Source organism: Raphanus sativus, chromosome 4 (assembly GCF_000801105.2).
Source record: "Raphanus sativus cultivar WK10039 chromosome 4, ASM80110v3, whole genome shotgun sequence".
NCBI classification, from domain to species: domain Eukaryota; kingdom Viridiplantae; phylum Streptophyta; class Magnoliopsida; order Brassicales; family Brassicaceae; genus Raphanus; species Raphanus sativus.
In genome coordinates this window covers 43,909,072-43,964,228 of record NC_079514.1, presented here as the reverse complement: position 1 = coordinate 43,964,228, position 55,157 = coordinate 43,909,072, and the positions used below count along the sequence as shown (strand labels likewise).

General features: G+C 32.8%; 5 protein-coding genes and 1 long non-coding RNA gene across 14 annotated transcripts; 2 read left to right on the top strand and 4 right to left on the bottom strand.

The window, feature by feature from the left end:
* The first annotated feature begins 615 nt into the window (after positions 1-615).
* On the top strand, positions 616-3,042 carry LOC108849815 (uncharacterized). 9 transcript variants are annotated; one of them, XR_001949251.2, is made up of 8 exons: positions 616-757; positions 991-1,203; positions 1,301-1,429; positions 1,614-1,698; positions 1,772-1,863; positions 2,225-2,292; positions 2,386-2,501; positions 2,603-3,042. It is a non-coding gene; the product is annotated as an uncharacterized LOC108849815 (long non-coding RNA). The 9 variants fall into 9 exon arrangements; XR_008944746.1 differs by having other exon boundaries at positions 618-843; positions 2,373-2,501; XR_001949249.2 differs by having other exon boundaries at positions 619-838.
* A 1,235-nt stretch (positions 3,043-4,277) lies between these two features.
* Positions 4,278-5,312, bottom strand: LOC108851111 (B3 domain-containing protein At5g24050-like). Its single transcript, XM_057007520.1, has one exon. The coding sequence runs from the start codon at positions 5,265-5,267 to the stop codon at positions 4,608-4,610; it is 660 nt and encodes a 219-aa protein (XP_056863500.1). The 5' UTR covers positions 5,268-5,312; the 3' UTR covers positions 4,278-4,607.
* An 11,086-nt stretch (positions 5,313-16,398) lies between these two features.
* LOC108854332 (chromatin modification-related protein EAF1 B) lies at positions 16,399-25,521 on the top strand. Its single transcript, XM_018627860.2, is given in 24 exon segments — positions 16,399-16,713; positions 16,854-16,953; positions 17,034-17,088; positions 17,166-17,254; positions 17,330-18,656; positions 18,764-18,883; positions 19,092-19,289; positions 19,535-19,723; positions 19,824-19,904; positions 20,019-20,076; positions 20,147-20,598; positions 20,698-20,751; positions 21,041-21,083; positions 21,327-21,464; positions 21,467-21,498; positions 21,585-21,638; positions 21,723-21,803; positions 21,969-22,106; positions 22,195-22,311; positions 22,600-22,700; positions 22,788-22,952; positions 23,066-23,417; positions 23,496-25,090; positions 25,179-25,521. Coding segments are annotated over 22 exon segments (5,412 nt in total). The 5' UTR covers positions 16,399-16,713; positions 16,854-16,885; the 3' UTR covers positions 24,996-25,090; positions 25,179-25,521.
* An 8,396-nt stretch (positions 25,522-33,917) lies between these two features.
* Positions 33,918-34,355, bottom strand: LOC130511376 (secreted RxLR effector protein 161-like). Its single transcript, XM_057008333.1, has one exon. The coding sequence runs from the start codon at positions 34,353-34,355 to the stop codon at positions 33,918-33,920; it is 438 nt and encodes a 145-aa protein (XP_056864313.1).
* A 6,171-nt stretch (positions 34,356-40,526) lies between these two features.
* On the bottom strand, positions 40,527-41,773 carry LOC108851110 (F-box/kelch-repeat protein At5g49000-like). The gene is given in 2 exon segments (XM_057007416.1): positions 40,527-41,076; positions 41,078-41,773. Coding segments are annotated over 2 exon segments (1,068 nt in total). The 5' UTR covers positions 41,702-41,773; the 3' UTR covers positions 40,527-40,632.
* A 4,043-nt stretch (positions 41,774-45,816) lies between these two features.
* Positions 45,817-48,128, bottom strand: LOC108848846 (oleoyl-acyl carrier protein thioesterase 2, chloroplastic). The gene is made up of 6 exons (XM_018622298.2): positions 47,636-48,128; positions 47,182-47,315; positions 46,984-47,097; positions 46,702-46,797; positions 46,434-46,590; positions 45,817-46,343 (listed from the first exon to the last, which is right to left on the bottom strand). The coding sequence occupies exons 1-6, from the start codon at positions 47,963-47,965 to the stop codon at positions 46,071-46,073; spliced, it is 1,104 nt and encodes a 367-aa protein (XP_018477800.2). The 5' UTR covers positions 47,966-48,128; the 3' UTR covers positions 45,817-46,070.
* Positions 48,129-55,157: the final 7,029 nt, after the last annotated feature.

Here is a 55,157-nt window from a genome sequence, read left to right as displayed (position 1 = left end):
CAAAATATGTCCCGTAATGCGACGGTTCAATAACGTAATGAATCCCAGGATACAACTGCAAACAATTTTCTGAATTTGCGTCACTCTATCAGAAGCCTGGCGAAACTAATTTTGTGTTGTATTCTCAAACACAAGAAATGAAAAAAAAAACTAATAAAACATCACTATTCAACATGGGAGAATTTTTCTTTTCATTGTTCAGCTCAATGTTTATTCTGAATGTAAATCATGAGAGAAACGTATCCCAAGGTCCAATGAAAGCACAACTTCAGAATACAAACGTGAAGAGAAACAAATGTTGAACAAGTATCAGCAACAAGAAGAAGAAGAAAAAAAAAAGACACAATCAAGAAGGGGCCTATCAGGAACAAGCGTGAAGAGGAACAAATGTTTGCATCAAGTTTGGGAAAATCAACCAAAACATTCTTTAAAGGAGTGAAATCAGCAGAATAAGCTAAAGAGGAAATCAAAACTATACTAAAAGGGGCATACAAAGCCCTCTTAGACTATCCACGTAGGATAGTAAATTCGACCAATAGAATTTAAGTAATCGTCCACGTCATTTCATTTACGATCTATCATGTTTTGGCTTATATTTTTACGGCCCTTTCTGATCTCACGGCTGTAGCCCATCCCAAGTGAGTCTCCATTCTCCACGCGGTGTTGTCGTAAACCTATCTTCTTCATCGCTTACCTTTCAACTCCCACCCCTTCCATTTCTCATCTCTCCCAATCCGTTTCAAGGATTAACTTCACCGTAATTTCTCAACTTCATCTCTCTCAGAGCCGATGAACCCTATTTTTTCTGTATCGAAGAAACGAGCTCTCTCTCTCTTTCGTACGGTATTAAGTATGATGAAGTAGTTTATACATTATGTTTAGGTTTAGTGATAACCGGTTTGTACCGGATAGATGATAGTCGTATATAATCACTTGTACATTGATATTTTACTCTTAACAGAAATAATATTCATTTCCAAATCCTCTCAGACTTCATCGTCTTCCTCACGAGAGCTTCATTTCTGTTCAATCTCAAGTTTACTGAAATACGGCAATGAATCTTTGACGTCTTATCTCCCTCTCACCATCTGAAACGGTCCGAGTAATGGCGTCGTGTTTACTCCATTGATTCACTCCCCCCACGATGTCTTCTTCAATGATTTGTTTCGATCTACAAGCCGTTGTTTTTCTGTATAAATATATGTGAGTATTTCTCTTCTTGGACTCCATCTTTGAGCTTGATTGATCATGATAAACTATTGTTTCGTTAAATTGTTTTTACACTGTATCTGTGGGGCAGAGAGTATGTGAGAGCAATAGATAGTGAGAGAGGAGAGAATGAATGGTGGTGATGAGATCAGAGCTTCGTCGTTTTAGATCGGAGATTCTCTCAGGTTTGAAGGCAGTTCAGGCGAAGAAGTTCAAGAAGGTATCTTCTCATCGATTCACTTTCCTGTATTTTTTCTCTGCATCTCTGTTTGCTTCCTTTTCAATTTATTTTATTTTATTTTATTTTATGTTAATGGTTTCTGTTTGCAAATCTATGCTCTGTGATTACAATTAAAAAAATTTACTCAGACATATGTGTGTGTGTTTATTGTAATTATCAACAGGCTGTGTACTGCTTACAATCAAGGGACTGGACGAGGAACGTCTGTGTTAGAAATGATTGCTGCTTTTAAAAAAGCTTCTGGCAAGGTAAACATAGCGCTGAGTGAAATTAAAACATCTCTTGAATAAAGTTGGTTGAAACAAATAACATATTTTGCAGAAAATACCTATCAAGCTTTGTATGAGAAGGCCAGGAGATGCAACTGCAGTTTATGCTTCAACAGAGAGAACTGAGAAAGAACTTGGCTGGAAGTAAGTTAAACTCTTTCACCATTGACGTTTAGGTTTTAAACTGTTGATTGATTCATCTGATTTGGTACTTTCCTCGAACCCATCGAAGTTAGATCTTTATTTTCCTCAGTGCAACAGAAAAAACATAGATGCAGAGTTGTAAATGAAAGTATTTTCATGGGCCTGAGAACATTTTTGGCTTACTATAAAGCTTATCTACCTATCTATCTAAATTCAGTCACAAGATAAGTATATGGCCGTAACTCCATTTATTGTTATCAAATCTGATGAGGTGATCTGTACTGGTAGAATTACATGGTAATGGAGTTTTTCCTCTTTGCAAAGGCTGATTAAAATTCAACTTCATTACATGTATTGTTAGGTAGATTGTCTTTTATTCAACTGAGACATGTGTTTCACGAAAATCAAAGGTGGCTTGGGGTACTTCAGGTGAAATATATTTTAAGAAATATTATTCTCTTTTACTCTACTCACTTTTTTCACCAGCTCATGCTTTCTGTTCACTTAAGCTTTTGTTTGCAGTTCTTTCAGTGAGTGTCAACCTCCACATGAGAAACATAGGATGCAACTTAATAGAGATTTGGGTTTAGGTAAGACGGATCAAGTTTTGGTTTCAGAACTGAAGAATACAGAATAAGGTTTTCAACGTCTTACTTTCTCTCTTCCTCGCTTTGTCTCTTCTCCAATAAAAAAGAAAGAGAAGTCCTTAGTTTTGCTTCACTGTCGTCTCTTCTTGCAGGCACAACAAGAAAGAGTTGATAGTTGTGCACCCAAGGAAGAGAATATTTGGATTCATTGCGAAAACATTGCCATTCGAGAAGCTCACAAACACACCATTTGCCACAACTGTGGTGATGCTCCTGTTCATGACGACTCTTTGATGAACAGAAGCTTTGAATCTAAAATGCTTAGAGAAGAGATTCTAGCTTTTTTTTACCATCTCATGATCAAAACAAGGATACTTTGTTCATTGAGAAGCTCCTCTCAGGCTGTCCTGTTCTTGAAGATTTCACCGTGTATAGGGTTTTTGATGACAATATACCTGTTCTGCGTATGAGATCTCAGTGTCTTAAGAGGTTTTGTGTAAAGTTTGGCCGCCAGAGAAGAATTTTTGGTAAAGAGTATGCGGTTTGGTGTCAGTCTAATGAGAACTGTTGGTATCAAATCTTTTTTACTATTCTTTACTATGTTGTTAAGACCTCACAAGAAAAGTAAGAAAATATGAGGAAACCATAAGAGTAAATAAACTAATACCACATTAAGCAACAAACATTTTTTTATTTCTGTTCAAACAAAAAGAATGAAAAGTTTAAAAACAAAATAATCTATTAAGTTTAACAAATACAATAAAATATTAAAGTTAACTACAACTAACAAAAAACTAATCCTCCAAATGATTAAAAAATTAAATCAGAAATAAAAATAGATGATGCGATATCAAATTAGAATGTGGTATTAATACAAAACAGTGAAATGAATTTACAAAAATGAAAAATATGAAAATAAATATGAAAATAATAGTTTTGGATCATAATTTTGGACCGAAAATATATTCTAAACTCCCTAGAATAAGTATTGTTCGCATTTGTATGTTGTTCTAATTAAAAAAATGTGTGTATCTATATTTATGTTTATATATTTATGTGTGTATTTTACCCGACTGATTTTGGTTGTCTGTAAAGTCAGAATGTTATTAAACTTTATAACTTGCTAAGTATTCTAATAATATAATATACTGTTAAAAATCGTAGAAAAGCTTTAAATAAATTTTAAATAATATATAATTATTTATGGATACAAAAAAGTTTCCGCGTAAAATTAGTTTTTTTTTCTTGACTCATTTATAAAAAATAGTTAAACTGACCAAAAATTATATTTTCACCATTTTTCATCATAAACCATTAAACATCGAACATATTTCGCGCATATATTGTTAAAAACCATAATATATTGTTAAAAACCAAAGAAAAGCTTTAAATAAATTTTAAATAATATATAATTATTTATGGATACAAAAAAGTCTCCAAGTAAAATTAGTTTTTTTTTCCTCTTGACTCATTCATAAAAAATAATCAAACTGACCAAAAATTATATTTTCACCATCTTTCATCATAAACCATTAAACATCGAGAACATTTTCCGCGCGTAGCGCGGACATCGCATCTAGTAATAGGTAAAAGCTTCGGAACAAGACTGTATATAGATTCATAATTCAACTCGGACACTTGGTTGTTTGATTCAATTTGTATTTTAGAGATTATATTACTTGGCAACACATTTTTGTTCCTGGATTTATATTGTGCTTGCTTTTTATACAACTAAACATAGTTAAAATCGGTTCAATCCATCAAGATTCATGTCAGATAAATGGAACTATCAATAAACTAAAACTTTTAAGAGAAAACGTATTCATTCATGTCAAAACATTCATCAATTAATCATAGTACAGAATCAGAAACAACTAAAAATTACTTGAGATAAACCCAACAAGGTGTTGCAAGATCAAACACAACTGTACTAAAACCCTAATCTTGATAAAATTACAATCCTGACAAGGCACCTACATAATCGCTTCACATTGGAAGGGGAACAAGAGCAAAACAGAGGACTCCTCGGCACCTGAAAGACCAAAGACTAATGCTGTCGCCATCTTTCAACCCATTGGCCTTCACCACATCGTTCCACCCACAAACCAAAGCATAGTTCCAAGAACCGTTCATCTCCCACCTCTTGAGAAACACACCTCACTTGTTAGTTCCTTGATCAACAAGAACCGCTCCCAAGCCCATCTTTTCTCTGTTGTTGATGTCTTCCTCGATGGTTCTCGACTCAGCGGGCGTCAAGAAGTCGTTTCGGATCAGTTTGTGGAAAGGGATCGAGAGACGGCTCTGGCTTGGTTTGACATCTGTTTCGAACAGAGTCTTCTCGAAGATTAGCATCGGGTCTTTCGCTCCTTTCGTGTTTCTCATCAACTGGTTCATCCAATCGGGAGAAACTTTCCCGTGCCATGCGAATAAAGGTGACACCTTTGCTTTCTTGAAACTGCGCTTTCCTTCTTGCTCGGCACGTCTCTTGCGACTTGTGTTGTTCTCTGTTAGGCACGAGGAAGACGAAGATGATAGGGAACTAGGGTTTGGTGGGTTTTTAGTATCTGAGGGAATCTTGTTAAGATCGAAGAGATGTGAAGAAGTAGAAGCACCGTTAGGGTTTTGAAGAGGTTTCTTTACCGAAGATCTTGGTTTTCTTCGGAAAAGATCAAAGATTCTCTTCATTCTCTGTTCGTCTTCTTCTTTTCGAGATGTTTGCCTGCGTTCTTGTTCGTGAAGCAACGCCGCAGTATCCACCAAAAGAGAGAAATCTGACCACGTCTCGGTGATCTCACCGCCGCAGTAATACGTATTCATTATGATCGGGGATAGAAAAAAAATCAAAGTTCTGAGAGAAAAAGAAAAGCTTGAGGTTGAAGGAAACTAGATAAGAGAGAGAGAGAGAGACACGCAGAGTATTGAAGTGTAAACCGGGATTTTGGTTAAGTTGAATTAGTTTCCTTTCGCTGGTTCAATTATCCGGTTTAGTACATATGTAATGTATATAAATAGATAGTTTTGTAAACGGTAAAGTTAACAGATGAATAAACGTTTTCTCAACAAACTTCATCTTCTCCATTTTTCTCTCTCTCTCTTCTTCTCCATTGATCTCAAACTCGTAATATGGTATCAGAGCCATCACAAAGCTCTTTTATCACCTGATTCTTACTCGTTTTTCACTCGTATCGATCGATTTCGACTCAAGTCAACTTGATTTGAGCTCCGATGGTTTCTATTCGAAAACTTCCTCGTCGTTCGACTCGGATCGCTTCTCGTTCCGCCGCTAGGACTCGTTCTCCTCCGAGGTCTCCTCAGATCGTTGAATCTCCGACGTTCGATGCTTCGCGAACGTTTCCAGTGGTGAATCAGTCCGATCCAACTCAGTCTCCTCTGTATATGCACAACTCTGATCATCCAGGTCTCCAACTCATCTCTATTAAGCTTGATGGTACTAATTATGATGACTGGAACGCTGCGATGAGAATTGCTTTAGATGCTAAGAACAAAATTGGATTCATTGATGGTACTCTTACTCGTCCAGATGAATCTGATCTCAGTTTTCGCATATGGTCCCGATGCAATAGTATGGTGAAATCCTGGTTGCTTAACTCAGTTTCTACTCAGATCTATCGTAGTATCTTGAGGTTGAATGATGCAGCTGATATATGGCGTGATCTCCACGGTCGTTTTCACATGACTAACCTCCCTCGCACGTTCAACCTTACTCAGGAGATTCAAGATCTGCGTCAGGGTACTATGTCATTATCTGAATATTACACTACCTTGAAGACACTCTGGGATCATCTTGAGAGTTCTGATGAACCTGATAAACCGCGTGTATGTGGTAATGCTGCTAAACAACAACTGAGAGCTGAAAGATCCAAGATAGTAAAGTTTTTGGCAGGTCTTAATGACTCTTACGCGATCATTCAAAGACAAATCATCATGAAGAAAGTGTTACCTTCTCTCGTGGAAGTGTACAACATTTTGGATCAAGATGATAGTCAGAAAGGGTTCTCTAACATCTCCCCTTCTCCATCTGCGTTTCAAGTTTCTGAGAAGCCTCCTCAGGTGGATGATCAAGCTATCTGTTATGTTCAGAGTGGTCCTAACAAAGGGCGTCCTATTTGTAACTTTTGCAAGCGTCCAGGTCACATAGCTGAACGATGTTACAAGAAGCATGGCTTTCCACCTGGCTTCGTCTCTAAGTTCAAACAGAATGAGAAACCTCCTTCTGCTCCTAAAGTTGTTGCTCAAGTCACTGTAGCTGAACAGAAGGCACCTAACGTTGAGAATATGCTTGGTAGCTTGTCTAAAGATCAAATACAGCAATTTATTGCTCTGTTCACTTCTCAGTTGCAGACTTCTCCCTCAACTGGAACAATGGAGGCTAGCACATCAAACACGGGTATTGCTTTCTCTACTTCAACATATAGTTTTGTTGGCATTTTGATGGTTGCTCAACACACCCTTTCTTCACAAACTTGGGTGATTGACTCAGGAGCTACACATCATGTAGCTCATGAACAATGTCTCTTTACATCCCTTGATACCTCAGTTGAGAGCTATGTAAACCTTCCAACTGGATCAACCATTAAGATCAGTGGTGTTGGAAAGGTTCAACTCAACTCGCACATTTGTCTCAGTAATGTGTTATACATACCGGAATTCAGGCTCAATCTTCTCAGTATCAGCTCACTGATGAATGATCTGAAATCTCGTGTGATCTTTGATCCCTCTTCTTGTCTGATTCAGGATCCTACCAAGGCGTTGACGATTGGTCAGGGTAGACGCATTGGAAATCTCTATGTCTTGGATACCAAGTCTCTTCAAGCTTCAGTGAACGCTATTGTGGATATTGGAGTTTGGCATAGACGTCTGGGTCATCCAGCTTACTCAAGACTAGATGTTATTTCTGATGCTCTTGGAACTACTTCACTCAAGAATAAAGACTCTGCTTTCTGCCATACTTGTCATTTGGCGAAGCAGAAGAAGCTTTCTTACCCATCTTTCAATAATATATGTAACACAAACTTTGAGTTGTTGCACATAGACATATGGGGACCTTTCTCAGTTGAAACCGTTGATGGATTTCGTTACTTCTTGACGATTGTTGATGACCATTCTCGTGCAACTTGGATTTATCTTCTCAGAACTAAGAGTGAAGTATTGACAGTATTTCCTGCTTTCATTGAACAAGTTGAGAATTTATATAACGTCAAGGTTAAATCAGTGCGTTCTGACAATGCTAAAGAACTTCTCTTCACTCAGTTCTATCAGAAGAAGGGCATCTTCGCTTACCATTCTTGCCCTGAAACACCAGAGCAGAACTCTGTAGTTGAGCTGAGCGCAAGCATCAACACATTCTCAATGTGGCTCGTGCCTTAGCTTTTCAATCTGGTGTTCCTCTGTCTTTATGGGGTGATTGTGTGCTGACCGCGGTGTTTCTTATTAATAGAACACCTTCTCAGGTTCTCTATAATAAGACACCACATGAGATTCTAACTGGGAAAGCACCGGAGTACTCTCAACTCAGATCTTTTGGCTGCTTATGTTATGCTTCTACATCATTGAAGCATCGTCATAAGTTTGATCCTCGGTCCAAAGCTTGTGTCTTCTTGGGATATCCATCAGGTTATAAAGGTTATAAATTGATGGACTTGGAGAGTAACAGAATCTTCATCTCTAGAAACGTTCTGTTTCATGAAGATATTTTTCCGCTGCGTTCTAAAGCTTCTGATCTCCAGCAGTTTCCCACCAGCAAACTCACACCAAAGGATACTAGTACTCCACCAGAAAACACCCTTTCTAAAACACAAACCATTTCCCCTTCCTCAGAAATTTCTTCTACACGTAATAAGAAACCTCCTTCTTATTTACAAGACTATATTTGCAATTCTTTGCAGTCTACTTCTTTATATCCCATTTCTTCTTCTCATTCATTTTCTAAACTCTCACCATCTTATACCTCTTTCATTAATCATATTACTAGTATCCCTATACCTACATCTATTGCTGAGGCTCGTCAGTCAAAGGAATGGAATGAATCTGTTGATAATGAATTTGATGCAATGGAAGCTAACCATACGTGGTCTGTTAGCACTTTACCTTCTGGCAAACGTGCTGTGGGTTGTCGATGGCTTCATTCTTTGAAATTTCATGCTAATGGAACCATTGAACGACGCAAATCACGTTTGGTTGCTAAGGGATACACACAGAAAGAGGGTTTGGACTATAATGACACTTTTTCTCCTGTGGCTAAAATGGCTACTATCAAGCTATTATTGAAAGTTGCAGCTTCTAAGCAATGGTTTCTTACTCAGCTTGACATTTCTAATGCTTTCTTAAATGGGGAGTTGGAAGAAGAGATATATATGAAGTTACCCGAAGGCTCTGAAGAGTATTATACTGCACGTAAGGGGGACTCTCTCCCTCCTAAAGCTGTACTTCGTCTACGAAAATCTATATATGGTCTTAAGCAAGCTTCTAGACAGTGGTTCAAGAAGTTGTCTCAAGCTTTAACCTCTATGGGTTTCTCTCGTGGTCATGGTGATCATACTCTATTCATCAAGCAACTTGATACAGACTTCCTGGTAGTTCTTGTGTATGTTGATGATATCCTAATTGCAAGCACAAGTTCTGCTGCGGCGTCTGATTTTACTGCTCAACTCAAGCAATGCTTTAAGCTAAGAGATCTTGGCTCTCTCAAGTATTTTCTTGGGTTGGAAGTAGCAAGATCCACTGATGGGATTTCTATTTGTCAACGGAAATACGCTCTAGATCTCCTTGCTTCTACTGGAATGACTGGATGTAAACCTTCCTCTGTTCCAATGGTTCCTAATCTGAAGATGTCTAAAACCGATGGTGAATTACTTCAAGATGTGGGACTGTATCGAAGAATTGTTGGTCGCTTGATGTATCTTACAATCACGAGACCTGACATAGCTTTTGCTGTCAATAAGTTGTGTCAATATTCCTCTGCTCCTCGCTCATCTCACTTGAAGGCTGTTTATAAGGTTCTTCAATATATTAAAGGGACTGTTGGACAAGGTCTCTTTTACTCAGCTACATCCGACTTACGTCTTACTGGATTTGCTGATGCGGATTGGGCGTCTTGTCAAGATAGTAGACGATCAACTACGGGTTTCACTATGTTTCTTGGCTCTTCTTTGATCTCTTGGAAGTCCAAGAAGCAACCGACGGTATCTCGATCTTCTGCAGAAGCTGAGTATCGCGCTTTAGCACTGGCTACTTGTGAGATGATGTGGTTAGTTGCCTTGCTCAGAGACTTACAAGTTACTCAGCTTGCTATACCGGTTCTGTTTTCTGACAGTACTGCTGCTATATACATTGCTACAAATCCCGTTTTTCATGAACGAACAAAACATATCGAGTTAGATTGTCATACTGTTCGTGAGAAACTGGATAAAGGACTTCTTAAGACTCTTCATGTGAAGAGTGAAGATCAGGTCGCGGATATTCTGACTAAACCTCTGTTCCCTTCACAGTTTGAGCATTTGAAATCCAAGATGAGCCTCCTTAATATTTTCGACTCATCTTGAGGGGGACTATTGAAGTGTAAACCGGGATTTTGGTTAAGTTGAATTAGTTTCCTTTCGCTGGTTCAATTGTCCGGTTTAGTACATATGTAATGTATATAAATAGATAGTTTTGTAAACGGTAAAGTTAACAGATGAATAAACGTTTTCTCAACAAACTTCATCTTCTCCATTTCTCTCTCTCTCTTCTTCTCCATTGATCTCAAACTCGTAATACAGAGCGAGCGAGTTTTAGGATTTTGAGAAGAGAAAGTGAGAGGAAGAATGGTTGTATGTTTACACTAAATAACTAGTATCTGGTTTGTTGCAATCAAATCAAATCCTATACGATCTCAAATATAGCCGTTGTTTAGTTTCCATTTTCTCACTACCTCAAATTTACCATCCAGTCCCTGTTTCGGTAATTTTCTTTTTACCAGCCTTGAAAATTCCCAAAAAAAAAACACGACCAATTAATCAATTTATTTGGGTCACATTTTGTTAAACACTTAGTATATTTTATTTGGATATGTTTTTACAATATATGTGTAAGTTTCAATAAAATGTAAGATAACAATAATTTTTGAATTTTGATAGAAAAATCAGCATTTTAAACAGAAGCTTTAAAAATTTGTTTCTGTTATTTTACTTATTTAATAGTTCATCTTTTTACTATTTTGTTTTTAAATTATATCATACAACTAATGTATGACAGGGAGCGAATCACCCCACACTTACCATAATCAATCTTGAGAAGACGGACTAAGGATCAAACTGGTGAGAAGCCAAGAACCAGCAATGAAAAAAACAGAACATGCAGACATAGAGAAGCAAACACCACACTGATAAGTTGAAAAATCCGGAGTCTCCGCCTCTAGATAAGATAAAATCCGACCGATTAGAACATGGGCAGACCAAGATCTACGGTTTCCGACTTCAAGAATGACATGCAACAACTTCTATTAAGACACATACATACAATTAAAAAAAACCCGAATCCTGCCCTGGCCCTGTGAGAGAGACCGGAGTCTTTGATCGAAATAGATAACTGAAAGTTTTGTGTAGAGAGAAGCCGGATAATTTCAGGTTAGAGAGAGAAAAGAGATGTAGTAATTATCGAACTTAAACCATAAATTTTAGATAAAAAATGAACTCTAAATTTAGTAAACTGTATAAATATTATTCCCACACTTAATTTTTATACAAATTTTAAATAAATAAAAGTAAAAAATCACGCGTTTATTTCGGATTCTCTCCCTAGCTTTGTCAATTAAATATTTATAATATTAAAACTGAAGTACACTTTTTGATATCCCTTTGATTTTTGCTAAATATTACATTTGTGCCATTGTCATTTATTATGAGTGAAAATTAATTAAACATATAGTTAGATTATATCTTTAATTACGTCTAACAACAAATATTCAGTTAGTTAATTCAGCTAATTTTTGTAAGATTTAATTAAAGTAATTACGTGTACAATCAAAATACACAATGCAAGCAGAATGCATAGTAAATAAGTAAATAGTTGTATATGCTTTATGTTACACATTTTATACTGTTTTCATACTTTTTACATTTAAATTATCCTACAAAGTAAAATTTATAACATCATATTTCGTTTATAAATTTATCCTCTTGGAGAATTCTATGCAAACAATACGACTTAAATATATACATTATTAGATACGAATCCGCGCTATGCGCGGACATTGTTTTACAAAATATCATTAAAATTATTCAGATTATATTATAAGATTTTCAATTTTATGGTTTATATTTTGTGTTATATAATATAAGATATATATTATATATAATATATTGTCCTTACATGTATATAATTGATTTGTGTTATAATGTGTTGTACATGGTGTTATCTGATGTATAATGTTTCATATGTAGTATTTTAGCGGTTTGACTTGATGATTAATTGTGATATTATTGTATTAATTAAGGAGTTAATTTGTTTAAATTTTATATTATATTATTTTAATTTATATTATATCATTTTTTAAAAATAATTTAATAGTTTAATAATTTTAACCAAAATAAACTTCTTATATCAAATTTTTTATTTCGAGATTTTTAAATTTTAAACATTGTAATTATCAAAATATATTATACATTGAAAACTATATATTATTAATGGTTCTCTATATATTTCATATTTAACATTATAAGAAATGAAGAAACATTACATAAATATCTCTTTTTAGCATCGTTAGACATATTCTAAATTCAATTTGTAGTAAATATATATAAGAAGTTAGTAAATAGGGAACTCGAAAGGTAAGGAAAAATATTTTTAAAATAATCAATTTAATTTTCAAACAGGATAAACGGTATGCAAAATACATTAGTGTATATTTGATCAGATCGATAAAAAAGTGGTTAGAATATTTTGCTTAAATGCTTGTAAATAGATCTTTGTTAAAGAGTTTTTCTTGCATACCGTATATAGATATTTTTAAAGAGTTAACAATATTAAAAAATTGATAACTACTGCTATTTTTTATTTATTAGAAAACATTATATAAATTCACAAATTCTTATTATTTTATTTCTTTTAAAAAAACATTAAATATAAAATAATTAAACCTATAGGTTCAACTCAACAAAAAAATATTAAATATCTATTCTATTAATTTTCCTGTATGACCAATTGATATATGTTAAGTCCAATTTTATTTCTTTTATTCAGAGATAAAGTAAAATGTATATATCAAGTTTACGTAACCGTTTGCTCCTAATTAACCGTTTGCTTCTATATGATAACATTTTTTGAACGTGGACGTATAATGTGTTTAGTGGCCGCCATGCTTCCGTCGATAATTTTTAATACTAACCGCACATAACCCTAATATAACTGTCCTATTAATAATTAAGCATATGTTTACTGTCATATATACACTTTGTTATTTCATATATTTATTGACTATTACTCTAACGTAACCATTTGTTATCAATATGTAGTTCACCAATAATATGTGTTTAGTTATGCAACATGACAAATTTAATATAATTACTAGATTCTGACATGTTTTTAAAAAAATGGTTATATTTTTTATTTTACATTTTTTGAAATTTAATTTTTATATTTGTGTTTTAGTCATATTTATATTTTTCTTTGTATAATATTTTCTTAAATAATTAATAAGAGATTTTAATAATTGTATTAAAATAATTAGACCACATCTATATCAAATAGGTCATATTGTTGTTTTGATAGAATGAATCAAAGCTTCTTACTAATGATTTAAAAAACATTTTACAAAAATATGATTACAAAGAAAAACAAAAATATCTATCAATAATATTAAAATTGAAGTTGTCGTAAAAAAAAATAAAAATAAAATTGAAGTATGTCCTATTGATATTAGTTTGGTTCAAAAAATGTTACTACATAATCAATATTACATTGGACTCATATATCAATATAAAAACTAATTATATAAAAATAACGACCTTTTACTATACATATATACACGTAACATTCACTGTAATCCCAAATTTTTAGGAGCCCACTTTTCCAAATTCAGTTTTATTAGACAGTTATATTAATAACAAAGCAAAAGGAATAAATGATGATCATATTTGATATTAACAACTGATAGCAACATATACAGATATAATACATTTTTTGTAAGCGGTTTAGTTATTGTGTCTACTTTTTCTTTTAACTAAGGTTCTAATGGGTTGATATTAATAAGTTGTGTCCACCTAATTATTTTATAACTGTATCTAAATAATTATAATCACCTTCTAAATATTGATATATGTTATGTTTAATTATTTATTTATTCTATTAATAATAACTAACTTCTATTTATTTTTTATAACTGTACCTACTTTAATATTGTTACTAACCACTTTATATGTTTATTATTATTGAGTTTTGATGAACATTCAATTCTCTCAGAAATTATTCATGCTACAATTTTTCAAAAACAGTTATGTTTCTTGGTGATTTAACTCAGTTCCAAAGAAACCCAGGAAAAAAACAATTATATTTCTCAACAGGTATTTGTGTTTGGAAAAATTTCTGAATTTTTTTTCATCAACACTATAAAAAACAGTTATATTCTCAACGGGTATTTATAATTTCTGAACTTTTATATTTCTCAATGTTTTCTTACATTGAAAAAATGAACATTGGCAGAATTATTATATATTAAATAAGTGTGGATTGGTGGATTTCGGATCGTGGTTACCTGTCGATCCGCATATTATTTAAAATTTTAAAATTAAAAAAATTAAAAAATACAGAAATTTTAAATAATAATTTAGAATTTAAATCATGTATGAATTTTTTATTATAAATATATTTTAATAATAACTAAAGCGAAGCAGGTGCGAATACAAAATTATCTGTTTGCGAATTGTGTGGGTCATATTTTTTAACCAAAGAAAAACTGAAAATCCGCGGTGGGTCAACGGGACGAGTTCGACCCGAAACTCAGCCTTAACTGTGCGTATACCAGATCAATTTTAAATTGTTATTATTTAATAAAATATATTTTGATTAAAATTTATACACAAATATGATTAAAAAAATACAAATATAACCAGAAAGAAAAAAGAAATATCAAAAATTAAATTTAAAACAAAAAAATATATTCGTCCTTTTAAGGACGGGTCAAAATATATTTCTCAATGGGTTGACTAAACCCGCGGATTTCAATTTTCAATTTTCAACCCGCGGATTTCAGTTTTAGACGAAACAAAATTGAAATCCGCGGGTTGGCGGGTTCGACTGCAATATACCTCATCAAATTTTAAATTGTTATTATTTAATAAAATATACTTTGGTTAAAATTTATACATAAATATGATTATAAAAAAATCATATATATAATCACAAAAAAACATAAATATGAAAATTAAATTAAAATAAAAAATATACCCGCCCTTTAAAGGGCGGGTCAGAATCTAGTTCTATTATATTAAAATAGAAGTCACAACTTCATTTCATGTGTGATATTTTAAGTTTGACCATTATTTAGAAGATTTATAAATACACATAACTTAACTATAATATCATTTAATATCTTCTTTTCAGAATCTTTTCAAAATTTATTTTCTAAAATTGATTAATTAAATTTTAGTTGTCATAAAATATAATCAGAAATTTAAATTTAATTTAGTTTTAATTTATAAAAAATAAAAATTACATATTGTAATGATAATAGCCACTTAATTACGGGTCGAAATCATAATACATTAAATAAAAAATAATTCTCAAGTATGTCATTTAATCATCAAAATAAAATTCAATAGGAAAAATTAAATAGATAATAAGAAGCAACATATACATATTTGAAATAATTAGTTAATTAACAACATAAAAACTATAAAATTATTGTAGTTAAAAAAATGATTTAAACATTTAAAAATATGAATAATTTTAAAAATATATACTAATTAAATAAAACAAATACATATATAAACATGAAAATAAATACCCGCACGGTTGTGCAAGACCACCACGACTCTGAATTCTATGCAAACAATACAACTTAAATATATACATTATGTAATGAGAAGTAGCTGTTCTTATATAATTTACATTAAATAAATATATCCATAGGGTAACATATACACATCAATAAGAGCCACACATATTTTGATATACAATGTTATAGAATGTAACAATTATAATTCATACAAACTAAAATTTATGATTTATTTTGTTACACTTATAAAATAAATGGATTATCTTATTTGATTTTAAATTTAAAAAAAATCAATGTAAAACATGTTAAAACACGAGTTATTAAAATAGATTTCCCATAGCAAGGGTTCAAATAATTTGAAATTCTGGACCATTTAGGAAAAAATAACTAAAAATGATATATACATTTTTACAAATTATATACAAAACTTAAAATATTAAATTATATATTTAATTTATAATGATCATTATTTTTCAGAATCTAGTATTCTATTAAAATAAGATGTTTTAATACAATTATTAAAACATCTTATTAATCATTTACAAAAATATGATTAAAAAAACATAATTTAAAAAATCATATTAATCATTTCTAAAATATTTTACACAAATATGATTACAAAGAAAAACACATATATGATAAAAAACACAAATATGAAAATTAAGTGACTAAAAAAATGTAAAACACAAAATATACCCACCATTTGAAGGGCTGATCAAAATCTAGTTATAACTTAAATTTATCCACTTTGCCAACAAAAAAAAACTTAATAGTTACCCTAGTTTCCCAATATTCACAAGAAAAAACAATTCCGGTTTGAGTTATTGAAAGCAATTAGATTCTGGTTAAATTTTGGTTTAGTGAGGAAATAATTTCCCAAAAAGCGCAAGTTGCTGTTACATGTTCGAAAAAGACCAAACAAAGGGCCCAAAAAGGACGCAAGGCCCAGTACTCAGAGCGAGCGAGCGAGTGAGCGTGATTCGCATAGTTGCATCGAAGAGAAAAGAGAAGAGCGAGAACAAAAAATTATCTGCGAGAGGGAAACAGAAATTGAAAGGAAAAATTTTGGCAATTCTTCGTGATGAATTCCTTTGTCTGAACAAATTTCGTTTTCGTCTTCGATTCGTAACTGTTCCGAGAGAATAAAATTTGCGATTGCAGCAGCCCTAGGAATTTTTTTTTTTAATTTTCGTGCCCTAATTTCTCGCGTTTGCGTTTTCAAACGTCCAATTTCAGGTGACTCTTGCTCAATTCCCTAATTTGAGATTTCTCGTACGTCTCTCCACTCGCTAATTTGATTAGAATGCTGTTATGGTTACTACTGGGTGCTACTTGTATTTCTAATCTCTTCGTTAGCTTCTTTGCAATAACACTTACTAAAAAGAGTTGTGATGAATGCAAGTGTTTTTCAGGATATCTTGTAGTAAATGCCGAGGTTGATCCCATGGAAGGAGGAGGACTTAGCGATACTGGAGCAGCAGCAGCCATTCAGAAGGCTCAAGCGGACCTAAGGTAATGTTTTTTTCTTTTGCTGATGCTAATAGTTTCTCTCTATTGCGTAATGAAAAATCACTTGTGTTGTGTTTCAACAGGCTGGAGTACCATGTCCGCGAGGAAAGGAGGAGAGAACTGGAGTTTCTGGAGAATGTATGCATTACTTTATTTTTATTATATCCTCTTTTTTTCCTTTTTGGAGTCTTTATTATTCTTTCTCTCTTGTATAGGGTGGCAATCCTTTGGATTTCAAGTTTGGTTATGCTACTTCTCAAAGCGTTCAGTCTACATCCCTCACAGATAAGCAAGCAGTAAAGAGGTATTTTTCCTTTTTCTTTTTTTTTTTCTGATTTCATGGATCAAGTCATGATTTTTTTCCTATTTTTACGTACAGCGGAGTTAAGGATAGCCTTCTCCGGACTGCATCACCACCTGGTGATTCCGTGGAGGAGAGTAGTGGTAGACCTGTAGTTTCTGAACCCAATACAGCTGATAATCTCTTACTCTTTGATTCTGATACTAAGTCACTTGAAGGAGACAAAAATTCACAATATCCTAATAAGAGGAGCAGAACTTCTGAATCGCAGCAACGGTCTTTCAAAGTTAATCATTCCCGGGATAAAAAGGAAACTGAACATTCTGCCATTTTTCGCCCTTATGCTCGTAGAAACCGATCTAAGATAAATCGTGATCCAGCACGGGCAAGCTCTACTGAGTTAGTTCAGAGTCGTGGTGGTGGTCTTGCAACGTCTCTCTCAGTTCGCAAGGAGTCTGCTGTGGATGTAAAGGGTTCTGATTCCGAAGCAGGCAGTCATAAGACTAGGCAAGCTCCTTGCCCAACCTCTGCAACTTCCAATGGTAATAATACCCTTTTAGAGGATGTAGTCCCAGGTAACTTGTTTAAAACAGAAGATGATGAAATGGTTGTACGAGAAAGCACTGCTGCATCAGAAAACAGTCCAGTTGAAAAGAAGGTAAATATCTCGCATAGAGAGACTGGTCTTACTGGAGTGAAAGAACATGCTGTCTCTGCTAGTGCAGAAATGGATTCTCTCAGTGCTGTAATGACTGGTTGCCAGGAATCTAACTCTAGCCAGTTGAATGGCCTTAAGGATCCCATAGGAGAGAAAGAATGCTCAAAAGATAGCGCTGCTGTAGAGGCAAAACAGTTAGATCGAGAGTTCTCTCATGCTAACGACGTTGAAGTAGATGTACAGACTAAAGTAGATCTCCATAGAGTGGACAAATCTGACTCCAACAGTATGCCTATTCAGAATGCTTCAAGAGTAGAGGAGATACTGGATCCCACAGTTTGCGAAATGGCGAATACAAAGAGCGACGAGGCTGGTGAATCTGCCATTATTATTAGTGAGCAAAGCCAATCAAAATCGCTCAAAGTCGAAAATCAAGAGCAGATACGTACAGTGGAGCTGCATAATGAAAATAAATGTTCTGAAACTGAGAGCAAACAACAAGATGATTTGGACATACCGCAAAATGATATTAAAGTTACTAGTGGATTAGCTGACGCTTCGGACAGCTCTTTGTGGCCTATAACGTCTCAGGCAGCTACAGAAACCAGTCCTTGCAGAGTTAGCAAAAACGTATTGCCGGACCCTGGCATTACAGCACTAGAAGACCAGCATAGTTTAGACGATAGCTCAAGAAAGGCTGATACTTTGATGGAGGACTCTATCCTTGAGGAGGCTCGAATTATAAAGGTTCTCTTTTTCAACTTGGCTTGGTGATCTCAACCTACCAAGCTTTGGAGAAGTTCTAGTTACTTTTTTATCCATTGCCTTGTATGTCTGACATGCTACACTAACAGGAAAAGAGACAGAGGATTGCTGAATTATCTTTTGGTACCTTACCAGCGGAGGTTCGTGCGAGATCTCAATGGGACTTTGTCCTTGAAGAAGTGGCATGGCTGGCAAATGATTTTGCGCAGGTGCGGTGCATTTGATCTTTCTTATCTGATTTTATCGAATCAAATGATAATTTTTTTTTGCCTTTTATGGACTGCCATACTGGTTATTACTAAGAGCATATATGGGTACTCCTCTGTATGAATGGTGTCAGTCTTTCTGTTACTAGAACATTTATAACTACGTCGAGATATTGCATTTCTGTTGAGCCCTTTACTTCTTGAATTTTAGGAGCGTCTTTGGAAGATGACTGCTGCCATGCAGATTTGCCATCGAGCTGCTTTTACCTCTCAGCTGAAATTTGAGGAACGAATTCAGCACAGAAATATGAAAAGCTTAGCTTCAACCTTTGCTAATGCTGTCTTGCAGTTCTGGAATTCTGTGGAGGTCCTTAAGGAGCAAGAGGAGACAAGCTTGGGAACTAATACGGTATACGACTGCCTCGCATATCTGTCTTATGTTTTATTATGACAATGATGGCTATATGGTTTTTCTTTTACTTTGGTGCGCACTCACACTGTCACACACATTCTTTGTATATTCGCCTCTGACTGTGACATTGGATTACTCTGATTTTCTTTTGCATAGTCTTCCATCTTGAAGTCTAAGACCTTGCTCTGGTTTTGTTGCTCTTTTATTACACTATTGATCATTCCTTTTTGGATCATATGCAGGAGACAGTGAAGGAACTGAAGTCCGATAGTGGCAACAAATGTTCAGCTTCTGGTGTTACAGAATATGCACGCAGATTTTTGAAGTTTATTAAGACTACCCCCCATCTGCAAGCAACAGCACCGCCCACACCTGAGCATATGTGTGACCCTGGCATAGTGGAGACATCTTGGGATGATCAGCTTACAGAAGTATGAAATTAGTCATTTGTTTTTTATGCAGCCTTTCCATTGAATACTAACTTTGTGGATACTTCTCTATAACGTTGTAACTGTTCTTTTTCATGTGCAGGAAAGCTTATTTTATTCAGTTCCATCTGGTGCAATGGAGGCCTACCGAGGGTCCATTGAATCTCATCTTGTCTTGTGTGAGGTATGTGAGAGTATTTAGTGCTAGGAGCTCTGATCAGGGCCTTACATAGGTGTCGCATATAAATATATATATGTTTGAATTTATGAAGATATCTAACAACATTGTCCGTCTCAGAAATCCGGAAGTAGCATGCAAGAGGAGGTTGAGACATCAGCGTATGATCCGGCAGAAGGTATACAGAATATATTTAGTTGAGCTCCACATTCTGGATAAACGGATACTGATTTTTTTTTCAACTATAGATGCAGGATACAATGGTTATGATGAGGATGATGAAGAAACGAGTAGCTATTATATGCCTGGGGCTCCTATATATAGGAAATCAAATAATTTAACCCACAAAAAAAGAAAGAACTCGATGAAGTATCATTCTGCCCGGTCATATGATCATGGGGCTGATTTGCCGTATGGTAGCTATACTGGGGGCTCCAACCATTTGATGGACAAAAGGCCTGCCAGTAATCTCAATGTTGGTTCAGTTTTAATGAAGCGAATTCGCACTGCTTCCAGGCATAGGATTGTCAGTGGGGACACTAGTGGGGATACTAGTTCTTTTCAGGATGAGCAAAGTAGTTTGAATGGTGGATCTGCCGTTCAAAAAGGCACAGAAGTTGAATCTAGTCGTAATTTTGAGAAGCAGCTACCTTATGACATGGCTGAAACATCAGAAAAACCTAAGAAGAAGGTTCATCTGGTTTGCATTATGTTTCGACATATATCTGACTTGATTTTCATTGAATATATTTGATTAATTCTGGCTTTACATGATAATTTGCAATTTGCATTTTTACAGGGCTCTGCATATGAACAATCCTGGCATCTTGATTCAGTGGTCCATGGTGAACAGGTAATATTTCTGGATCTTGAAAGTTAATGTCAACAAATGGCTAAAGCGCCACAGAAGTTTTTAGCAGTGTCAGTTTTTTATTGAAATGATAAATGTGATATATGTTGGGGATGTTTGAAGCCTTTGAGAGTAAGCTTTAATACTTGGCTTCTCGTTCTTGTTTTCCTTTCTTTATCTTAGAGTCGTAGTTATTGACGGTAATCTAACTTGAAATGGGAAGCTTTATGTTATTGTGTAGGTAATTGTAACAGTCTACTAGGAAGAATCTAATGACTTCTTATTTTGGCAGGAGCACCGGAAGAAGAGACAGGACAATCAATTCAATATGAATGGTATCACTCAAGTATCCTCTTTTAGCTTCTTGTTATAAGACTGCATGAGTTTGTTCTTTAGCTGTCAGGTCTAACTGGGGGAAGCGTAAGCTTCACCTGGTAGCTATAGTATCAATACTCTAGGAGCCGTTGCACATTATTGTTTAAATTGTTCAATTTTAATAATCATTAAACTCTAAAGTGAATGTTCCTCAAATGGATTTAATTTGAGATCTCGATGACATTTTTTCTGTATTTTGTAAGGTCTGTATGGTCCACATAAGAAGCAAAAGACTGTCAAACAATCACTGGATAGTAATTTTCGTAGTACTATTCCTTCTCCGGCAGCTTCTCAGATGAGCAATATGTCCAACCCCAACAAATTTCTTAAGTTCATTGGGGGCGGGACAGGGGCAAAAAATTAAAAGGCTTAAAGGTATGTGCTCCAGTTTTTTTCTTACTTTACCATCTTGTTTTTTTTTCCTAAGATATATCTGAAAATTAGAAACTTTATTTATGCAGATTTCTTCTGGTCAACATGGATCTGAAAATCCATGGACATTGTTTGAGGACCAGGTTTTTATTTGTTATCTCTGTTGAACATATAAAGATTGTAGGTTGCGTTTTGCATATCTGAAATATTTGTTTTCCACTGTGTAGGCGCTCGTTGTCCTGGTGCATGACATGGGCCCTAACTGGGAGCTCATTACTGATGCTTTAAAAAGCACTCTTAAAATTAAGGTAAGAGTGTGCTTGTTCTGGAATTTCTTAATATGTTATAATGTTAAGACATTGGTTTTTTGACAAAAAAATATTATGACGTTGGGCTGGTAAATGTTTTTCTTTTTCACTTATCCATTGTCCTGGAGAAGTTGTTTGAGTGCCTTTTTTACGTTAACTATACAGCGTATATATCGTCATCCAAGTGATTGCAAGGAGCGGCATAGGATTCTAATGGACAAAACTGGTGGTGATGGGGCTGATAGTGCTGAAGACTCGGGAAATTCTCAGGCTTATCCATCCACTTTGCCTGGCATCCCAAAGGTTCTCATTTTACCTGAGACATTGAGTTAAAGCTTCCCCTATGATTAGTTTAACCTGTGGTTTCCCTGGAATTGTTTGTTATACTCAGGGAAGTGCGAGACAGTTGTTTCAACGCTTGCAAGGGCCGGTGGAAGAAGATACACTGAAGTCCCATTTTGAGACGATATGTTCTATTGGAAAGAAGTTTCATCAAAGATTCATACAGGTCTGTTCACCCAGTGGTTACCTTTTTCTTAGAAAACTTGTTTTTATGCTTGTTATTTAACCATATTCTGACAATAGTCGTAGCTCCTCCTGTATGCCAATATGGAGTCCTTCGCCTGTAGAAATTCGGTGTGGGTTTGTAGAGTTGTGTAGAGGTTATGGTTCCCGAGAGTGTCATTAGTGCTATTTTGGACGATGTATAAGAGTTTGAATATTAAACCGTAATGGTCCTGATTTTGTTTCTTCTTGTTGCTTCTGTATGTTTGGTTTCGCTTCATCTATCTTCAAGAAGGATGGTCGGGAACCTAAGCAGATAGTACCAGTTCACAATTCTCAAGTTATGGCTCTTTCTCATGTATTTCCAAATAATCTAAATGGAAGTGTCCTCACGTAAGTCTTGGTGTTTCGCAAGATTTATGTATCTCCTGATTACTAAGTTTTCCACTTCTCTAATATCTCGCTTCTCTCCGGATGAAGGCCCCTTGATCTCTGTGATACATCGAGTTCAGGTGAAGATGTATTTTCACTCGAAAATTCAGGTCTTCCAATGCTCCCGGTTTTACCAGTTGTTCCTGCATCTGAAGCAAATCCTTCTAGCAACAACTTGTCAACCACATCTAGCCCAACCAGTGCGTCGGCAAGGTATTTTTCATGTTCCTTGTCTGAATTCATACAGTTCTGCTCTCAGCTAAAAAATCACAGGTTATTTCAACGTCAAGTGATAAGACTTTCCTTTGTCCTTTCTGGGATGATAGATTCAATATTCCTAGAGGATCGTTGACACCAGAGGAACAACACCGAATCCAACAACATAATCAGACGTCATCCGGTAGAAACCGGCATCAGCCTTCTTTATCAACTCCAGCGGCTGTCTCAGGACCTGATCCTGGGCCTCGCCCACCTGGTGGAAATGCTGTGAGTGTAAATGGAACCCATAGGAGCTCACCGTTGTCAAGGCCTGGTGTTCAAGGGGTGAGCTCATTGGCAGTGCAAAACACTGGCAGCATGCTTTCCTCTGGGATGGGAGGAAATTCAAGTGCTGGAAATATTAAATCTGTAGGAAACTCAACGTTAAGGCCCCGTGGAGCCATGCAGCATATGATGCGGGTAAACATCTTTTTCCTTATCGCCATTTTGTGCCATTTTTTGAACAATTCTTCTGATTTGCATGAGTTTCGGATGCAGGCTGGCAAAGGGAATGGTCTGGGGATTCCGGCTTTGAGTTCTGGATTTACCAATCAAACAATTCCGTCAGTTCAGGCATATCCAGGCCATCTTTCCCAGCAGCATCAGCTGTCGCAACAGCCGCATGTTCTTGGCAACTCACTCACTCATCATCTCCAGAGTCCTAATCGTGCAGCTGGGACACAGCAGCAAGCGTTTGCTGCTATTCGTCAAAGGCAAATGGCTCAGCGATATTTGCAGCAGCAGCAACAACAGTTTCCAGCAGCCGGTGCTATGCCGCCACATGCACTATCATCACGACCTCAAGTTACTCCTGTATCTTCTCCGCAAAACAGTCCTCAATCGCAACCACTTGCTTCGTGTCAGCCGATGCCTCCGTCGTCAAATATGACAGCAATTGGACATCAGCAACCTCTAAAACCGCAGTTGCCGGTTCATGGTCTGGGTAGGAATCCTCAGTCTGGTGCTTCAAAAGTAAACAATCAAGCTGGAAAACAGCGGCAGCGACAACCCCAGCAGCAATCTGGAAAACAACACCCACTCCAACGGCAGCCAACTCTTGGTCAGCAGCAAAATAAACCCTTGAAAGGAGGAAACATCATGCATCAGAGTATCTCTGTTGATCCCTCACACTTGAATGGTTCTACTATGTCCCCTGGTGTACATGGTACTGAAAAAGTAGAGGCGACAGTTAAAGCTACGCCTAGTCAGCCATCCAACCTAGTGACTGCAGTGAACAAATATACAGAGTCATGTACCTCCCCAAAACTGCCAAAAACATCTCCCGCTTCTTTACCTCTTTTGGCCCATCATCATCATCAGAGGCAATTGCATTCAGATAATATCATCCAAGGAGAGAAATCAGCAGTGGTTCCAGGTAACATCTTATCTACCTCTAGTCCGTCTGTTACACCAGCAGTTGCACAACCCAACCATCAAGATTTGCTGCTACACCAAAAGCAGGGCAGTCAGCCGCAACTAACATCTCATAGAACAGTTCATCAAAAGGCTGATAATACCCTACGCGACCCAGAGTCTGTCATTAATACCACCCAAACAGCTAGTACTGGTGTTACAGAGGATGCGCCTCAGGCGAGTATTAGTTCGGTGCCCACGGCTACAGTTGGTTCGACTGCTGTCCATTCTCCTCCAGATGAATTGGACTTACCATCGTGTGATTCCTTGGAGAAGACCGGTGTTTCTAAACTAACCAGTTCTATTACAAATTCATCCGGAAGAGACCCAGTAACAGATACGGCACAAGAATTAGGCATTTCGGGTCATCACGACAAGGCTGTAACAGAAAGACAACAGCAACAGCTACGACAAGCTCCACCATTAGTACAAAGGACACCACAGTTATCAGAACAATTGCCTGTTCAAAATCAAAAACATATTCCTTCTGAACAGCAGAAGCAGCAGCCTTATCTTAAGACGCTGGAATTAGAAGCAATCCATGAAAAGTCAACTCACAGGCCTCCTGACACCAAAGTGGAATGAGAGATGAACCTAGAATCTCAAGCAGTTGAGATCCTGCGAGGGTTACGTTTGCTCAACCTACAGTGTACAGGTTTCAACTTATCTAATATCTAATGGTAAATCTTGCATTGACTACAATGCTTAAAATATTCATAGGTTGAGTAAGAGAAACTAACTGAGACAAGTGTATGCTTAACTTTGCAGATGCAGTTTGCTATTCAGAAATGGCACGGTTATGACGTGAGAACGTTTGGATGATTCGTGCTCGTCTTTTGGCCCTGTTTCAACACAGTGGAAGTATCTGATGGGCCCAACTATATATTCTTCCAAATCCTAACCTAATAAAATTAATGCATCGTTGTAGCTCATCCTTCTCTTTTGATTTGGAAGAGTAGAAACAGTTTTTTTTCTTTGTTTTTTTGGTAGAGTAGAAACAGCTGTAGAAAGGTTAAGTTGTGTACACAAGTTTTCTCCACACCCACTTTTTGCATCCTCCATTTTGTGGTGTATATATATTAGGGGGCCTTAGGGGCCTTCTTTCTGCCTTTTTTTCTCTTTATCTTCTTCGATTTTTGCGCACCATACTCGTGGGTATAGATTAGTTTTGATGTAATGTTTGCTTAGCTTCGGTGGAGAACTTGGAAAGAAGTAAAGGAAAACCATTTGTTAAATACTTTCACAGAGAATCTTTGATTATGAGCTGATAATGCATAAGTAACTAGATCACCAATCAGCTTGGAAATCATAAAAACATAAACATGATTAGTTTATCATAATAGGATATCAAAACAATTTGTATTACAATCCTTCACCTAGTGTGTTCATCTCTCGCCGCCTAACTGCCATATTTTTGCCCAAACAGATCAATTGCTTTCTTGAATAAATCAAGCTCCAACATTATCTTGTCTTGAACTTCATTGCTTGGACCAATCTGTTTATGCAATTGTACAAACCAGTCTCCAATTCCTCACGAAACACATCTTCAGGATTTGTTTAACCTGATAGCTTGATTAAAGAAGAATCCAACGGTATAAAGAGGCTGATGAAGCTGACAATTCCACTTTTCTACGAGTGATACCAAAAAGATTCTCATATTTCTCGCGTCATCTTGAAACTTCTAATAGCCTATTCTTGTCCATTTTCCCATTGCTGGTTTCTTTTCTCATGCTTTCCTTGGCCGTTTACTCTTGTTCCATTACTCAGATGTGACCATCTTCTTCAGGGTTGACGGTTGAGTGTGAAACTGACACATAATTATGAATGAAGTGACAAAGCTTGTAACAGTTGCTCTATGCAATTTGTGTTGATTGGTGAATCTCATCTATCATGGTCACACGTTGAACACGACAGTAAAATGCAACCATTCATGAAGATGCAATTTTTCAATGCATTCTTTACTATCTCAAGCTTTCCAATCTCTTCTACAATTAGGTCTAGACAGTGTGCTTCGCAAGGAGTCTAATAGAGATTTAGGGGGTGTTATTGGATTGTGAATTTCCAAAGAGTTTTGATGATTTTTTTAAATTAAAGAGTTTCCTAAATTAAAAAAGACTTCTGATGATTTTTTTAGATTTTTATAAAATTAGTTAACGAGTTTCGTAGATTGTACAAATGATTTAATTGAGGATAACTATAAACTTTTGTAGATTTTATTTTAAAGTATTGCAATATTGTTTTGTTTTATTTGTTGTTATCCAAAATCTTTACGCTATCAACAAACTTCTAATATGAATTTTACAAAACTATGTTTTCGTATGTTTATGTCAATTTGAGCATTACTGGTTTTAATTTTTTTTATTCATTGAACTTATGAGTCGACGAATCATAAAATATTTGGTCTCGTTCATTTTTTTTTGTCTTTTGTTCCAAACTATTTTCTTGATTGCGAAGAGATTCTCGTTTCTGATAAAGAACTTCTCATTGTATCTTGTGATGATGATTATAAACTGGTTTCCCTCAAAAATGGTAGTTTCAATAATTTAGGTATATTTGTTTAAACTTTACGGTGGGGTGAGCCGTGAGTGACCCAGGGAAGAAGGATGTGATGTGTTACAATTTTACGACTGCGAATGAGTGAGGACGTATTGCAATTATAGATTTGTGTCATCTGCAATTAAATTTTGTTAATTTAAAAAAAAAAGACTTTGAGAATACTTGATCAACTGGCAATACTTTGATAAACAAATTTTATGAAGAAAAGTTTTACAAATCAACAATCCAATAACAACAGATTTAAAAATATGGTAAAATCAGTAAACTTTAATTTCTTTTGAATAACACAAGACTTTTATTAACTTTCATTTAATTGTTTTGTTCAAGCAATTTTCTTTAAATTGAAATTGGACTCATTAGATTTTATTTGAAAACTACAGAACTTTTAAAGTTAATTTTATTCATATACAAGATATTGGATCCGTACATTGGACGGGTTTTGATTAATATTTTAATTTTAAAACGTAATAATGAAAAAAAAAATTAGTGAAATTGTATAACTTTTGCATATATTGTGTGAACATAGTTTATGAAAAGAATTCATTTTTCACATAAGTTTTGGTTCGTACTTTTTATTTTAATAATGATGGCACATAAACGAGTTATTTGCAATTTCATATATACGGCTAGAGAAAAAATTCATATGCAAAAATTCAAATGGAATCCAACCTAAAGAAATACGAATAAGAGAGAAATCTAAAGAATTTGAAAATTGAATCAAGCCAATTGAGTCGATGACAACGTCATACACATTATAAGCTCTTAGTTTAATGTTTGTATTAATTTGATATGTTATTTTTGTTGTTTAAACATATTCCATGGTAATTTTGTAATGTTTGTGTTGTCATTGTAGGGTCTCAAGATTTTTTTTGTGCACTTATTATCATTTATATAATTTGGTTTGCATGGTTTATTTATCTTTAAAATATCTATAATCTATATATATATTTCTCTACACTTTATCATAAAATAAATAAATTCTATTATAGATGTGAGTTTCTCCGACTCTATTATACAGTTTTAATATTTTAATAAAAAATGTGATGAATGATATTTTCATCTTTATATTTAAACAAAATAGCATATCTCTATATTTAACTCCAATAATAAAAAATTGTATTACATAATCATATGTTGGAGAAAATTCACTTCTATAATATAATTTTTATATTTTAAAAGAAAATATATAAATGAATATATAGGTGAATTGGAAATATTCTTAGTTGTTTAACCAATAGAAAACATCATGGATTAACATTTTTTCATGCAATTAGAGGTAGCTAAACTATTAATACTTTATGTAGTTTGATACTAAACCATAAAAATATATGTGTATGATAAATATAATGTATCTGAATTGTGTGAATAACTGTTTATGAAAATAACTTGTACTACATGTTTAATATACATGACAAAGACACAATCATTAATATTTTTTTTTGTAATTTTATTTTTATATTCAGTATAAGATATAGTCTAGTTTTTTTTCCTTTTTCTTTTTAAAAAAGATAAAATAAATGAATCTCACTTTAGATCTGCAGTTATAATAACAAAATTTTCCAGAAAATAAATATGCATATAGGCCTAAATTATAATTTTCTGGATATAATAAATTAATTACATGATTATACTTATATAAGATTTCTGATAAAAAAACTAAATATATAACTTTACATCAAATAAGAGAAAATTCATTCCTACTTGTTTTTTTTTGGTCAAATTACCGCTCCTCACTTTTCAGTAACAATAAATAATTTTTTTATAAACTTTTTCATTTTTAAATAATTTTCCAAATTCACTCTTTTGATTATATATTTCCATTATAATATTTAACTAAAAACGAATTATAAAAAACATAGTAAAAAATGTAATAAGATGATCCGTAAAACTTGATGTTTTTTTTATATTTTTGAACAGTTGGCAAAGAAAAACTTGATTTTTTTACCAACCACATATAAAGAAATGATGTTTTTGCAAGTTATTTGGAAGACATCAAGATATTAAAAAGAAGTTTCAATCACTCAGAACTCATTTATATACCCGGACGTTGAATAAAAGGGGACAATCTTGCACGGAGTGTCAAACAACAATCATCGTTTGTCGTTCATGTGGATGCCGAGCTACCGGTGTGGTTTGTAGAATCTTAGTTGAGTCTGTTTTTTATTAATGTAAAAAAAATAGAAAGAATAGTTTAAAATACAAATAATAGTAGTAGCAAAAGTTTAATTTATATTAATCGAATAAAAAGATACACATATTAATATTAAAATAAAAAAATAAAAAAATAAAATTTCAAATTTTCTAAAAATTATTACTTGTTTCCTTTTATTTTTGTTCTTCTTGTCTTTGCGTTTGTTGTCGGAAGTTTACTAAACAGAAAAATAAAAATCTAAGTATTAAGTTACACATACAAACATAATATAAAGTATATTTAATTTATAATTTATTTATGAATATTTAAACCGAATTAATATTCCCACTAAAAATTTTAATATTCCCGCTAAAAGTTTAAATTTTTTTCTCCGCATAAATATTATTATTTTTAAAATAAATGAATAAATTTAAAATTTTACATAATAATATATTATTTTTTGAAAGAAGTTTTACATAATAATATATTTTATTTGAAAGAAGTTTTACATAATAATATATTTTACTTTCTTATATTAAAATTCAAAACCCTATTTTTTTTTTTAATTTCTCTCACTCAGGGCGCTCTCCATTTTCTTCTCTATAGAATCACAAGCAATCAATCTTAATAAGAAGTCCTTCTCTTATTCAATCACTCAATGCTTTAGAAAAATAACTCAAAGACTAAAGTCTCACAAAATCATAGCTTATGTCATTACTCGACATTGCTTTTATAAAGACAAAACAAAACCTATTCCTAATTGTAAACAAACAAATACTATGATGCTTATCTCTTAAGATCATTAACCAACTAGGAATTACTCCTTTCTCAAGTTTCTTTCAAGCTAACTCCAACATTCTGTCCCTTAAGTTTGAACTCTTTTGCACCCACATCTTCAACTCCAATGAGGCTTCTCATCTCCTTGAATTGATCCCACCAAGCGATTTTGTTAGTATGTTGGCTCTCTGTTCAGTCCCGGGCACGTGCTCAACTTCAACTTTCTCGTTTTCAACGCACTCTCTATAAAATGAAACCTTCTATATATGTGTTACTTCGGCCATGGAACACATGATTTCTTGTAAGTGCTATTGCTGATTTGTTGTCAACTCTGATGATGACTCGTTTGCAAGATTCATTGACGACCTAGCTCAAAAACTCTTGAAGCCAGATGGCTTGCTTAGCGGCTTCCGTAGCGGCCATAAACTCTGTTTCACAACTTGGTTGCACAACTATTTCTTGCTTCGTAGAGCACCACGTTATAGGACAATTTCCAAGATAGAATACATGGCCTGTTGTACTCTTCCCATCGTCGATGTCCACGTTATGTGAACTGTTGCTGTAACCTTCCAGCTTCAAATTTCTTCATAATTATACTTATATACAATTTCTAATAAAAAAAAAACTAAATATATAACTTTACATCATATAAGAGAAAATTCATTCCTACTTGTTTTTTTTTGGTCAAATTACCGCTCCTCACTTTTCAGTAACAATAAAGAATTTTTTATAAACTTTTTCATTTTTAAATAATTTTCCAAATTCACTCTTTTGATTATATATTTCCATTATAATAATTTAACTAAAAACGAATTATAAAAAACATAGTAAAAAATGTAATAAGATGATCCGCAAAATTTGATGTTTTTTATATTTTTTAACAGTTGGCAAAGAAAAAACTTGATTTTTTTACCAACCACATATAAAGAAAGGATGTTTTTGCAAGTTATTTGGAAGACATCAAGATATTAAAAAGAAGTTTCAATCACTCAGAACTCATTTATATACCCCGGACGTTGAATAAAAGGGGACAATCTTGCACGGAGTGTCAGACAGCAATCATCGTTTGTCATTCATGTGGATGCCGAGCTACCGGTGTGGTTTGTAGAATCTTAGTTGAGTCTGTTTTTTATTGATGTAAAAACATATAAAGAACAGTTTATAATACAAATAATAGTAGTAACAAAAGTTTAATTTATATTAATCGAATAAAAAGAGACACATATTAATATTAAAATAAATAAATAAATAAATAAATTTTCAAATTTTCTAAAAATTTGCGTTTGTTGTCGGAAGTTTACTAAAAAGAAAAATAAAAATCTAAGTATTAAGTTACACATACAAACATAATATAAAAAATATTTAATTTATAATTTATTTATGAATATTTAAACCGAATTAATATTCCCACTATAAATTTTAATATTCTCGCTAAAATTTTAAATTTTTTTTGTTTCTCCGCTTAAATATTATTATTTTTTAAATAAATGAAAAATTTAAAATTTTACATATTATTATTTTTTTGAAAGAAGTTTACATAATAATATATTTTTTTGAAAGAAGTTTTACATAATAATATATTTTACTTTCTTATATTAAAATTAAAAACCCTATTTTTTTAATTTCTCTCACTTAGGGCGCTCTCCCTTTTCTTCTCTATAGAATCACAAGCAATCCTTCTCTTATTCAATCACTCGATGCTTTAGAAAAATAACTCAAAAACTAAAGTCTCACAAAACTCATAGCATATGTCATTACTCGACATTGCGTTATAAAGACAAAACAAGACCTATTCCTAATTGTAAACAAACAAATATTTTGATGCTTATCTCTTAAGATCATTAACCAACTAGGAATTACTTCTTTCTCAAGTTTCTTTCAAGCTAACTCCAACATTCTGTCCCTTAAGTTTGAACTCTCTTGCACCCACATCTTCAACTCCAATGAGGCTTCTCATCTCCTTGAATTGATCCCACCAAGCGATTTTGTTAGTATGTTGGCTCTCTGTTCAGTCCCGGGCACGTGCTCAACTTCTACTTTCTCGTTTTCAAAGCACTCTATAAAATGAAACCTTCTATATATGTGTTACTTCGGCCATGGAACACATGATTTCTTATAAGTGCTATTGCTGATTTGTTGTCAACTCTGATGATGACTCGTTTGCAAGATTCATTGACGACCTAGCTCAACAATTCTTGAAGCCAGATGGCTTGCTTAGCGGCTTCATAGCGGCCTTAAACTCTGCTTCACAACTTGGTAGCACAACTATTTCTTGCTTCGTAGAGCACCACGTTATAGGACAATTTCCAAGATAGAATACATGGCCTGTTGTACTCTTCCCATCGTCGATGTCCACGTTATGTGAACTGTTGCTGTAACCTTCCAGCTTCAAATTTCTTCATAATTATACTTATATAAGATTTCTAATAAAAAAAAAACTAAATATATAACTTTACATCATATAAGAGAAAATTCATTCCTACTTGTTTTTTTTTGTCAAATTACCACTCCTCACTTTTGAGTAACAATAAAGAATTTTTTTATAAACTTTTTCATTTTTAAATAATTTTCCAAATTCACCCTTTTGATTATATATTTCCATTATAATAATTTAACTAAAAACGAATTATAAAAAGCATAGTAAAAAAATGTAATAAGATGATTCGCAAAATTTGATGTTTTTTTATATTTTTTAACAGTTGGCAAAGAAAAAACTTGATTTTTTTACCAACCACATATAAAGAAAGGATGTTTTTGCAAGTTATTTGGAAGACATCAAGATATTAAAAAGAAGTTTCAATCACTCAGAACTCATTTATATACCCCGAACGTTGAATAAAAGGGGACAATCTTGCACGGAGTGTCAGACAGCAATCATCGTTTGTCGTTCATGTGGATGCCGAGCTACCGGTGTGGTTTGTAGAATCTTAGTTGAGTCTGTTTTTTATTGATGTAAAAAACATATAAAGAACAGTTTATAATACAAATAATTGTAGTAACAAAAGTTTAATTTATATTAATCGAATAAAAAGAGACACATATTAATATTAAAATAATAAAAATAAATAAATAAATTTTCAAATTTTCTAAAAATTTGCGTTTGTTGTCGGAAGTTTACTAAAAAGAAAAATTAAAATCTAAGTATTAAGTTACACATACAAACATAATATAAAGTATATTTAATTTATAATTTATTTATGAATATTTAAACCAAATTAATATTCCCACTATAAGTTTTAATATTCTCGCTAAAAGTTTAAATTATTTTTGTTTCTCCGCTTAAATATTATTATTTTTAAATAAATGAATAAATTTAAAATTTTACATAATATTATTTTTTTTGAAAGAAGTTTTACATAATAATATATTTTTTTGAAAGAAGTTTTACATAATAATATATTTTACTTTCTTATATTAAAATTAAAAACCCTATTTTTTTTTTAATTTCTCTCACTCAGGGCGCTCTCCCTTTTCTTCTCTATAGAATCACAAGCAATCAATCTTAATAAGAAGTCCTTTTCTTATTCAATCACTCGATGCTTTAGAAAAATAACTCAAAAACTAAAGTCTCACAAAACTCATAGCATATGTCATTACTAGACATTGCTTTTATAAAGACAAAACAAAACCTATTCCTAATTGTAAACAAACAAATACTATGATGCTTACCTCTTAAGATCATTGACCAACTAGGAATTACTTCTTTCTCAAGTTTCTTTCAAGCTAACTCCAACATTCTGTCCCTTAAATTTGAACTCTCTTGCACCCACATCTTCAACTCCAATGAGGCTTCTCATCTCCTTGAATTGATCCCACCAAGCGATTTTGTTAGTATGCTGGCTCTCTGTTCAGTCCCGGGCACGTGCTCAACTTCTACTTTCTCGTTTTCAACGCACTCTCTATAAAATGAAACCTTCTATATATGTGTTACTTCGGCCATGGAACACATGATTTCTTGTAAGTGCTATTGCTGATTTGTTGTCAACTCTGATGATGACTCGTTTGCAAGATTCATTGACGACCTAGCTCAACAACTCTTGAAGTCAGATGGCTTGCTTAGCGGCTTCCGTAGCGGCCATAAACTTTGCTTCACAACTTGGTAGCACAACTATTTCTTGCTTCGTAGAACACCATATTATAGGAAAATTTCCAAGATAGAATACATGGCCTGTTGTACTCTCCCCATCGTCGATGTCCACGTTATGTGAACTGTTGCTGTAACCTTCCAGCTTCAAATTTCTTCCACACAAGAAATGGAGCCCAAGAGAACATGTTCCACGCAAATATCTCAGTAATTTTTTTAATGCTGCACCATGAGACTCCTTCGGTTCTTGCATATACCTACTAAGCACCCCAACGCTGAATGATAAGTCAGGGCGAGTGTGCAGCAAATATCGAAGACAACCAATGCTTCGTCGATACTCCCTTTCATCGACATTCCTTTCACTGGGTGACTTAGAGAATTTAGCATTCATTTCCATCGGTACGTGGGTTGGATTACATGAACCCATTCTGGGTTCCTCAAGTATTTTCCTTGCATACCTATCTTGTTTCAAAACAATACCATTCTCTCCTTGATGAACTTCTATCCCAAGTAATAGGTTAGTTTGCCAAGATCACTCATCTCAAATTTAGTTGCAATCTCTCGCTTGAATTCTTGTATCAGTTGAAGTGATGATCCGGTCACAAGTAGCTCATCTACATACACAACCACGACAAAAGGTAAAATTCTGTGTGTTTTTGGTTTCTCTCTCTCTCTCTCTCTCTCTCTCTCTCTCTCTCTCTCTCTCTCTCTTCTCTCTCTCTCTCTCTCTCTCTCTCTCTCTCTCTCTCTCTCTCTCTCCTCTCTCTCTCTCTCTCTCTCTCTCTCTCTCTCTCTCTCTCTCTCTCTCTCTCCAGCATCCATAAGTATAAAAGATTGAGAGGATTTCCTGGAAGATGCAGAGGGGTAGGTAAGTTATTTATGACCCCATTATTCTAACTCAGAAGGGAATGATTACACATTGTTGGAAACGAGTGATAGGTAAATTACCGTGACCCGATTATTCGCCTACACTTTGTCAAAAAGAAGAGAAAGTTTGTTGAAAATCAATAAGATGAACAAGATGTCTACATTATTTTAAATTATGCAAGTCTCTGTTGTTTTCAAACCTCTTTATTTAAAGACTACTTGCAGACTTACTTGAAAGTCTTTTAAATCAAAAATATTCAATTTTATTGAAATTTTTTGTCTTCCTATATAAAGAAAATTTAAACATTATCTCACTTCCTCTCAAATGGCTGCAAGAAAAATGTAATGTTCCTCATTGTAAAACTCTCAAACGTCTCTCTAATCTCTTTCAAATTAAAAACATCAAACTTTAAATCAATTTATTGTTATTTCATGTCTTCTCACTGATTTATTTTGTTATTGCAGGTTTTTCATTACATGGTTTTCATCTTCTACTCCTTCAAAGGTAGATCTATAAATACTATTAACCTCTTATTTCTTAAAGCTCCTAACTTTTGGAAACTCTTTTGGTTGTTTTATGCTCTTACCATATTTTTGAAGTTTTTCTATATTTTGAAGTCATTTAATGCTTTTGGATATGCAGATTTTTCAGATCTGAGGGGTAGGTAAGTTATTTATGACCCCATTATTCTAACTTAGAAGGGAATGATTACACATTGTTGGAAACGAGTGATAGGTAAATTACCGTGACCCGATTATTCGCCTACACTTTGTCAAAAAGAAGAGAAAGTTTGTTGAAAATCAATAAGATGAACAAGATGTCTACATTATTTTAAATTATGCAAGTCTCTGTTGTTTTCAAACCTCTTTATTTAAAGACTACTTGCAGACTTACTTGAAAGTCTTTTAAATCAAAAATATTCAACTTTATTGAAATTTTTGTCTTCCTATATAAAGAAAATTTAAACATTATCTCACTTCCACTCAAATGGCTGCAAGAAAAATGTAATGTTCCTCATTGTAAAACTCTCAAACGTCTCTCTAATCTCTTTCAAATTAAAAACATCAAACTTTAAATTAATTTATTGTTATTTCATGTCTTCTCACTGATTTATTTTGTTATTGCAGGTTTTTCATTACATGGTTTTCATCTTCTACTCCTTCAAAGGTAGATCTATAAATACTATTAACCTCTTGTTTCTTAAAGCTCCTAACTTTTGGAAACTCTTTTGGTTGTTTTATGCTCTTACCATATTTTTGAAGTTTTTCTATATTTTGAAGTCATTTAATGCTTTTGGATATGCAGGTTTTTCAGATCTGAGGGGTAAGTAAGTTATTTATGACTCCATTATTCTAACTCAGAAGGGAATGATTACACATTGTTGGAAACGAGTGATAGGTAAATTACCGTGACCCGATTATTCGCCTACACTTTGTCAAAAAGAAGAGAAAGTTTGTTGAAAATCAATAAGATGAACAAGATGTCTACATTATTTTAAATTATGCAAGTCTCTGTTGTTTTCAAACCTCTTTATTTAAAGACTACTTGCAGACTTACTTGAAAGTCTTTTAAATCAAAAATATTCAACTTTATTGAAATTTTTGTCTTCCTATATAAAGAAAATTTAAACATTATCTCACTTCCTCTCAAATGGCTGCAAGAAAAATGTAATGTTCCTCATTGTAAAACTCTCAAACGTCTCTCTAATCTCTTTCAAATTAAAAACATCAAACTTTAAATCAATTTATTGTTATTTCATGTCTTCTCAGTGATTTATTTTGTTATTGCAGGTTTTTCATTACATGGTTTTTATCTTCTACTCCTTCAAAGGTAGATCTATAAATACTATTAACCTCTTGTTTCTTAAAGCTCCTAACTTTTGGAAACTCTTTTGGTTGTTTTATGCTCTTACCATATTTTTGAAGTTTTTCTATATTTTGAAGTCATTTAGTGCTTTTGGATATGCAGGTTTTTCAGATCTGAGACAGACTTGGAAGAATTCTCCGGAAGACTTCCCATAAGTCTTTTAACATTTAATGCACTAGAAGACTTCATGTAAGTTTTCTAAAAGACTTCTGGCGCACTCTTCTCGCATGTCTCCTCTGTCATTACAAATATGAGTGTTTTGATAAGTTTCTATGTCTGATTTTACGTCATTGGTATCCTCTGGTTGCATATAACTCTTATCTTTTTCACAAATTATCATTTTTTGAAAAAACTAAATTTTATATCAATTTACCATTTTGTCTCATGTCATTCTAACTAATTCATATAGTTTTGCAGGTTTTTCATTACATTGTTCTCATCTTCCAATCCTTTAAAAGTATATTTATAAATCATATTTTTTTTAGTTGGCAACCTCTTGTTGCTTAAAGCTCTTACATTTTGAAAACTCTTTTGGTTGTTTTAAGTTCTTGCCTTATTTTTTTCTATATTTTGAAACCATTTGAATGCTTTTGGATATGCATGCTTTTGGATAGATCATTCTCGGAAGATTTCTAACATTTAATGCACTAGACGACTTTCTGGAAGTCTTCTGGAAGTCTTCTGACAGAGTCTTCTTCCATGTCAAGTAAAGTTCAAGCTTGTCTTTGTGGAAGAATGATCTATAATATTTTTGTTTATGGTCTGTTTTTTGATTTGTATGTGTACTCTTTTAGTTGTGAATTCTTTTGTAAATTTGAAAAGATGTTAATGAAAATTTTTGGTAAATATGTTCGTGGCTACATTATTATATTGCCAAAAAGTACTTGACATTTTTGAAGTTATTGATTCAACTTCAATAGTAAAACAAAATAACACAAAAATTGGTCAAATTTATTACAACTAAGGAAAAAAACATCCCAAGAAAACTTAGTCAAATTCACAAAAGATCAAAATAACATTAGTTCAAATATATAACAGTTTCACTAGAAGTCTTGTGAGAATTCTTCCGGAAGACTTATTCTCATAAGACTTCTCGGAAGACTTGTTCGCAGAAGACTTTTCGGAAGACTTATTCACAGAAGACTTCTCGGAAGACATAAATTTAAAACGGAAAATTGAAATATAAGCAGAAAATTTAGGTGGGAAATTCAAATTTTAAGTGAAAATTAAAATTTCAAATTTCATGAAAGTTTAAAAAAGTATGTCCTATGGTGTAAGAAGACACGTTAAACCATATGAATTCATATTCTTGAAGTTACTTAACACTTTTGAAAGTTTTAAAAACATATCTTAAAGTTAGTTAACAAGTTTACAATAATTAACATAGAAGACTCTACTCTACAACAGACTTCTTTGGAAATCTTTCTTTGTAAATATTGACTTACTTTTTGTTAACAAAAAAATCTCAAAATACCAGAGAAGACTTCCACATTCCTTTGTTAACCAAAAAAACTTGAAAATACGAAGACTTCCCAGTAAATCGTCTAGGATAAACAGGTTAGTTTTGCATTTGACCGGATTGTGTCAGAAATTTGACTTTTCCTAGACGACTTATTTTTCCCGGTAAGTAGTCTTGTAAGTCATCCAAAACAAAAAATAAAACTTCAATATTTTATTATAATTAGACGACTTCCATGTAAGTCGTTTCATGTTATTTTTGCAACTGAAAATAAAATTTAAATATTTAATTTTATATGGACAATTTACATGGAAGTCTTCTGTAATAATCAAGGTTTGACCAGAATCTTAGAATATAATCCATGAAGACTTCTGTGTAACTCGTCTACCGGACAACTTCTGTGTAAGTCGTCAAGATAAAAGTAAATATTTAAGTTTCATTTTTCAGTTGCAAAAATAATCTGACAGACTTATGGAAGTCGTTTAATTATAATAAAATATTGAAGTTTTATTTTTCTTTCGGACGACTTACAAATTTCTGACACAATCCGGTCAAAATGCAAAACTAACATGTTTATCCTAAACGACTTACTGGGCAGTCTTCTCTGGTATTTTCGAGTTTTTTTGTTAACAAAGGAATATTGAAGACTTCCATAAAAGTCGTTTCTAAAAACACATATAAAAGTCAATTGCAAAACTAACCTCTGCATTGACCATAAAACTTCCGTGTAAGTCTTCTACTGCCAGAAGACTAACACGGAAGTCCTGACGAACAGATCTGAAAAAAGAACTGATTTCATAGTTTCAACCAGTGAGATAACTTGTTTAGAAAACATATATAAGTCTTCTCCAAGCACCCAAAATTTCAAACAAAAGTGATCCACCAGGAATCAAAGCTTCAATGGCTCTATGAACCATAAAAAATTTGGAATCAAAATCTTCGGGTTTTTTGGATGAATATGGAGAGAACGTGAAAGATCTGTTGTTTTTAGTTCAAAAGAATTGAGAAAGATTGAGTGTAAATCGATTTGAGGTGCATTAAGAATTTCAAATTGATTGTTCACGGATGTTGGTGTATTGATGGCAATGACAATCTTGTAAATACTTGAAGATGATGAGGTTGAGAGAGTAAAAAGACAATTTTCGAAAAAAAAATAATGGCATTTTCGTGAATAATCTGAACTTCTGGAATGAATAAAGCAAATGAAATTTCCAAAAAAAAATCATACGTTAGTTTTGTGTTTGACTTTGAGCTTTAAATCAATTTTGCAAATAGCCATGTTATTTAACGAATACATGGATAGGTGAAAACATTAAAGGGAATACCAGCATCATCAAACCACCTAGTGTTTCCTTTACAAACCTTGTCCCTCAGCTCTTTGTCACAAACTCCGAACACACTCTTCATCTCCTTCTTTCCTTTCATAATATCAAGAGCGGTTGAAGTCACATATCTGTCTAATGGACGTCTCTTCTTCCTCTTGTTAGGGTTAGTTTTCTGCTTTTGGCATACCACCCACATCAGCTTCACCATCAACATTACTCACCACAGGTTCGTAACGCATGGTCTGAGCTTTTCTTTGTTTAGCCTACAACTCCAATCTCACATGCTTAAGACAATTTGGACGAACTTTGACGTTCATATTTCCCTCAGTCTAGTGGTACTTCAAATGTGACACTCTTCCGTTAGTCACTTTCATGCATAACAGCATAAGATACACTTTCACACATTGTTGTTGTTTTAACTTAGGTTTTAACACACACGTTCCATAATTTCGTCTCCAATCCACATGAGATGCTCCTCTAAGATTAGACATGATGAATCTTCAAAGAAGAAATAAAGAGTATAAGCACAACAAAACTAAGAGAACAAGGATGATTGATACGAGAAGCTTAGACTGTATGAAACATGGTATGACTGATACGGTATAAAGTAAGACATGTCACAACTTGGTTCAACAACTGAAGATGTGGCAGCTTGAGAAGGGTATAAAATCTCATATATATATATATATATATATATTCTTTTAGTTCCTACGGCCCCATCTTTTCTTCCTCGGACTAGTATGAAACATTCTTTATGCCTAAACAGGTAGATTTTTAATCAAGTCTTGTGCTCTCTCCTGTACATGGGTACTGGGTAGTGGTCAAAATCAATAGAGCTTAACATCATTCACTATACCATATTTTTGCAGCGTATTCATTAAATCAGAGGAAGTTTCTCTGCAACTTCTTCACCGGATTTCTGAGAATTCTCTTGTTTACAATAAACAAAACAAAAATATTCAACCGAAAAGTGTTTCAAATGCTTTCTAGCAGTAAACGGTAATAACATAAGTTAACCATTAAAAGTCAAAACAAAGTTGGAAACGCTATTAGAGGTTTTACAAGTAAAAAAAAAACAGCTAAAGACACAGAGACCAGTCATGCATAAGACTGAAAATTGTTCTGATTTATTCAACACGTCTCAATTGTCTTTCCATCAAACTGTGACAGCAAGAACATGCACGAACTCAAAAGATTTGGGGACTTTAAGCACTGCATCAGACCACTCGAGGGTCCCCGAAATCTCTTCACTACTACACCTTTCCAGGGAAATCACCGCACACCAAATAGTCCTTCCCTGACAATTGCTAGAACGATCATGTCTATCCCATAAAATCACCATCTTTCCACCATAATCCGCCAAGTGAACATGCCAAGAAGTCCTACAACCTAAAAGAAACTTAGGCAGACCTTCCAACCCCGTTATGAATCTCCAATCTCCTACCTTAGCATCAAACCATTTTAACTTTCCGTGGTCAAATGAATAAGACACGTCATCGACCAGGCAAAAAGAAGATGAATGCGATGCCATTCCATTATCATACTGTGACTGCCATTCTTTAGATCCACATGTAAATGACACAGTCGTCCAAGTTCGAGTAATTTGGATTGAAAACCTCTACCCACTTGGCTGAATTCACGTCTTTAAGCTCAAGACCTCCTTTAACAAGTATCTTTCCATCAATGACTTCTGCTGATGGAAACGTCCTGCCCACCTTCATGTTCGGAGCCTGGTGCCACAAGTTGGACCGGCAGTCAAGAACCGAGACGCTAGAGGAAGGCACGCCGTTGATGAGTCCGCCTATCTCGTAGATATCAGAACCAACAGCGACTAAACTCGACCGAACAGACGTAGCATGGGGAGATGTGACTGGAACCAAAAGATAGTTACTAAACTTATTATTCCTACCTAGGGTTCGATTAGGTCTCCGGCTGAGAGTAAACCATCTAGGGTTACAGTCAGGAGAGAAACGTAAGCAAACATAGAGACAGCTCTCTGTGCGGTTTAAAAGGGAACGGGTTTTGTAAAGCTCCGGAGAAGCAAGGAGAGATCGGTAGCTTTTGCTAACGAGGGAGAGAGTCGGGTAGTACAATCTAGAGAGCCGTGCGATGCAGCTCAATAGCAAATCATCAGGAAGTGACAAGTTTGCGGTCGTTAGCGGAAACAAAGTCGATGGATTAAGCAACGGCTTATTCCTCTTCTTCTTATTCTTAGGGGACGACATTGACGCCAACGAAACAAGAGCTTCCGACCTACAGAGAATGTATCTTTATGGATTAGCTATTTTGGTTTGACTCTTTACTTCCAAAAAAAAAAAAAAAAAAAAAAAAAAACTCAACCGTGGGCTTAATTGAGAAATATTTTTCTAATTTTAATTATATAGTGTAAAATTCATCAATTTTTAGTTTTATTGAGTTTTTACGGCAATTGCATCAATATTTTTTTTCTTTTGGTTTTAACGTCAAACTCTATAATATTATTTGATAAGTCAGTTTTTTTTGTATCGCGCTCACGTTTGTTATTAGGATGGTTAATTACATAACTACTCTTAATGAATTAAAATATTACATATAATTATCATTAGTAAAATTGATTTTCCTTTTTATTTAATAGTTTCTGTTAATTAAAAGTATTTTTTCAAAAAGAAAATATAACTAAAAATATTTATAAATTTTAAAAACGAAATAAAAGAATAATAGACATTTATATATAATGTGATTTTCATAAAAAGGAAAGTTAACAAAAATAATTTTGATACTAATAAAAATATTTCCTTTAAAACATAATCTTAAGTAAGATAAAATATAATTTCATAGTAATAAAAGTATTTTCCTTATTTCTATATATTTTCTTAGATAATTACAGAAAAATAGATAAACCAATATTTATTTTCTCTTATGTAACTTTCTACTGATTATCAATTTATTTTTATAGTATTTTTAAAAAATCAACATATATCAAATTATTATAAATATTACGAAAACATATATACACACCTAAAATAAAATAAAAACTGGATTAATGTGATAAATAAAACAAATATAATTTGACATAATAAAAAGATTATACTTCAGTTCGAAGGAACATATGTCACTCAATATACCCATAAAACTAGGTGTTTATACTTCAATTACAGGCTTAATAATTCTACAAAGTACTAAATAAATATATTATCAATTCGAGAACCATTAAAATAAATTATTTTCATGTCTTTGATATATTCAATAATTAAGTAAATATTAATTTTATAAACAATAAACTTTATTTTAATAAAATATCTATTATTATGTAAATTTTTTGAAAATATTCATATATTCATAAAACTATATACATGAATTTATATTTATTTTAAAATATTTTTGGATCACATAATATATAATTTGTAGATAATGATGAGAATCAAATTAATGAAATTCGTTTTTAATTTGTGAGTAATTCTATATTAACAAACCTAATCTAATTATGTATTAAGAATAATGAAGATTTTAAACGCTCTAACTTTTAACGTAAAAGAAAAAACTCGCTTTGAAAATAGTAGTATAAACTAAATGTTCTTTTTCAGTTATATAAAATTGATAATTTTTCTTGATTAATCTTTAGTTATGTTTTTCTGTTTTTTTATTTTAAATTTATTATTAAAAGATAATTTCAGATAACAATACAATATATATATATATATATATATTTAAAATATATATTAGGTTTCAGGTAATTCTTCTTCTTCTTCTTCTAATTATTATTATTATTATTATTATTATTATTATTATATTATTATTATTATTATTATTATTATTATTATTATTTAATTACAATCATTTAAATTCGTTTTATTTTGGAGTTAATTAATATATTTTATTCATTATATAAAATTGATAATTTTTCTTGATTAATCTTAGTTATGTGTTTTCTGTTTTTTAGTTTTAAATATATTATTAAAAGATAATTTCAGATAACAACACAATATATATGTATATATATATTATCTTTTATTTTTAAAATATGTATTATGTTTCAGATAATTCTTCTTCTTTTATTCTTATTAATTTTAAACATTTATTTAATTAAAATAATTTAAATTCATTTTTATTTTGGAGTTAATTTATATATTTTATTCATTAAGAGTATAAACGATATTTAACCACTCTAACTTTTAACACGAGAGCTCGAATTCAAAAATATATATGTATATATATTATCTTTTATTTTTAAAATATATATTAGGTTTCAGATAATTCTTCTTCTTTTATTATTATTAAATTTAAACATTTATTTAATTAATTTTTTTTTAGTTTTAAATATATAATTAAAAGGTAATTTCAGATAACAACACAATATATATGTATATATATTATCTTTTATTTTTAAAATATATATTAGGTTTCAGATAATTCTTCTTCTTTTATTCTTATTAATTGTAAACATTTAGTTTAATTAAAATAATTTAAATTCATTTTTATTTTTGAGTTAATTTATCTATTTTATTCATTAAAGATATAAACGATATTAACCACTCTAACTTTTAACATGAGAGCTCGAATTCAAAAATATATATGTATATATATTATCTTTTATTTTTGAAATATATATTAGGTTTCAGATCATTCTTCTTATTTTATTATTATTAATTTTAAAAATTTATTTAATTAAAATAATTTAAATTCGTTTTTATTTTTAGCTAAGATATTTTTTTATTCAGTAAAGGTACAAACGATATTAACTACTCCAACTTTTAACGTGAGAGCTTCGTTGCGAAAAATTACTTCGCAAATAATAGTATAGATTAGTAACTGGACTAATCAAGTTTCTTTTATCTAAAATTAACGGTAAAATAAAGATATGTCATTTTTATAGTGATGTTTTTATATTTTATGCATATAATTACGGGAGGTTTCAAACCATACTAATAAAGATATTAACTAACTGTTTAAATGTATTTCTTTTGAAAATATATATACATGAGATTTCAAAATATTATTGTTATATAACTAAAATATATTTACATATCTAAGAGAAAAACTAAACTAATGAAAATAACCAAATTAGTGAAAATTTTAATTTATTTAGAACAAAAGTTTATGATATTCGGAGAAGCTGATGATATTTAATGTACTAAAGTGATAATCAAACCGAGTAGATATTACATATCCAAAATTATTAGTCTAATTAAAAATATAATATTATTTAATTAAATATACTTATAAATTGTAAAATAATTTCAAATTTTAATTAAACTAATAATATTTTTTTTAATATATTTTAAGTATTTATATCCGTGCATGAGCACGGGAGAATCACCTAGTAAATAATATGAACTAAAATTAAATACTTATTCCATAAAACTGAATATTTATTTATTACTTAATTTAATCAGTCATTATAATAAAAAGTACAATTAATATATTGTTTTACCAAATATATTACATATTTTTGTCATAATTGTTTTCTGGAAAACATATAATTAATTATATACTATATATTATGTATTTAATCTGGTATTATCTTCGGTCAAATATAAACATTTTTCAAATTTTAGTGCAATAAATCTTTTTATTTTTAGGAAAATTGCTAACCTGAATGTTACATGACTTCAATGCTACATCAACTAATTTTGCTCACGAGAATGCTATGGGCACATTTTGTTTTGGAAAAAATAAAATAGTCGTTTTATAAAAACATTTTTAGAAAATGTAAAGTTTATATATTTTTATTAATTATTGAAATTGATAAAAATTAGTTAATAATTAAATTTTAATCTTATATAAGAAATATATTTTTAATTATTTTGATCATATCATCATACTGTCTTTATAAGAGTTATACAAATGTTGTAAAGATTCAAATTCAATTTTAATATTGCAGTCGTGTTTCTCTCGATTAATCATGGTTGTATCTATTTTTAAAAAATTATGTTAATCTAAATTCTTTAAATGTAAATAACATACTGCATAGTTAATCAAAAGTAACACACTGCAACACTAGTATCGAATTTAAATTATTACAACACATATAACTCTTATAATTACGGCATTATGATATGATCAAAAAATTTACGAATATATTTCTTTTATAGGATTAAAACTTCCAGGGATATATTCTTGTTCCGCTGGTTTAGTTTCCGGGGATGTACGGTTGTTCCGCCAGCTCTGTTACCCTTGTATGGGTTTTTGTGTAAACTCTGTTTCATGACTAATATAATTTCAGAAGGAAAAAAAAAGCACAAAATGGCAACTAGGACCGAAATGAAGGAATGGGAGAAAAAGATTCGAAAACAGCCCATAACAGCCTAAAACGTAAAAGATGCCCAAACAATGAATGTGTCTTTACTTGCAGAAGAAGAAGGAATAAAAAACTCAGCTTATGTAATTGGATGAACAAATCTAGTTTATGAAAAGATACAAGCAGGCAAAGATTAAGACCTAAGAAACGTTTTGGCTTAAAGCCCAAAATTTGGACAGAAAATGAACAAAACAGACGCGACACTACACCAATAATCCAGTACCATCTTAAACCCCAAAAGGGATCTGATCAGAAGACACAATAAAACTATAAACGTGAAGCAGTAACTTCACTAACACTGGAGAAGCATAAGAAAATCATTGTGAGGATTTCTTTCTCCATTGTGTTCTCCCACGATTGATCTCCTGGCCATTTTCTGACAACCTCAGCATATGCAAGAATTGGCTCTCATTGTGTCCTTGTACGCTTGTCGTGGCAGATCCGTTGGTCCCTGAAATCTTTGAGATCGGGTCGTCAGGGACTTCAGAGGTGGTGAGTGAATCTACAATGTCATCTTGCTGGCATTCTCTTCTGTAATCTAGAGTTATAACTTGAAGCTCATGCGTATCAATGATTTCTTGAGGTATGCTCTGCCATTACCAGAGAACCAAACTCAAATTTAATAGTTAGCTCATCAATAAAATGATAAGACGTTTTGTGGGGTTTACTAAGTAACACACCTCAAGCACCCATCCGATGTAGGTGACGTTATTCACGTGTTGGTTCATGTCCAGATCAGCTCGACGAGGCTTAAGCCCTAGCATAGAATACTGAGCTGGATCTTCTAGTTTTGGGATTTTCTTTAAGCTGCTATTGTTCTCTTCTGGAAACGCTAGTCTGCGAAAAATAAAGACGACAACAGGTTGAGATCCACATGGTAGATAGCTGTTTACGTACCGATAAACTAACTATTTATAATTATTGAAGGAAACCATGATTCTTCTTCACCTGGGTTCTCGAGGACAGAAAACCAAGTACTCGTCCCTAACTTCATCTGTAACTCTTTGAAGCCGCCTTGTGTCTTGGTTCATCATCACCCACTTGCTGAGAGACCCATGTAACATTTGTCAAACAAAAAAAAAAGCTCAGGTTCCAGACTATGCAAAAATCTATATAACTAAATAAGCAACGTATATGGGAGTTACTGTTGTGCAACTAATATCAGTGATTTGCATCAGTATATTTATTGATGGCAGAGAGCAAATGAATAGTAACAAAGTTTTGGCAAACCTTGTAGCACGCCCAATAACTTCATTTGTAGCAGAGTCCCTTAGAATCCAATCACGTCTTGTTCCAATCCTTCCTTCACTCTGGCACCATGTCTCTATCTCAACCACATCACTCCTGTTAACCAAAATAAGAAGTTTCATCAAACTCGAACCTCAAAAGTTTCAACTGGTCAAAGCCTAAGAAAAGAAAATAAAATACCAAGCTGGATATTTGTAGATCTCAATGTGCATTCTCGCAGTGACCCATATGAGATGCAATTTCCTCATGGTGAGTGTTGTGGCAAATCCATCGGTCGAGAATCCAACGTTCTGAACATGGTTACATGCCACCTCCTATATATATATATATATATATATATTTAACATCACTCACATGACTACAAGACATTGGTTGATCTATTCCGGTCTGGTTTCCCAGACCACTTCAAGCTTGAGTAATATATCAGCCGTTTGATGTCAAAAAAAAAAAAAAACGACAGGACATAACCGCAACAGATGGTTTAACGACCAATCTATAAAACCGAGCCAAACAACTAAACGCATACACTAAACTTAGATCACAATAGAACATGCAATGCTGAGAAGAAACCATTGCCTAATTGCAAGATTATCAGAATAAACAGAACAAAAAAAAAAGAAAAAGTGATTCGAACCTGTAATAGATTAGCAATTGTCTCAACGGTGGCGGTTTTGTTAATTCCAACCTCGTAGCTTCTAACAATGAACTTCTCTTTATAAGAATAACCATCTTCCATCAATCGACCAGCTCGGAACCGATCCGCCGGTGTACACGAATTGACAGGACTGATGCTTCCCTGATCGGCGGAGATAACTGCCCGTAGAGGATCTAAAGCCGGCTTCCTTGGCTGAGAAGACGAGACGGCGATGGTACGGCGATTAACCGGGATCAAAAGGGAGGAATCGGAGGAGAAGAAGGAGAAGGTGTGTAAGTGGTTAGTCACATTACACGAAAGCTTCAACATTTTTCGATGAGATGTTTTTTATGGTTTTTGAGGTTTTGGTTTATAGAAGAATCAGGGATCTCTAGGCTCGATATTAACGAGGATGGTGGAAACTGATAAATTACGATATTGCCATTAAAAAGCTGGTTGTTTCGCCTATTGGCAATGACGCATGTGTGGTGAATACGAAAGCTCTGTTTTGATCTCTCGTGACCTCTTCACCGCTCTATTTATTATGGGTTGTAGTTAGACTACAACTTTTTGTATCCATAAATTTTGAAATATATACATAATATATTGGGCAATTTTTTCAAATAATCATTTTAAGTTTTTTTTTTCCATAAAAATGGACTTTATAAAAGAAATGACCAAAATAGTTTTTTCGATTTTGAAAATTTTTCTTTTTTTTTTAAATTTGAAACTCTAACCTCAAAACTCCGCCCTTTAACTTTAAACATTAAGTCTAGATTAGTTAATCATATGGATATAAGTATATATTTACCTCTTTAATAAAACAATTTGGTCATTTTTTTATTTGAGGATTATTTTTGTGACAATTTTTTTTAATGCTATTCTAGAGTATTTCTCTAATATATATTGGGATATGAGCTTTATATTCTTTAACTATTTTCAATCTGATTAGGCCTATGACTTATTATCTGATATTCAATTTTGATCCAAGATCCGATCCAGATCCTCTATAAAAATTTGGATATCCGGATCCGCCCAAACCGAATCCGGATATCATGATTTTTAGTCTAGATATCTGGATCCATAATTTTTATTGTTAATTATTTCAATATATATATAATTAATTTTATTTACTATATTTTTATTTCTATACTAATATATATATAAATTTATATAAATTTTGTAATAGTAAACATAGATATAGTAAAATGATCTTACAAATGTAAAATAAATGAGTTACAATACAAAGTTTGTATATAAAAATACTGAAAATGTAAAATATAATTATATAAACTTTCACACTCCAATGTTTTGACTGCAACTTTTTGTATCCATAATCTTTGAAATTTATATACATAATATATGGGAAATGTTCTTAAAACTTTTTAAAGTATTTTCAATAGATATTTTAATACTTAAATATTGTATGCATACAATTACTCTTTAAATAATTACTAGATTATGATATGTCATTCAAAGGATGTATATATTTTTGTTTTACATATTTAGTTTAATTTTCATATTTATGTTTTTAATCATATTTATTTTTTTTGTAATCATATTTGTGTAAAATATCTTTTTAAATAATTGGTAAAAAGTTTTAATAATTGTACTAAAATAGTTGGACTAAATATATATCAATAGGTCAAGTTTCAAACTTAATAGAATAGATTAATAGTGCCAAATTAGGATTAAAACATACAACAGTTAGAACAGTTTCAATAAACAAAATAGAAAATTAAGAATTTTCATCCATTTTAACGGCTAAATACTTTAATTCTATTTTGTGCAATTAACAGTTAATTAAAAATAAATATGTGTAATTAAAACTTAAGTATTAAATATACAATTAGAGTTTAATCTCTGCATCTGTTCGGATATTGGTTCTTACTGTTTTATACATTGATATTTTTTTTCATGATTAGTGTTATATATTGTAAATATGCCGCCATATAATTTATTGTATTAAAAACAGATGAATCGGATAACATGGTTATTTTGGTACAAATATCCGAATCTGTTTCAGATACATTGGTTATTAGATATTTTTAGGCGCCCACAAATTTATGATATTCAAGCAGACATAATTTGAAAACCCAAAAAACAGTCACCCAAAACAATCCGTTCTTGAATGGATACTCGAATATCCATGTTTAAGTGGTTCTGTAAATTTTTATTTAAGTTATTATCTTGTTTACATAAACTATATCTTTGGATTATTTTTTTGGCTACATATTTTTTCACCGGTTGAAACTAAGATAATTTTTTTAGTAGAACACACTAAACCAAACTTCTAACCATATTCAAATTTGGTTATTTTATATTTTTTGTTTTATGATTGGTGCAAAGTTAATGTTGATTAACTAATAAATAAAAATATGCACTATTATTATTATAGTAATATAATTAATGATGTGATTTATTGTTAAGATAATATAATTAATGAAATTATTTAATTTAGTGAAAATTAGATTGAAAATTAATGTAATAACTTGTTGAAAAGAAAGTCAGTTCTATTTGCAATTCAGTTTTCATTATATAGATAGATTAAATACTTAAAAATAAACAACTAATTCTTTTTTTATGATTCATATAAGTTTTAAGCCAATAACAACAATTTCTTATTAAAAAAATCACAAATACATATGGATTTTGTTGATGCACAACATAAGATTTTACAAAACATAGAACAAAATTGTCTAAAATGAATCCAAAATAATGAGTATAATACAAGTTTGTATTGAAAATATACTGAACATGAAAAATATAATTATAATAATATTTTAACACTTCAATATTTATTTGTTTCCAAGAAAACAAAAAGAAAATAAACAAGAAAGATTTGTTTTGATTCTCACGTGACCTCTTCACCACTTTGTTCATTGTAGGTCGTATCTACTTTTGGAATTAGCTAGGTATGAGTTGGGTAGTCTTTACAGACCTAATAAGTTGAATTTAACTCTTTTGGAATTAGCTAGGTATGAGTTGTGCGCTGTTTTATCAGAAGTTTTGGAACATAGTTAAAGATGATTTAACTTTTATGGTTAACAAATTCCTTACTGAAGGGATAATGCCTGATGGATTGAATGAAACTAATATTTGTCTCATCCCAAAGACAACAAAACCAAATGATATGGCTCAGTTCAGGCCTATTAGTTTGTGTAACGTAAGTTACAAGATTATCTCTAAGGTCCTATGCTAGAGACTTAAGAAAGTCCTACCAGGATTAATATCGGAGACCCAGTCTGCCTTTGTCGCTGGAAGGCAGATTTCTGATAATATTATGATAGCTCAAGAGATGTTCCATGCTCTTAGGACAAAGCCGAGCGGACGTAACAAACGAATGGCTATTAAGACAGATATGAGCAAAGCATATGATAGGATGGAGTGGTCATTTATTGAGGCTGTGATGAGAAAAATGGGTTTTTCAGAAACATGGATCCCATGGATAATGAGATGCATCACGTCAGTACAATATAAAGTCCTCATGAATGGGCAACCGAGAGGAAACATTATTCCAGGAAGAGGCCTACGCCAAGGAGATCCTTTGTCTCCTTTCATTTTTATTATATGCACGGAAGCGCTCGTTAGCCTTCTCAATCATGCAGAGAACCAGAGAAAGATAACGGGGATGCGCGTTACCCGCGCGTGTCCATCGGTATCCCACCTATTATTTGCTGATGATAGTCTTTTCTTCTGTAAGGCGGAGCCCCGTGAATGTGAAGAAGTAATGAAAGTGATTAGGATCTATGGTAAAGCATCAGGCCAATGCATTAACTTTGATAAATCATCCTTATTCTTTGGTAAGAGGATTAACGGGACCATAAGACAAGAGATTAAAGTTGTACTTTGAATACAAAAGGATGGAGGGATGGGGACTTACTTGGGTATCCCAGAAGATATTAGTGGTTCAAAATGCAAGCTCTTTGCCTTCCTAAAAGACAAGCTAATGCATCAAGTAAATGGATGGACAGGGCGCTGGCTCTCGAAAGGAGGAAAGGAAGTATTGATTAAGTCCTTTTTACTTGCTCTCCCGACATACGTTATGTCTACTTTTCTGCTCCTATTGGAGATTTGTGAAAACTTGGCCAGCGCTATTGCACAGTTCTGGTGGAGCTCGAATCCCCCTAAGAGAGGAATACAGTGGTCGAAGTGGGAAAAAGTTTGTCTACCGAGAGAAGAAGGAGGGATTGGCTTTCGCTTGATTCATGAGTTCAATCTGGCATTACTGGCGAAACAACTCTGGAGGTTAACACAAAACCCGGACTCGCTGGTAGCCCGTGTTTTGAGAGGAAGATATTACAGATTAAGCTCGCCTTTACGAGTGAATTCTGTAAACAGTCCGTCCTATGTTTGGACTAGTATCTTCGCGGCGAGGGAACTGTTATTACTGGGGATAAGACAGAAGATTCACTCTGGTTATGAGGTTAAGGTGTGGGAGGACCCATGGATTCCTTTGAATCCTGCTAGGCCAGCTATACCTATAGCGCCAGTTATGAACCCAAAAATGAGAGTCAGTGATCTTATTGATCAGGAGTTGAAGGAATGGGATGTTGATCTACTTGAACAGTATGTCAGCCCGGATGACATACCTCGTATACGGAGTTTAGCCATAAGCACAACTCATAGGCCTGATACGTTTTGCTGGAACTTCACAAGACATGGACAATATACGGTCAAGTCTGGATATTGGGTGGCTCAAAATCTTTTGAAGAAGGTAGATGATAAGCAAGTGCTAGAGCCAAGTATTACAAAGCTCCAAGCCTTTGCTTGGAAGATAAAAGCGCCAAAGAAAATGTGTCATCTGGTATGGCAATTGTTAACTGGTCATGTGGCAGTAACGAGAAATTTAGTTAGGAGAAATATGAGATGTGACAATTACTGTCCACATTGTGGTGAACCAGAGGAGTCAGTAACACATGCTATCTTTGAATGTCCGCCTGCTCTACAAGTTTGGTTACACTCATCGACTCCAACTAATCCTGGTGTTTTTCCAACGTCAAGTATTTATACGAGTATGAACTACCTCTTCTGGGAGAAAGACAGTTCACTTGAACCAGAGCAAGACAGGGATCCTTATCCCTGGCTAATTTGGTATATCTGGAAGGCTCGGAATGATAAACTTTTTAGGAGAATAGACAGAGATCATATGGAACTAGTCCGATATGCTGAGAGTGAATGTCAAGCTTGGTTCAATGCCAATGAGATGATACCACCAGTATTACAGGGGAGTACTATAGAAGAGCCCCAAGTCATAAGCTTGGGAAATATTTGCTTATTGGATGGATCATGGACATCTCAGGGTCAATTTAGTGGATGTGGATGGGTCTGGTTGGATGGTGGGGGAAAGACACAACTCATGGGTTCGCAGAACTTTCCCAGAAGAGAATCAGCCCTGCATTCAGAAGTGGAAGCACTGCGATGGGCGATGGAGAATATGCTTCAGTACTCAACATGCCAGAGCTTCGGAACAGACTGCAAAGAACTGATTGCAATGATCAAGGAACCTCCAGCTTTGCAAAGTTTTGCCACGGAATTAGAGAGGATAGAGACACTGCTCATATGCTTCCCGGAATTCAAGATTTCTTACATCCCAAGAGCGCGTAATCAGATTCCAGACTTTTTAGCTAAGACAGCTAGATCCTTCCATAGGAAGTTACTTTTTGTTGGTTGTTCTATTTTGGTCTGGTTATCCAGACCACCTCAAGCTTGAGTAATAGAATAGCCGTTTGCCGTCAAAAAAAAAAAAAAAAATACAACCGGTGAAACCTGCACAAAAAAACAAAATTTAATTAATAATTTTGTAACTGTAAAAGTAAAATGTGGTCCGTGTTTATTCACACATCTTCTTGAACACAATTTTTTTTTCACGAGATGAACAACGATGAAAGCGTAGACGGTGAGCAGACACAACAAATCTTTCATTGCTTTTCTTTCTTCTCTTAAATCATTCATTTTTACAATCATGTTTTTACTTTTGTACTCTTTTTTGTTTTTGTTTTACAGATTCAATGGTGAAGAATAACGACGGCAGATTGGTAAAAGCGTCGCCATCTCAGAAAAAAGGAGAGGAGATGCCCATATGTAACGGCTCGCTTGACTACTGACGGGAAGCTTTGCGCATCTGAAATCTATGGAGACGCCGACAATGTAAAACGGTGCCGCCACGAGGTGCATTAACTCTTTCTTCAATCGTTTTAATTTCTTTGGTTTACTATGCGGTTACATGTACTAATTCCACGGATGTCGCCTAATACACTTATCTTTGTCGTTGTAAATGATCTAGAATTGATCAAAGGAGATGAACACTTTTGTAATATTGTGTTCTATTCTATTATATGCGTATGGAATAGAAATGTAAAACAATATGTATTATGAATGTTTTATTCATGTTATGTAATGCGAAATAGTCTGTTATTATACTTTGAAAATAACAAAGCATGACTCAGTAAACAAATAAATACTATTTTTTATCTAAAATACTATTTTATCTAAATATATAAAAGTATATTAAAATGAAAACTAAATATTAGTTAGAGTAAAATTTCTTTTATAACAATATATAGAACAAAAAAATAATAATGAATCTGAGAGCTTTTACACAACATAACATTTTCTATATTTAGGGAAACAAATGAAAGTTGGAGAATTGTTTTTATAGTTTTTATTTTTAAATAATAATATAGAAATATATTAGAGATGCTCTAAAACAAATGCAGAAGATCATCCAAGTAGAATAGTTAATATTGAATTGTATTTAAAATTATTAATATAGTGTAAGAAATGATTAATCTTAATAAAATGACAACCGGTGGTTTCGTTAAACTAATTAATAAATTAAAAGTTGTTCAAAAAAAATTAATAAATTAAATTATTTATTAATTTATTAATTTAACCAAACAATTAAATAAATTAAATTAGATAGTTATACATATATATTTAAATATAGTAAAAAGTTGAAGAAAAAACAAAATACAAATGATTAATACTTTGATTGTATTTTAAAACCTTCTAAGTCAAAAACGACCTTTTGGTAACATAATAATTTTAGTTATGATAATGTAAAAAAGAAAATCACATGACAGTTGACTATAGCGACCCTTAATTCAACAACCACAAACAAGTAAAAGCAACCCGAGAAGTGAACACTTCGTCGGTCAACATACAACTACTTTTATAGTGTAACAAATAAGAAACAAAAATGTCAAGGTTCCCCTTCAAAGTCATCTAAAAACGGAATTACGACGCCGAAATAAATTGTTTTGATCGGATGTCAAGATTCTTCTTTGTTCAATCTTGTGAAGAGTTTCTGTTCCTTGGCTTTCTTATTAGCAAGGGCTTCTTCGTCGAGAATTTGTATAGGAAACCACACAGGTAACGTGATTGAATCCATGTTACGCACTCTCTCTAATAAAGTTTTGGATTTAAGGCTAGCATAATCAAATGCTGTGCCAACCGTAGCAAAAGCTATAGAGTATCGAAATGCACCGCGAGGCCCTCCTGCAAACACCGTCAATATGCC

Excerpts from the sequence above, each read along its gene's own strand:
- LOC108848846 (XM_018622298.2), bottom strand. The coding sequence starts at position 47,965 with ATGTTGAAGCTTTCGTGTAATGTGACTAACCACTTACACACCTTCTCC. Across the intron at positions 47,316-47,635 it reads CAATTGCTAATCTATTACAG|GAGGTGGCATGTAACCATGT; the intron begins GTTCGAATCACT and ends ATATATATATAG. Across the intron at positions 47,098-47,181 it reads ATCTACAAATATCCAGCTTG|GAGTGATGTGGTTGAGATAG; the intron begins GTATTTTATTTT and ends TTTGGTTAACAG.
- LOC108851111 (XM_057007520.1), bottom strand. The coding sequence starts at position 5,267 with ATGAATACGTATTACTGCGGCGGTGAGATCACCGAGACGTGGTCAGAT.
- LOC130511376 (XM_057008333.1), bottom strand. The coding sequence starts at position 34,355 with ATGGAAATGAATGCTAAATTCTCTAAGTCACCCAGTGAAAGGAATGTC.